We start from the raw sequence: 72,089 nt of genomic DNA on the forward strand, positions 1-72,089 counted from the left end.
TAAAAAAATGTAACACTCAAGCTAGTCAACAAAGGTGTCTCTTTGGGCCTTTTTTTGAAATTAGGTTAAAATAACTTTTAAATGTGGTCGAGCCGGTCAAAATAATCGGCAAATGTATTTGCCATAAAATTCTACAATAGGTCCCAGAAAACAGCAAAAGTCTTAATCTAACCTAACGCCAGGAACTCATCTATATTTTAAAGACATTTTAGGGTTAAAGCTGTACTGTATGTGAGTTTGTGCAAAAATTTCTTACAAAGCATTATTTTAGAAAGATTACTCCAAAGATAAAAATATTCTTCATAAAATTTTATTTATAAGTCACCAACGAAAAGAAGTCTCTATTTTCAAATCTATTTCCAAATATATTTGGATCATCGTTCCAAAAAAAAAAAACCGAAAATATATTTATTTTTATACAGCTAAATCAGCTATTTGGGAGGAAATTGCAACGTTAAGACAATGTCGTCGAAAAGTACGGTTAAAATGAAAACAGTTATATGGGGGCTATACGAAGACGAAGTACCTATTAGGACCTTCAACTACGAAATTTAAAACAATTTCATTGAATAATGTCGTTAAAATCATCAAAATACCGAAAAAGGAAGGTATACGAAGACGTGGACCTGCAAATACAATTTTCTGAAAAAGGTTTTAGTATCCATTACGAACTTTAAATACGAAATTTGAAATTTGAAAATTCCGGTCTAATTCTAATTACATAAAAAACCGAAAATTGGGAGGTACCGTTATATATGGGCTATATGAAGGCGTGGACCTGCATAAGTAATTTTTTGTCATGGGTTGTAATACCCACTAACATTTCCAATACAAATTTTGAACCGATTCTGGTCTTTAATGCCTCTAAAATCAACAAAATACCGAATATTTAGAGGTATTGTTATATGGGGGCTATGAGAATAGGTGGACCCACATGACATTTTCACACATTTTCGAACCTAACCAGTCTGCTGCCAAAATACACGTGTTTGCAAAATTTTAGCCTTCAATCTCAATTTGTTCAAAAGATGGCGTGATTACGACATACTGACACACAAACAGAGGGACTTAGAATTTCACGCTGATCAAGAATATGTATACTTTGTTGGGTCTGACATGAGTATTTCCAGGCGTTACAAACGGAATGACGAAGTTAATATACCGTCCATAGTATGGTGGAGGCTATAAAAACTAAAGATTTAACCCCGAGTCTGCTAATCCTAATCTATTCCAAAGTGAAATAAATCTCCCCTTACATTTTTAGGCTTAAAATTCAGCAGCAATTATTTTTATACCAACATGACATAGCCCATTGTGCACTGGCATTTCCAGCCCACCACTTTTCATCTTCCAGCAATAATCATTTTTATTGCCTATTAAAAGGCGCGTCAAATGACATCTAAACTTGATCTATGGCTTTGCGTTCACATATCCCCCCCATACCATGTCAAAAATACTCGCGGTTCATTGGCGGCGGCTGCTATTACTCCGGGGATTGGAGGCTGTAAATATTTTACCTTCAAATAATCATAATCGTCATTATTACTTCTATACAAAGGCGAACAACAAAAACAATGCAGGAAAAAATCATCCGAAATTGTTAACAATTTTACTTTATTACCTTTTTTCGATCCAAACACACATGAGCGGCGAGAGCAAACGCAAAAAAAAAGCTAAAGCTATCACAGCCACTGTAGCCTATATCCTGTGCCAAGCCACCAGAAAACAATTTCACAGGAAGTTTCTGGTAAAAGGCAATAAAATTGACAAATTACATTGTTTGAGTGAGAGCATATGGATGTGTGTGTGCGTGCGTGTTGATACATGTGTGTGTGTGTGTGTTTTTGTGTCGGCCGCTTGTGTGTAAGAGCATTAGCACCGAACACAAAGTAAAGTAGTAAAGCAATATTTTTTTAAGTATACTTTTAGGAGCAACATGTGTTGTATGCTTTTCGGCGTATTTCAGTAAATTCGTAAAATATTACCGGAACTTTTTTTTTTCACTTTTGGGTTTACTGTTTTTCTCTCGCTTCTTTTTAGGTATATGTTGCTGCAGACCGGCAATGTAGGCTGGCGGCGGGTACATAGTAAATAAAAAAGTGTTAGATGTTGGTTTACTTTGGTGTTTTGCGTAAAGACGCCGTGCTACAAACACACACGAGTGCGATGTGGGGGTGAGGACCACAACAAAGTGAGAATAAATGGAGTGGGCGTCAAGTGTTGAACGAAAAGGGGTAAGTTGTTATATAATTCTTTATGTCCCTTTACTTTCTTCGTTGCCTGCAACGTGATTCTTTGCGGAACAAATTGTTTGTTGCCTTTCCTTTTCCCGAGCCGAACAACACACAATGTGGCATACTTTCAGGCGTTTGACAAATATGTTTTATATTTAATGTTGTTACCGGTTTATTATATTTTGTCGTTGTTAGTGTTACAGCAGCCTACAGATTTATATTGACTTCCGCGGGTGAAATAAAGAAAAATTGGGGACAATGCATTTCAAAATTGAGAATATATTTCAGTGTAAACAAGGGGACGTTTACAATATTTTAATTGTAAATTATAGTAACTAAGGTAAAAATTATCTAAAATTGCGGATCGAAGTGAAATATACTATAGAGTCTCATAAACAAATTAATTCATATCTTTCGCTGTAATTTTAATAATACGAGGTTTGCGAGTCATCCTCGTATCGCCTAACGTGCATGGATTTCAAGAAGTATTAAACCGAAATTAAAAAAAAAAAACGTGGAAAAGGCAGATATTACAGGATGATTTAAAAAAACTGCAACAAAGTCAAACGCCATAATTTTTAATTTTTTTTTATAAATTTTATTGAATGAAAGCAATGAATGTCGGAAATATCATCAAAACATAGAATAAGTTTAGCTTTGTTCGAATTGGTCACCTTTGGCATGAATTATGGCCTTCAAATGAAACCGTGACATGCTCCCCGAATGTTGCTCTGCGGTATTTTGGCCCATTCCCGGCGAACCACTTGTTTGAGGTGATCGACACTTTGGTATTTTTTAGTGGCAGCCTTGCTTTCCAAAATACTCCAGACACAATAGTCCAACGGATTGGTATCCCGAAATTTTGGTGGTCATTTTGCGCTGGAAATAAAGCGAGGAACCTCATTTTGTAACCATTCTTGGGTGGCACGTGGTGAGTGCGATGGTGCTGAGTCCTGTTGGAATGTCCCAGGCCTGGGGCCAAAATGTTTGCGTGCCCAAGACTTTAATACACCCTCCAGAATGTTTCGGCATTTATTCTGATGCCACGATCGATTAATACGAGCGGAGAGCGATCATCGGCTGCTATGCCGGCTCACACCATCACCATTAGCCGGTGCTTGACATCTGGTGGTCAACCGAAGGTACATATTTTCAGCTGTCCTCCTTGGCAAGTAAACACGATCACTTTGTTTGTTTACTAACTGCTGAACGACGAATATTTTCTCATCGGAGGAAACCAAATTCGGCAGTTCACCACTTTCAGCCAAGCGAAGCAACTCTTTAGATCTTTTGAGTCTATTTTCTTCCTGTTGCGGTGTATGTTCTTGCACTTTTTGGAATTTCAATGGCTTTACCCCGAGCTCATTTTTCAATATTTGCGAATGGAATATTGCGATGTGTTCTGCTCACGAGCCATTTTTCGGCCTCTGCGACGCGGGTTCGGATCAAGTCGCTTCTTTACTTTTCAAACCATTTCAACTGATGTTGCTGTTTTCTTCCGTCCACTTGCTTGACATCGGGCTACGCTACCAGTATCACGGTAACGAGCGATGGTACGAGACACAAACGATTTATTAACATTTGAATGCTGGAGTGCTCTAACGATAGCCACTTGTGGTTTTCCAGTCAAAAATAAAGAAATCACTCTACCCCGCTTAAATTCCATCACGAATAACTTTTTTCTGGGGAAATCTCACCAAAATCCTTTTGTACGCTTGTAAACAATGTAATGAGCTGTCACTGGAATAATTTTAATAGCTTTCGGACGAGTGGCTTAGAAATGACAGCAATCTGAAGGTGGTTGCAGTTTTTCATCACACCCTGTATTAACATGATACAGCCTACATTTTTCTATGTAGAGCTTTGTACGATTTGTACGATTTCGTATAACACCCATACAAGGGTATTTCCCGATATTCGGTATTTTGAAGATTTTAGCCCCATATTCAACGAAATTGTTTCAAATTTGGTATTAAGAGTTAATAACGGTTTCTACCTCTGGTGGCTGAATAGATATACTCTGTATAGGTCTACGTTTTCTTCTAACCCCCTTCATAGAGATATTCGGTATTATTACGATTTAGGCCACATTTTCTACAAGATTGGTTTAAAATTCGGTATTTGTGTTTCATAAGGTGACCTCCAAGTGGCGTCAAAACATTAACATATTAAGTAGGAATTATTGAATATTTTAAAATGGCCATAACTCCTTAAATATTGCGTTTTCGGCGTTTTTAGCTATTATTTGTGATCACTTTTTAGGCATGAATTATTGAATATTTTAAAATGCCCATAACAACTTAAATATTGAGTTTTCGGCGTTTTTAGCTATTATTTGTGATCACTTTTTTAAGTAGGAATTATTGAATATTTTAAAATGGCCATAACTCCTTAAATGTTGAGTTTTCGGCGTTTTTACCTATTATTTGTGATCACTTTTTTAAATAGGAATTATTGAATATTTTAAAATGGCCATAACTCCTTAAATATTAAGTTTTCGGCGTTTTTAGCTATTATTTGTGATCACTTTTTTAAGTAGGAATTATTGAATATTTTAAAATGGCCATAACTCCTTAAATGTTGAGTTTTCGGCGTTTTTACCTATTATTTGTGATCACTTTTTTAAATAGGAATTATTGAATATTTTAAAATGGCCATAACTCCTTAAATATTAAGTTTTCGGCGTTTTTAGCTATTATTTGTGATCACTTTTTTAAGTAGGAATTATTGAATATTTTAAAATGGCCATAACTCCAAGATTTCCAAATAACAGTACCCGCCGTTTTTTTGAAGATCCTAGCCACATTCGATAAAAATCCTTGTAGTCGAAAACTGTTCCTGTTTTAGAATGGCCCCATATAACCGTTCTATCCACTTTATTGTATTTTAAAACTTTAACCACATTCTTCAATGTCCCTCGCAGTTTAGAGTAGAAAGCATATTAATCCACATACTTTTATTAAAAAGTGTTTTTACCTAATGGTGGAGGTTATTGAAATTCGGTTCGGCAGAACAACGTTCATTGCTTGCTTTTAATTTAAACCTTGATTTTTTTGGGATTAGTTTTGCAGTGGAATACGTTTCTATGACTTGGAAAAAATTGGCTCAGCGAAATTTGTCTTTAGAAAAGTCAACTTCAACCTTAAATTTCGTAATGTGGTCTTCATTACAAGCAAGAGTTTCTGAGGGCCTTTCAATCACGAAAGCTCTTAAACATCCCCTATTGATAAAATACAATCTGATGGCATTAAATATAGCACATTCTAAGAATATTTTACACGCAGAATATCTTCTAAGCGTTTTCTGTTCTTGAAATCTTTTTGAATCTTATATACATTCAAAGAAGACCTCCTGCAGACCTAAATTTAGGTTACCCTTTTTTTAATTTTCCACCATCTATACTTAAACTAGTTACTGTTATCAAAAATTTAAATTTCCCAATTCTGGCTCCACTCAAATATACCTTTAGTGCTGCTCCCTTTCTACCCCTTTTCCGTCTCCCACTAACCCCTTTGTTTAATTTAATATCCATTTGCAATTATAAATCGATTAAATTAAAATGTTTTCAGGTGGCTTCAGGATGAAATAGTGTTGTGTATACCTACCTTTAGACTTCCTGCTCCCTCAATGAAATTTACATTGATTTACTTTCACACACATATACCCATGCATACATACATTAGTGTATGTGTGTGTGTAAAAATGATTAAAATAACAAGAATATTACGCATATCATGACAAGAGAATGAACAAAATCACACACACTCACACACACAAGTAAAAAAATATTCCTGATACTTTAATCTGTCCTCCAGGCTTTCTCAACACTTATTTCCCCCCAATTCATTTGCGTGTGTGTGTGTGTTCGTATGTGTGTGGGTAGCAGTAACAACAGCAACAACAAGAAAAATTGAAGCATTTTGTGGATAAACTCAAACGAGTTTTTAAGTAGAAAAATGAAACGTAAACATGTGTTGTGTCGTTTCATGAAGATGCTTTTATTATTATTTTTTTTTTTCCTGCTTCCAACGTTCCTTCCCTCTGCTCCTCGTGTTCCATTTGTGGGCTAGGGACTAAACGAAAATGACAAAATAAAAATTGGATTGAAGTTAACTACATCCATATGTGCATAAGTGGAATTGTGTGCGTACGTAGGTGTGTCTGTGTGTGTGGGTGTACTTGTGTGGGAGTTGTTACAGCTTATGATAGGCTATTGGTAGTAGTGGTAGTGGTACCCCATTAAATATGAATCCAATCAAGTTATACCACGTAGTTAAGTATATTATCCCGACCCAAGGAGGCCATGCTAATTGATTGCTGTTTGCAATAAATGCCAATTGAAAAATAATTATACCTGGCGGAAGAAATTGAAACTGAAGAGAAGAAATATGGGAAAAAAGTTTCGTTTTCTCTGAAGCCCACCGACGCAGCCAGAGTGGGGCCCGGGTCCCCCCTCGGAATAGTATTGAAAAGGAGGGTATATTAACTTTGTCATTCCATTTGTAACATCCCTTAATATTCGTCGTAGACCCCATAAAGGGCATACAGGGTGAGAAAAATAAACTGCCACATAGTCAAACGTCATAATTCTTCCATTTTGTTTTTTTTTCAGATTTTTTTGAATGAAAGCAAAATATGTCGGAAATAGCATCAAATTTTAGAATAAGTTTAGATTTGTTCGAATTGGTCACCTTTGGTACGAATTATGGCCTTCATACGGCCAATGAAACTTTCACACGCTACCCGTATATTGATCTGCGATATTTTGGTCCATTCCCGGCGAAGCCCTTGCTTGAGGTGATCGACACTTCGGTATTTTTTAGTGCCAACCTTGCTTTCTAAAATACTTCAAACACAAATGTCCAACGGATTGGTATCCGGGGATTTTGGTGGCCATTGTGCGCTGGAAATTACCATTTTGTAACCATTCTTGGGAGGCGCGTGCTGAGTGCGATGATGCTGAATTCTGTTGGAATGTCCAGGATCTGCGGCCAAAATGTTTGCGTACCCAAGGCTTTCATACACCCTCCAGAATATTTTCGCGATAATATTCGGCATTTATTCTGGTGCGACGGTCGATTAATACGAGCGGAGAGCGACCATTGGCTGTTATGGCGGCCACACCATCACCATGGCCGGCGATTGAGTTCTGGTGGCCAACCGAAGGTGCATATTTTCAGCTGACCCTCTTTGGCAAGTAAACACGATCATTTTGTTTGTTTACAAACTGCTGGACAACGAATGTTTTCACATCAGAGAAAACCAAATTCTGCAGTTCACCACTTTCGGCCAAGCAAAGCAACTTTTTAGCTCTTTTGAGTCTATTTATTAGCTACACCACAAGGTGGTCAGGGTATTATGTCTTTGTGCATTTGTATGTAACAGGCAGAAGGAAACGAAATAGACCAATAGTTCCTTTTGATGAACTGCATAGAATCACATTCTGAGTCGATTTATGCATGTCCGTCCGTCCGTCTGTCCGTCCTTTTGACCATGTATTTTTGTAAACAAAGTACAGGTCGCATTTATTGCCCGATCCAGATGAAATTTTGCAAAGATCTTTTGTTTGGACGAACCCTATTGAAATTGAAGATAATCGGTCAAAATTTAGATATAGCTCCCATATATATCTTCGTCCGATTTGTCTTTTATTGTGCACTAAACGTCTAATATTTGCCCAAATGGGATGGAATTTTGCATATACACCCAAATTAGGCCTGAAAATATGTATGCCAAATTTGATCGAAATCGGTTCAGATATAGCTATAACTCCCATATATATTGTTCATCCGATTTGTTATTTTTGTCCACCGCCGCCGTAATATGCACTATGCAACAACAATATTTGGGGAAATATATCAAATACAGCTCAGAAATACATTTGCTAAATTTTATCGAGATCGGTTCAGATTTGGATATAGCTCCCATATATAACTTCGTCCGATTTACCTTTGATTGTGCACCAAACGTCTAATATCTGCCCAAATGGCAGATTGACTCAATTCGGTCTAATATCGACCGAATTGAGTCAAGAAGCTAGTATGTCAAATTTGGTGAAGATCGGTTCAGATATAGCTATAGCTCCCATATATATTATTCATCCGATTTGTTATATTTGTTACCCACAACCGTAATATGCACTCCGTAACAACGATATTCAGGGAAATATATCGAATACAGCTCAGAAATATCTTTGCCAAATTTTATCGAGATCGGTTCAGATTTGGATATAGCTCCCATATATATCTTTATCCGATTTCAAATTAATTGTGCACCAAATGGGCAATACAAGAATTGAAAAGATACAAATGCTTCGGCATATTTAGTCCTTTGAACTTTAAATTATAATTATAATCATAAAGTGGTGTAGGGTATCGTAAAGTCGGGCGGGCCGACTTACTGGTTTCTTCCTGTTGCGGTGTAAGTTCTTGCACTTTTTGAAAATTCAATGGCTTTACCCCGAGCTCATTTTTCATTATTTGCCCAATTGAATATTGCGATATTTTTTTGGCCACTGCGACGCGGGTTTCGATCAAGTCGCTTCATTAATTTCGAACTATTTCTGCTGATATTGCTGTTTTCTTCCGTCCACTTCCTTGACGTCGGGCTACGCTACCATTATCAGGGTAACGATCGATGTTACGAGATACAAAAGATTTATTCACATTTACATGCTGGAGTGCTCTAACGATATCCACTTGCGGTTTTCCAATCAAATATAAAGAAATCACACTATCATGCTTGAATTCCATCACGAATAACTTTTTTTCTGGAAAATTCTCACCAAAATGCTTTCTTAAATAATTTTAACAGCTTTCGGACGAGTTGCTTAGATATGACAGCAGTCTGAAGTTGGTTTCAGTTTTTCATCATATTTATCTACGTCCGACAATATTCGGAATCTACTTCAGAAGTCGAAATATATTTAAATAATCGAACATTGGCTGAGGGTATACATCTGTCGACAAAACCGACTGATACTTTTTAACTTACTTTGTAGGCATTTTAGGAAAATTTTGCTTGAAAATATCATATTTTGTCGTTTGGCCCCCCGAAATGGTTTCAAAATGCATTTCTCACTTCATGACTGCTGGAGCCAAATTGATATCATTCGAGAAAGTTTTAATTCCTTTCCCGGGTGTAGCCTTAACTGACAGATGGGAGAATAATAGATGGTTGTACATTTGTGTTAATCCAGAAATGTCAGTTTGACCAGTTATGCCAGAGGTACAAACTCTGAAATGCAGCAATCGAAATCTTACCTTTGCTTAAGTTGATGAGGCGAACGTTTAACACCATTCACCATTTGGAAAGAACTTTAAAAATTAAAAAAAAACGGAGAAAAATACCCTTCAAATTAAACCCCTTATATGGGGGTTATACGGAGACGTTTCTTTCCTTAGAATCCAATTATGCTCATTTTAACACCAGGAAAACACCTGCAATGCTAAACATCCAACCTTAAAACCACTCTTTTAAATTCCTTCCTCGGAAAAGCTTTTTCCAAGAAGCAATACACTCCTTCCTACAAACTTCCAAAAACTTTAAATCACTGGCTGCATATTTGAATAAAAAAAAACTAGTTCTAGCGACGAAGCAAAAAAGCTTCAAACTATGGCTAATGATTTAAGACACTTTTATATTCGGCGCAAAAATAAAACGAAATTTGGTTACCCACCAAAATAGTTTGGCAAAGCAAAACCACATATCCCGGCCAGTAAGCCCCTGCACTTACTCAACTAAAAGCTTGTGAGGCAACAGTAAAGCTATGCGAATTTTTGTTTTTCGGGTTTCTGTTGTCTGGACTGCAACGGCTGTTGCATATTTCAACAAAAGATGAGTTATAGTTTGTGGACCACTGCGTTAGCCGTGCACCATCACGAAAAAAGGGGGAGTCGGTTATAAAAACTAACAAAATGTTGTGAAGTGGAAAAATTTTGTTGCGGTTTATTGTGCAATAAAATTAAGATTCGAACAGTGGTTAAAATTTTGGAAAAGTTTCAATAAAATTAATATGGAACAAAAATCTTTGACATTCTTTTTAAACGCGTCCCTTAGTTTTTTGTTTGATTATCATAAAAATAAAACAAAAACAATTTCCTATTAATGTTTTTTTTTAAAACCACTGTGACATCCTGTGTCTCCAATTTTTTATTCATTTGTGTAACATAGCTATTTTAAGGCTTTTTCAACATCTTAAGCTTGCGACAAAATTTCAAACTGTTTGAACATTGTCAGTGCTGAAAATACTAAATTCCAGTCTATTTTGTTGAAATATTTTGTTATAACCTTAAAAATACTCATAATTTAGGGATTGCAATTCCATGAGAGCTATCCCAAAATCTCGACCTTAATTGAATTGAAAAAAGATTGTCGAAAAACTTAAACTCGGCCGGTGCCCTACATGATATTGTGAACTTTTATCCAGTAAAAACATCAATTGGTAAAGTACATCCAATTAGGCTGGGAGTTATCGTTGGAATCCCATCGTCATGTGAAAACTTTATTTACGTCCAAATCGCGTATTCTCAAAATCTCTGAAATATCGATGTGAATAGAAATGTCAAATTGTAGCCGATTTGGTAGAAAATTTGGACCGAAACCCTAAAAATAAAGATATATTGGGGTCTTACCAAAAAGTGGACCTACATTAAATATTTTTTGCGAGAACCCACAAATGTAATATCTAACTGATTAAGTTGGAAATTGTTGCCGAAAGTTTTTGAATCTGCGAAAATCAGAAGTGACCATTATATAAATATGTGAGGACTTAAATTACCGTTCGTCTGTTGTCATTACACTAGAGTCAAATTCAATCACGAAGCTTAATTTTTGAACAGATCAGTCTTTCGTCTGCAGGTAGGTCTGGTTCGAAGATGTGGTATATCGGTCCTCGATATTGTATTGCCCCCATATAACGGTACCTCCGATATTCGGTATTTTTGGGATTTTAGCTACGTTTTTCAATAGAATTGTCAAAAATTCTACACAAGGAATTCTTTGTACTTCACCTCTAGGACGAGAATAGTCCATATGGTCCACGAGATCGTATATCCCCCACATACCGGTAACTCTCGATATTCGATATTTTGATGCGTTTAGCCATACTTTTTCAATGGAATTGTCCGAAAATCCAAACAAGGTGTTCCTTTTGAGTACTTTACCTCCTGCAAGAAAATTGTCTATATAGGTCCACGAGATCGTATATCCCCCATAAAATTGTATGCTTTAAAGTTCGTAATGGGTACTTCATCCTATGACAAAAAAAAATTGTGTATGCAGGTCCACGCCTTCCGACTGCGAATGAAACCGTCACACGCTGCCCGAATGTTGCTCCGCGGTATTTTGGCCCATTCCCGGCGAAGCGCTTGTTTGAGGTGATCGACACTTTGGTAGTTTTTAGTGCCGACCTTGCTTTCCAAAATACTCCAGACACAATAGTGCAACGGATTGGTATCAGGAGATTTCGGTGGCCATTGTGAGCTGGAAATGAAGCGAAGAACCTCATTTTGTAACCATTCTTGGGTGGCGCGTGCTGAGTGCGATGGTGCTGAGTCCTGTTGGAATGTCCAAGGTCTGCGGCCAAAATGCCCAAGACTTTAATTCACCCTCTAGAATATTTTCGCGATAATATTCGGAAAGCCGAAAAGGGATCCCACAAGTACATTAAATATCCAATTTAATGCTTTGAAACTTGTGAAATACAGGGTGAGATTTTTTAAACTTTATTGAATAAAAGCAGAAAATGTCGGAAATAGCATCAAATTTTAGAATAAGTTTAGATTTGTTCGATTTGGAAAACTTTGGCACGAATTATGGCCTTCAAACGGCCACACGCTGCCCCAATGTTATTCTCCGTATTTTGGGCCATTCCCGGCGAAGCGCTTGCTTGAGGTGTCCGACACTTTGGTATTTTTTTGTGCCAACCTTTCCAAAATACTCCAGACACAATAGTTCAACGGATTGGTATCCGGAGATATTGGTGGCCATTGTGCGCTGGAAATGAAGCGAGGAACCTCATTTTGTAATCATTCTGGCGCGTGCTGAGTGCGATGGTGCTGAGTCCTGTTGGAATGACCAAGGCTTTATAACCCTCCAGAATATTTTCGCAATTATATTCGGTAGTTATTCTGATACCACGGTCGATTAATACGAGCGGAGAACGAGCATCGGCCTACACCGACCAAGCCAACAGAAGGTGCACATTTTCAGCTGACCTCTTTGGCAAGTAAACACGATTATTTTGTTTGTTTATAAACTGCTGGACAACGAATGTTTTCTCATCGGAGAAAACCAAATTCGGCAGTTCATCCTATTCGGCCAAGCGATAGCTCTTTTGAGTCTAGTTTCGGTGTAAGTTCTTGCACTTTTTGGAATTTCAATGGCTTTACCCGAGCTCATTTTTCAATATTTGCCGAATGGAATGTTGCGATGTGTTCAGCTCACGAGCCATTTTTTCGGCTACTGCCGAAGAGGGGGCACCGTCTATGTTTATCATCGTAGTGCTGATATCTACTGTTTATCTGTGGCCATCTTCACGGCTTAAATCATTACTAGATTTTATCGAGCAGCTTGTTGGCATATTTAAGCGAGGTTACTTTTTTCCTTTGCTTCCCTTAAGTCATAGAAGAGCCTCTTTCTCAAATTCTCAGACCAAACTATATGTTTATTCTCAGTTTCCAACCAAGTTTCCTCACAAAAATTGTTCAATGTAGGTGTTGCCAGGCCCCATGTAATGGGACTTTCAAATTAAATAGATTTCGAGGGTATCCTATTTGGACATAAGTCAAGTTTTCAACCAGGCGAGCTTAGCATTGTTTTTACTTGGCGTTTATTTATTGAAAAAGGCACTTCTCGGAATCCACCCGCCTAAGAAATATATTTTTGACCATATTTTTGATAACTTTCTTTATTTTTGTTCATTCAAAAGAGTCTAATACAATCCGTCTAGCGTCGGAGAGGAACTACCACCAACCAGCTTCATATCAAATAAGCTAGGCATTTATGTCCTTGTTCATAAAATATATGAAATGAAATCATCCCACCAACATGTAAAAACAGTAAGCCCAAGATTGGTGTTGTCAAGAAATCTGAAAAACAAAGAATTTATGTTTGGATTATTGACAGCGTCAACCAGTTTTTGAAAACATTTCTTTATCGAACTGTATGGCTGTTGGTGACATGATGTATACTTTAAATTTGCGTACGAAACCAGATTTTAGAAATTTATTCAAAATAAGAAGGGTTCAACCCAAAATCAGTGAGAAAAATCCCCTTGAAGCGCAACAATTTAAAAAAAAATTGTCCTAAAATTCATACAGATTTCTATATAAAAACTAAATTAAGGCTAAAGAAGAATTTGTATATATTCCCCCTATTTTCCATTTCCCCACAATGACACTGGGCATTCTGTAATGCACAATAATGGAAATGTTTAGCCTCCAAACTCAATGAGTGTCATCTTTATGATCATGAGTTATGCCATGCCGCAATAATGCAAAGATACTCCAACAGAAACTCTTCATCACCAAAAAAGAACCACAACAACATAAAGTGGTTTTGAAAGATATAATATGCCACAAAAAAAAAAACAACAACAACAAAACCTTCTCAAGAAGTCCATTGTCATCAGCAAAGAAAACACAAAACATGTGCAGGAAGTGTATTTTGGCCAACCCCTTTTTTTGGCAACGACACCAGAGGTCCTTGGGATTCAAATTTATCCTCCATCCATTTATTCCATTACAGTCTATTGCAAAACCTGTCCGCAGGCAACAATTGTCATTTAAGTGTCCTTATGATGTTATGTTTATTTTGTTAGCTGGCGATTTCTTGGGGGCCATTGTATGGTTGTCGTTGTTGCTGTGTTTTTTTCGTGGAGTTTGCATTTTTCCGGGGGGTTGTTGATGTAAATTACCAAAACAACAAAAAAACTGAAACAAGTTACAACAAATCGGCACAAGGGCATTATGCAACCCTTTTGTTTTGAAAGTGCTACCCTTTTTCTTGATTTTTTATAAATTGCTTTTGTTCTTTTCGTTGTTGAATTTGGTGAAAGCGAAGAGTTTTTATCGTTAACTTAATAAAATTATTTTTGGTTTATTTAAAGATTTAATCTTAAGGAAATTTTCAACGAATAGGAACTCCGTCCAAATTTTCATACACTTGGATAATTTTCTACATTAAACAAGTTAAATAGAATCAGTCGGTATTGCCGACAGCTGCATACTCTCAACCAATGTTTTATATTTCAATATATTTTGACTTGCGTTATGATTATTCAAATTGTTGACTCTTCATATGAGGAGTTCCGAAGAAGTGGGCCAATATTTTGCATTTCGTATCTAACTTCAGTCTGATAAAAATATGAAAACCTACCAGATTAGGTTTTTATATCGACTATTTGCTTTACTTTATATGAGATATTTGATATTACGAAAAGTTCGCGTTTTAATTCGCGAGTTATAATTATTAAAAAATCTTCACAACACATCTTGTGTTTATAGAAGCATTGGGATGTGCCGAGTTTGAAAGTAATCGAATGTTCATTTCGCGTTTTATGTGCTAAATGGTTATTCCAAAATTTTGACCCTTTGTGAGGGAGTTCAATCCGTTCTTAATACCAGAACTTGTTTTACTAGAAATATTAAAATGTGCGAAATTCGAACAGAGTCGGACTCTTAGTTCAAATATCATAAACGTTAAAATTATTCAAAATTTTGACCCTTTGTGGGGGAGGTACCAGAAGGAATGGTCCGATATCTACCATCTTCACACCAGATTTTGCTTAAGTAGAATGTGTGAAATTTGAAAATAATCGGATGCTCATTTCGCGTTTTACGAGCTTATTTGGTTATTCTAAATTTTGTTGTGGGGGAGGTACCAGAAGGTGTAGTCCGAAATTTTCCATCTTCACACCAGATCGTTTGTTAACGAAAATATTGGGACATGTGAACTTTGAAGACAATCGGACTCGTATTTCACATTTTATAAGAGTTATAATTATTCGAAACGTTTACCCTTTGTAGGGGAGGTACTTGAAGAAGTGGACCAGTATTGTTCATTCTAGCACCTGACCTGAAGCAAAATCGGATTATCGTTTCTCTTTCTGTTCAGAAAATTTATTTTGTGAAAATTGAGGAGACACCAGAAGGAGTGGGCCGATATTGCCCATCTCCGAACTCAAATGACATATACCCTCTGTAGCCATGTGACTGAGGGTATAAAAACAAGTAAGAAGCTGCTAAGTTCGGCCCGGCAGAATACACCATTTGGAAGGAGCTTGAAAAATTCCAAAACAATCCATCCAAAAATACGGCTTAAATGAAAACAGTTGCATGGAATTTATCGAAGACTACTACCGAGTCAGAATTCCAAATAGGAAATTTGAAACATTTCCGGTGGATAATGTCGCTAAAATCATCCAAGTACCAAGTATAGGGAGGAACAGTTATGTGGGGGCTCAACGATGTTTGAACATTTTTTTTGTGATAGGTTGTAGTGCTCATTAAGACCATCCAGAACGAAATTTTAAACGATTCCGATGAATAATGTCGCTAAACAATTCTCTTCCATGGGTTAAAGTACTCAGAAGGAACTTCTTGGCTACAATCATCAAAATATGGAATAACGGGAGTAGCCGTTATATGGAGAATATTCTATATCGTGGACCTATATAGACAAATCTCCTTCAAGGTGTAATGTTCTCATTAGGAAATTTAGCTTAACTCGTCAAAATACCGAATATGGTATCCCCGATATACCGAATGTATTTTGGTTTGATTAGATGGGCATATATGATATGGTAGTCCTATATAGACAAATCTCTTCCAGGGTTAAGGTTATCACAAAAAACTGCTTGTGTAGAAGTTCGGACAATTCCATGAAAAATGTGGCTACAATCATCAAAATACCGAATATCGGGAGATACTGTTAAATGGAGGATCGTAGACCTATATAAACATTTCTCTTTCAGCGGTTGAAGTACTCACAAAGAACGCCTTGTGCAAAATTTCAGACAATTCCATTTAAAAATGTGGCTTAAATCATTTGGGAGCTTTAAGATATCGTGGACTCATCTTCGAACTTGATCTGCCTGCAGCTCTGCGGATAGAGATGACTAAATCGTCTTATAATTTTACGCTGAACAAGAATATATATTTTTTGTTTTATTCCAAATGTAAGTTTAATATAATTTTTTTTAATTAATTCGATGAGTTACAAACGGAATGACGAACTAAATATACCCTGCATGCTGGAATAAATTGATATGGATATTTTAGAAACTACTGAATAAAACATACTAACATTTTGTTGATGATTCACAGAGGCTTTTCGTTTATTGAATTTGTACAATATAAATTAACCATTTACTTCTTTTTGTTGCAATTTTTCTTTTTTTGGTCCATCAATATTTTCAAACATTATCACCACATATGCGTATCGATCGTACGGTAAAAAATGTTTTTCATAACTTAAAATTATTTTTTAAAAAATTCAATACATTTTCTTTTAGTATAACAAATTTATTTTTATTTTTCACTGTTTAATTCTTGTTTACATCCAATTTTAGATTTAAGTGACAGGTATAGATTTTTGTTCTGTGTGTATGTGTGTGTTTGCTGTATTATGCAATACATTAAGGAAGCTTAACAATTAAACGCATACAGTTTATTTAACAGAAATTAAAAAAAAAAACAAATAAAACGTAAATACTAATAATGTGCCATATTTATAGACAGTGGATCACATCGCAGTGCTTCGCTGACTTCTAGCCTTTAAAAGGTTGAAATGTAAAAATTAAGTTAAAAATTAAATCTGGAAAAATTTTAAATTTCAATCATAACATTTGCTGGGTAATACAAATTGGCATATACCATCTCATTTTTTTTAATATAATACTTCAAAATATATATTTTTGGACTGATTTTACAGAGTTTTGGAAAATCAAATGTTCATGCTAACTAATTCTAACCAAATATCTCTATATCGGATCCAATTCACACAATTGTATTTCATTCTTAAAGTTGTGATCACATTATGGCATGATTATGAATTACAACCCAGTTGAAATTGTGTTTTCCACAGAATATAATTTTTAGAAATTTCTTAAAGGCCAAAAAACACTATCACACACTCACCAGTAAAATCCATGGCTACAAAAACAAACTTAACTTTGAAAAAGATTGAAAGAAGCTTGGATAGTTTCTGGTATTTAATTATCATATTCTTAATCGGAATACCTTCAAAATAAATATTTCAAAGAAAGGCCCCTGTAAGCCATCATCTACACCAAATATGCCTGATGAGCCGGTTAAACAACGGCCAAACGCGTCGCATAGTGGTGAGTGTGTAATAGTATCTATCTGACTTTCCTCTTCACTGCAAATTTCAGATTATTAAACTCGTCCCGAAAGAGAAATAAACAAATATAATTGATTGTATTTAGACAACCTGTGATCCACTGTATGTTGGTGCGTTTGCTAAAACCCTACTAAATAACAAAATATAAAATACTTTTAGCAAAGATTACAATACAAAAAATGGACAGCAGTGTACAGCTTATTCAATAATAAACAAAAATACATATGTTTGTGTGTGTGTGTTTAGAGTTCTGTAGCTATTTGCGTTTCGTTTAACATTAAATTATTCACTTTTTGTTTCAATTTGTTCTTCTATTTCTCTAGATATTTAATAATAAAGCTTAACAATATTTCTCCAGTTATTTTAATAAAAAACAAAAAACAAGGTCAAGTTGATCGCTGCTGGTTAAAAAAAAAAAAATAATAAACTACATCACTCTGCTCTGAATAAAGTTTTTAGCATCAGTTTTGGATAGCCCCTTAAAATTTTTATATACATACTATTTAATTTGCTTCTCAATTTTGTAACTAACAAAAAAATTTAAATTTCTCGAATTTCTGGAATCTCTTAGAAAACAATTTTCTGAGTAAATTTGTTTCTGAGTAAAGACGTGGGCCAAATTCACTCATTCGATATGGAAAAAAAATCTCGATCTTACTGGAAATATTCAGTAGAAACGACACTCGGTATTATGAATGCTAGAGTTCTACCACCATTTTCATTTATTATCAAAGAAGTAAGCAAAGGCTATAGTCGTGCTGGGCCAATCATGCCCTACAAAACTAGAATATATTGGAAAACCTCCTCAGGTCCAAACCAGAGTTTATTGAGATAATATGCTAGACAGTCCTGCACAAACGTTACCCTTGACAGGAGCATTTGCCCGATATTTCCCTCTCTCTGTCGTGCTGACTGGTATTCAAAAAAAGTTTCACATTAAGAAATACAATTTCCCAAATGCTAGACTTCTGCCCTGTCCTTAACTCTCTCCTCATGCAAAATTCTGGTTTGATTGGTGTTTGTGACCCATAGAGCAACTGTAAAATAAAGAAAATTTAAAGCAATAGGCCTCTATTCTGACACTAACTCTAAAATTTTGACAAAAAAATCACTTTTTATTGGCATATTTTTGTGCGATTTTCTTAGATTTTATCCTTTTCGGGCAAGAGGCAAATCCTAATTTGGTGAGAATTTTCAAAAACAATACAGCGGTTCTAGACTTATAAGCGAAATAAATAACATCAATTCCTTGTACATATACAGGGTGAGATGAAAAAACTGCAAACCAACTTCAGACTGCTGTCGTTTCTAAGCCACTAGTCCGACAGCTGTTAAAATTATTCCATTGAAATTCCAAAAAGTGCAAGAACTTACACCGCAACAGAAAGAAAATAGACTCAAAAGAGCTAAAGAGTTGCTTCGCTTGGCCGAAAGTGGTGAACTGCCGAATTTGGTTTTATTCGATGAGAAAACATTAGTTGTCCAGCAGTTTGTAAACAAACAAAATGATCGTGTTCACTTGCCAAAGAGGTCAGTTGAAAATGGGCACCTTCAGTTGACCATCAGAACTCAAGCGCCGGCCATGGTGACGCCGATGGTCGCTCTCTGCTTGTACTAATCGACCGTGACAACAGAATCAATCCTGAATATTATCGCGAAAATATTCTGGAGGGTGTATTAAAGCCTTGGGTACGCAAAGATTTTGGCCGCAGACCTTGAATATTCTAACAGGACTCACCACAATCGCACTCGGCAATGGTTACAAAATAAGGTTCCTCGCTTCATTTCCAGCGCACAATGGCCACCAAAAATCTCCGGATGCCAATCCGTTGGACTTTTGTGTCTGGAGTATTTTGGAAAGCAAGTTTAGCACTTGAAAATACCAAAGTGTCGATCACCTCAAGCCCGAGAATGGGCCAAAATACCGCAGAGCAACATTCGGGCAGCGTGTGACGGTTTAATTGGCCGTTTGAAGGCCATAATTCGTGCCAAAGGTGATCAATTCGAACAAATCTTAACTTATATTAAAGTTTCATTCTATTTCCGACATTTTTTTGCTTTCATTATGGCGTTTGACTTTGTTGCTGTTTTTTTATCTCACCCTGTACATAGATAGATCGACTCAGGTCGGCCATATATAGCTTCTTATGTCGGCGACCAATATTTTGAGGTGCTACATAATTTTTGGCCCAAGCAAACTTATAACACCCCCAATACATAGTATTGTAGGGTTGTATAGGATAGGAATTCTTTCGATATCGAATGCAGGAATTTGACCCCAGGATGATGTTATTCCAGAACAACTATTATTGAATTTCTTCTTCTTTTAGAGACTTCCTTCTTTTCCAATATGACTATATACATCATACATATTCGTTGCGGCTATGCGATTTCACTTTCAAAATCTTATGGTATGAATTCAGTTTAGCTAATACTCATAATACCATAAAATGTTCTACCAAGTGATGTAGTGAGAAATATTTTATAAATAACGAGGCGTACACAAAAAATAAATGCTAGCGGTATATAGTAAACAATATTTACGTATTATTAAATAAATATATATGTAATGCATGTAGAAATTAAGTAATGTGTAATTGACTTCAACAATGCTGCAGCAGTAAAATGCAGTAGGTATGCTGGACTTTTCAAAATCTACTGATTATCTCAACTCAATAGAAGTAGATTACGAGTCTCAATTTTATTGCGCTAATTAATTAACTAAACAATTAATTACTTAATTAATCAATATTTCCACATTAATGAAGTCAACCAAACATTACTTCTTTCACGCTTACATTCAAAAGTGTTGTGGGTATTTTTATGTGTAATTGATCACTTCGTTTTCTTTTATTAGATGTAAATTAAGGAATTAACAAAGGATAGCAACAACTTATTGCTTATCAACATTGTTGTTGCTGTTGTCATTGTAATCGTATAAATTACACATCAATACAAAATATACATATATATAAGAATAAATTAGTAAAAATAGTGGTGCTACAAAATTTAAGCGAAATCAGTCTAAAATATAGATATTTGCAAGTAGAAAATAAAAATACAAATTTTATTGTAGTCAAAATTTAAAAAAGTGGCATTATACGAGGATATTTTCCACTGGCTATGACAGAGCTTGGTGTAAATATTCGGTTTGGCTTCCATTACGTATTTTATTAGAAAAATCAGTTTAGACATTATGTTGTGTTCCTCAAAATTACAAAAATCACTCACATAGCGAGGATGGAAAGCCTACTCAGTTATATAAAAAGTTTACTAAGAAATGGGCATATATCGCTAATTCTTAAGGAGTATCGTTGCCTCTAAAAAAATAATAGCTATATCGATTGCAAGGGCAATCGTACATAGCCCTTCATTTTTTTGTTGTTATTGTATAAGTGTAAAAATGCGCACTGATTCAATTTACAACCTAAGCATTGGTCTGAACACATACCCACATTAGGCTTGTAAACTGAGTTAAATGAAATGGTCCCGCACCTAATAAGATGTTTACCCAATTAGAATTTTTTTTTTCAAATCATGGTCCCGTGCTCGAAATCTGGACGAACCTTTCGTTGAGACGTCTGAAGTGTCCCATAGGCTTCCAAAAGATAAAAAATGCCAGGAAGTTACTATAATTGCCCCTGCGATATAGCCTTGAAGTCCTGTCTAAGGTTACAATTTTCACATTCCCAGTGCCTTTAGAATCTTAATGTCTTTAAAAAAATCCTGTACGGATTTGAAAATCTAATAAGATTTTTAACCCATTGGAATTTTTTTTCAAACCTTGGTCCCGTGCGTCTGAAGTTTCCCATATGGGTCCAAAAGTTCAAAAATGTAAAGAAGTTATTCTAATTGATACTTGCGATATAGACTTGAAGTCCTGTCTAAGATTACAATTTTCACATTTTTTAGAATCTAAATATCTTTAAAAGTAACTGTAGGGATTTGAGAATCTAATAAAATTTTTACCCCATTAGAATCGATCAAATCAAAAATGTATGGAAGTTATTATAATTGCCACCTGCGATATAGTCTTGAAGTGCTGCCTAAGGTTACAATCTTCAACTTTCCAGTGCTTTTAGAATCTAAATGTCTTTAAAAATAACTGTACGGATTTGAGAACCTAATAGGATTTTTACCCCATTGGAATTTTTTTCAAACCTTGGTCCCGTGCTCGAAATCTGTATGAAGAAGTGTCCCACATGGGTCCAAAAGCTGCGATATGGACTTGAAACCTGTCTAATGTTACAATTTTCAAATTTTTAGTGCTTTCAGAATCTTAATGCCTTTAGAAATAGCCGTACGGATTTAAAAACCTAATGGATTTTTTACCCCATTGGAAACTTTTTTCAAACCCACCAACTAAAGGTATTAAGTAGGAAGGACAACTTCATATTTAATTTTTCAATATTTTTTATTTCCAAACCATCATTCTAAGAATTCCATTTCAAGAAATACTATAAAGAACGACAATTATTTCCATGGCGTCGATTGATATAGGGAAGCTATAAAAACCAAAACTTTTTAAAAAATAGGTTTAGCTTATTAGGCGTTACAGATACGGGGAAATATTAAAATTTCTTCTCCCAGCATAGGTCGATTAAATAATTGAAATACCCTCATAATCTCAAAATTATTGTTAACATTTCATATGTTAAATTCACAATTGATTGAGTTTTGATAATACGGAGCAAATCATCTGATCTTAACGGATAACCTTTTAAATAAAAAAATGTATCAAAAATGTAAAAGGGACGGCGGAATAGAATTGTAAACACATTAGGGTTTTATCTGCATTCTCTCTCTTTTACAATACTTTTTAGCAATATATTGTTAGGATATCCATTGGGAAATTCTTTAGATAAAAAATACAAATTTTGCAACAAAATCATCTTCAAAAAAACTTAAAAAAAGATTTCTGAATATTTTGCAATTTTTTTTTTTTTTTTGTGTATATTCTTTTAAAAATAATTAATATAATTATATCTTAATAAATACAATGTTCAATACATTAATATTCCATTGTTTCTAAAACAAATTTGTATGCCTCAACTCTAAATGCTTAGAATGGCCTACTCTGTACGATGTGTTTAATAAAGAAAAACAAAGTAGTTTTTAATATAAATTATTTCTTTTTTGGAGACTTTAATAATACGCCACTTAAAAAACTATCTACATTTTTGACTGGATCACTTTAGAACGACTTTTGTAGCACCGCTTTGTGTTGTAATCCAAATTCGACTTAAAACTAAACAAATGGACAAATATTTCATTAGTTGAGTTAAGTGTATTTTGTTTTTCATTTGTAAACTTTGCAATTTGACTCGAATAAAGATACTTGGTTTCTGTTCTTAAATTAGTACTGCGGTACTTAGTGTACCAACTATATATAATGCTAAAATATATATATGTAAGAAGATCTTTAATAAAGTTTCTGTTTGGTTTTATTGTGATAGAACGTTTTCTTTTTTTTCTGTAATGTACTTTTTGCTTATTGTTTGTTTGTTTCGTATCGGTTTTCTTTGTTTTGATTTGAAGCAGAGCTTTTGTAAAGTGTTTCAAGTTTGTTTCAATTAAAGTAAAGTTTGTAACAATTTTTGGTTTTCTTTGTAGTTTTTTGTTCATTTTTTTGTGTTCTTTAGACCAAAATGGAGCGTGTAAAGTTTGAATTTATCGAAAGAGATAGAATAGTTGATAGCCCTATTGAATAAAAGTAGTTTTGTGTGTGTTCGCAGGAATTATTCAATATCTAACTCAATACTCTATGGGATTAGGATCTATAGGTTTGCGGGAATATTTCAAACCCAAGTTATCGCTAATTTCATCGATAACGTCCAGAGCGTAGTCCAATTGTTCTTTGGTATGTGCCGCCGACAGACAATAACGTATGCGACCCTCCATAATGGGTGTGGCAGGAAAACCGACGCCAACAACAGCAATATTGCGGGTAGTTAAGGTACGTACAACAGCTCTGTAAAATAGTTAATACATTTTTGTTAATAATTTGTTCAATTATTTTTCGATATTAGAGTTATTGTTCTTTACATAAATATATCCTTGTTAGTGAAACATCTATAAAAATGGAAATAGATTGAATAGTTAAATCAATGGCTCGTGTTTAGCCATCTAAGATTCGTAAATATTTCAATGGGTTTTGAATCTTCTGATTTAGACCCATGTTTACAGATTTTTTTGGTGTTGGAAAATAGGTTGATATTTTATTTATTCTAAAGTATAAAAAATAAAAGGTGATAGAATTGAAATTAATGAATTTATTATAGCATTCGCCAATTCCACCTAATCATTAGTTTTATTACAATGATTTATTACCAGCAGGTAATGTTTTGGTGTGTTTTTATTATGGACTTTACCAATGTTGTCACATGGGTTTTTTATATGAAGTGGATGGAAAGATAAAAAGTGCATTTATTTTTTTTTTCAATATTTTTGTTTTGTGATTATCACTGTGAAACAATTGTGGGGTCCTGGTAGTGAGTTATCAAATCCACTTCAGCAAGTAGAACAAAATAAAAAAGAGTTTAGACCAAACGAAAGTTCGCCTATATTTAAAAAATAATAAAATCTGAAAAAATTTGCTCAATTCTAGATCCTAAGCTATTCGAGATGGGTCATCAATTCACGCTTAGCCTCATTCTTGAGTTTTTATCTTTCTTCCCAAACGATTTTGAGTTTTCAGCTAGTAGAACACCTACTTGAAAAAAATAGTTCGGAACTCTTTGGGTCCTAAGGGACCGGATATGGTATTCTTCCTTTTCTCATACTTTAACATATGAAAAAACGGCAACCAACTTCAGACTGATTTCATTTATAAGCCACTCGTCCGACAGCTGTTACAATTATTCCAGTGACAGCTCATTAAATTCTTTACAAGCATACAAAAGCATTTTGGTGAGAATTTTCCAGAAAAAAGTTATTCCTGATGAAATTCAAACATGATAGTGTGATTTCTTTATATTTGGCTGGAAAACCACAACTGGCTATAGTTAGAGCACTCCAGCATTTAAATGTGAATAAATCTTTGGTGTTTCGAACCATCGCTCGTTACCGTGATACTGGTAGCGTAGCCCGACATCAAGGAAGTGGACGTAAGAAAACAGCAACATCAGCAGAAATGGTTCGAAAAGTAAGGAAGCTACTTGATCGAAACCCGCGACGCAGTGGCCGAAAAATGGCTCATGAGCTGAACATATCTCAATATTCCATTCGGCAAATATTGAAAAATGAGCTTGGGGTAAAGCCATTGAAATTCCAAAAAGTGCAAGAACTTACACCGCAACGGAAAGAAAATAGACTCAAAACTGCTAAAGAGTTGCTTCGGTTGGCCGAAAGTGGTGAACTGCCGAATTTGGTTTTTTCCGATGAGAAAACATTCGTTGTACAGCAGTTTGTAAACAAACAAAATAATCGTGTCAGTTGAAAATGTGCACCTTCGTTGGCCACCAGAACTCAAGGGCCATGGTGATGGTGTGGGCCGCCATAACAGTATTAATCGACCGTGGCATCAAAATTAATGCCGAATATTATCGCGAAAATATTCTGGAGGATGTATTAAAGCCTTGGGCACGCAAACATTTTGGCCGCTGACCTTGGGCATTCTAACAGGACTCAGCACCATTGCACTCAGCATGCGCCCCCCAAGAATGGTTACACAATGAGGTTCCTCGCTTCATTTCCAGCGCACAATGGCCACCAAAATCTCCGGACACCAATCAGATCTTTGGGCCATATTCGACAATTCGACAATATTCGACAATTACAATTTCAATGTTACGAATTACATCAAATTATTCGAATTTCAGCGGAAAATGGTAAAGAGCAGGAAACCTTTCAGGCAAATCTTGATAGCATTCATTCTGATGCAGTCGCGAATGTACACCCTCATCTATTGCAGCTGAATTTATGGGATTCAGCTTTTCCTGGACTTGGTTATAATTAGCGACGTAGTCCAGGTGTAACCCTGTCCCTGCTAATAACAGTAATATTTCTCCCACCCCATTAGGTTTATTTCCTCCCCTTGTACTTACCCAATTTTGGAGAAAAGATACACCAACATAGGCACAACAGGTGAATCTTCATGACCATAAGTGATGACACCCATTTGGGCCAAACGTCTGCGGAAATAGCGGGTGTTGCGAGCCAATTGATTGATTTTCCGCCGACCGAGATCACTGCCGTCAACGCCCATTATAATACTCATTGAAGTGTAAATTTGCTGGGCCACTGGCGGAGACATGGTGGCTGCATAGCAATGGGCATGACTGTTTGTGCGTAAGAAGTCCACCAATTTCTGAAAATTAAAAAAAATTAGTTTCTTTCTTCTATAAATGATAACAAATTTATCCTACCTTTGATCCTGCAATATAGCCACCAGCACTACCAAAACTCTTTGTAAATGTACCCATTAGAATATCAACATCTTTGGGATCACAATTGAAATAATCCACAACTCCACCGCCATTGGGTCCCAAGGCACCAATACTGTGAGCCTCATCCAAATACAAATATGCCTTGTATTTCTTTTTCAAGGCAATAATTTCGGGCAGGCGACAAATACTGCCCTCCATACTGTATACACCCTCACAAATAATGAGGATTTTCTTCCATGGTTTGCCGCCATTCTTGGGATTGCCATAGACTACGCTCTGTCTCAAAACACGTTCCAAATCTTTCATGTTGTTGTGTTTGAACACCTTGGTGGTGGCGCCGGACAAACGTAAACCCAAAATGATAGAAGCGTGATTCTTTTCATCACTCAATACCAGGCAACCGGGTGACAGCAACGAGGGTAAATTCAGGGCATTTGTGGCAAAACCCATGCCGAATACAATGGCATCCTCAACGCCCAAATAACGGGCTGTCAACTTTTCCAAATCCAAATGCAACTGGGTGGTGCCCAATTCTACACGTGGACTACACAAGGCCAAACCCCATTCTCGGCATGTTTTCTCCGAATCATCGGCACAGGGACCCGTGGCTGCAGCAAATCCCAAATAGTTGTATGATCCGAGATTGAGACACGTCGTCTCGGTGCCGGTGAATTCAAATGACCAACCATAATCGGGTGTGACACGATCTTTCAGGGTCAATTCGGCCCCAGGCACACTACATATGGGACGATTCCAACAATCTCGTATTCTTCGATACACATAACGAGAATAGAAACTTTCAAAGGCATCATAAAGGCTAACATAGCCGTCACGATTTTTCTCCTTGGCCACTTTCGGGACAAACAGCAACTGATTCAAATAGCCCAATATCATGAGCAAATAGAATCCTAAATATGTAAGGCAGGCTGTGCGTAGGGGAACTTCCTCGAATGAGGTTTTTTGGTAATGTTCTTCGGCTGGCGGCAGGATGCCATCGGCAGCTGATGGCTTTGATTTGACACCATATTCTGTGCTGGAATTTGTTGCTGAATTGTAAAATCCATTTGTGGTTTTCTGTAAAAGAAAGGAAAGGAGGTTAAAAGTAGGAATGAAATTGAGATATGCAATTATTACTCTTTTCATTTTAGGCAAATTCTTTCGTGGAGGGTAAAGGGGCGTATTTTTTTATTTAGCTATCAAATTCCACAAAAAGCCATGAAAAGAAAATATAAAATATATTGTTTATTATATTCCAAATAGGTTTATATGAACCCAGAATCCCAACAAATAAAATGTTTTCAAATAAAAGCGAAACTTTATTGCATGACTTATTAACTCTGTTGGGTTTATTTGAAACTGAAAACCTCCAACAATTGCGTTATGGGGGTTTATTTTCAATTCTTATCTTTCGATATAAAAAATAATACCCCCAAAAGCAAAACAAAACTAAAAAAAACAGTATGACAACAATGCATTTAAGCGATTACATGAGCGAGTCCAGGTAAATAATGAATCAAAATTTTGTTGTTTTTCCAATTTGTGAATATGTAGGTACTACTTCACCCCACAACGTGTTATGAATGTACAAAATCATTTTTCGGTATCTAACAACAAAAATGTGACATAATAACAACAAATCCATATGAATCGTTATAATGACAACAACAACCACAACAAAAATATTATCGTCGTTATCATTATTGTACACCGAAACTGGCGCTCGTGGAGTGACTGTTTTAGTCCATTTATATATTCTCTCGTACATAATACGTATGTGTGTAGACGTAACGAAATCCAAAAACACGCCACAACTTCGAACGAAAATATTTAATTTAGATACGATTAAATTTTGTGCATCATCATAGGCGTAAAAGTCTATATGCCGCCACAGACAGGTGTTATCAACAGTTTGTGCAATATAACGTTTGTTTGAATCATTTTATGATCTGGTCTAGAGATTAGCCTAGCGTAGGTGGTGAGAGTTCTGATTCACTTGTCTGATGTTTATTACATCATAGAACAACTAGCCAGCCAGCCATTTAATTTTGACGTGTCATCTTAACTGGGTATTATTTTAATTTCTTAGTTGCTCTAGGGAAAATGGGGAAATGTGCAACATTTCTAACACATGCTTTTTATGTTGGATAAATGTTTAGCATTTTCATTGTTCCCAGCTGAATTGTTAAGCAACAGAATACTCATTTGGGCTGTGTATTTTGCACATACGACTGAAATTAGCCTGACTATCGTAATATATAGTCACTGGTCGTATGCTGCATGGTTCTTCATTAAGCTTATATGAGTGTTTTGGGTCGAAAACGCCAGCACCGGTACCTTCATCCATCTTGGAGCCAGACCGTGCAGAAAAGGTTCATCACTAACCCATGCGTGCATATCAGGTCACGTTAATAACACCAATACAATTGAAGCCGACTCACAGCATATATCCACTGGCTGAAATTCACAGAACATTTAATACAATTTTGGGAGTGCTCTTGAGAGCTCCGGTTGTAAGGATGCGGCTCTGCACTGTCTGTCTGGCTGGGGTGCGCACGATAACTCTCAAATGGATTATCCGATTTATTCCAAACTTCGTAACATCGTAATATTATTGTCAAACTTAGATCCAGCTCGGAGATGGACAAAATCGGTCCACTCCTTCTGGTACCTCCCACACAAAATGTCAAAATTTTCAAAAATAATATAATTTTCTGCACATAAAGTGAAAGGATAATCGGATTTTTCTCAAAACTTTGCGAATCCTAATATTTTTATCAACACTTGGTCAGGTGCGAAAATAGACAATATCGGTCCCCTCCATCCAGTACCTCCTCCACAGAGGGTGAACATTTTCAATAATTATGACTCTTATAAAATGTGATGTAAGTGTCCGATCGTCTTCAAATTACACACATTACAATATTTTTATTAACCCAAGGTCTGGTTTGAAGGTTAAATATATATCGCTCTAATCCTTCTGGTACCTCCCCCACAAAAGGTCGACGTTTTGAATAACGAAAACGATCAGAAAAAAGAATCTAGTTTTCTTCAAATTTCACACATCACAATATTTTCAGTAACCCAAAGCCTGGTGTGAAAATGGGATACCTAAACATTTTAAGTATCCATGAAGCTTATAAAACGTGAAATTATCATTCGATCCCATTCAGACTTGGCGCATCTCAATATTTTCATCAACACAAATTTTGTTATAAAGACGGTAATGATATACATATCTGTGAACCCTTCTGGTACCTCACGCACAAAGGGTCACAATTTCCAATACCTAAATCCGTCAAAACTTGCGAAACAAGTCGGCGATTCTTTACAACTTGCATTATCTACATTTTTCTCTTAACCAGAAATCTGATATGAATATGTAATTTATCGAAATTTATTATTTCCATAAAATTGGATATAAATGTTCAATATCTTTCAAATTTTGGACATACCAATATTTTTATCTGTATTAAATAGAATACTTCGGTCCACTATATTTGGTACCTCTTGTATATTTCCACATTTTCCAAAAATTTGAACATATCTCATATAAAGTATAGGAAGTTGTCGATATATTCCAAATCTGGCACGTTATAATATTTTTATCAGTCTTAGGTCAGATACGAATAAGGCAATAATGTCCAACTGCTAATGGAAATCTTTCCCAAAGTCGAATGGATTATCCCTTCAATTAGGTTGGAAGGAAAGCCAGGGGCATAGGGAGCATTGTGGATCGACTCTAGTTTCCTTCCAGTTTGATGTAAATGATGCATTAACCATGCTACATTTCTAAGGTTGGGATGGATCAAACGATCAAGTTAAGACTAGAACAACGTTTGAACCAAATCAAATTATATTTAGCTAAAGTTGCCATATATGTTCTTCGTCCGATTTAATATTTAAGCCAAAGTCTTAATTTCCACTCCATAACAATAATGTTTACAGCATAAACAACAGTTTGGTCAAAATCGATTCGCACATCTAAGTTCTCTACAATTCCAAATTTAGACTGATCAAAGGCACACAATTTCCCAATATAAACGTATGCTTGTCACAGGAAGGTCTGCTAAGTATCCAACTTTTGCTTTTTTTCATTGGTTCTAACTATATAGGTTACAAATTTATAGTAAATGGTATGTCAATGGATCAATATTTCCAAATTTCTTTTACCATGTGCGCCAGAGAAAAAATGTTGCTTTTTTGTGGATTCGTCTGACATGTTTCTAGAAAAACTAGGTTCTTCAAAAAGTCGTTTCCAATAACAATTGGAATAGAGCAAACATAAACAAATGGTATCAGAGATCTTTTAAATTCATTAGCATGTGTATGTTAATGGCACAATAGTTTTTTTTTTTTTTTTTTTGTTTGTGGAATACTTTACAACAAATATGGGTACTTCAAAAACCAATAACAACAACAAATCCCAGCATACCATTGGAAAAAATCAAACACAAAACATCACACGTTTTATGTTTATTTGAAAAGTAATATGGTGGCTACAATGCATTTCTCTGAATAGAAATTATAGTTAAATGCCTCACTGGATGTAGGCACCAAATGAGCGAACGAAAGATCGAATTAATTGATGTATGACCACACAGTTCACAACACACAACTCGCCAATGTGTTAGAATTGTTTCTTAATAGATATCAATGGAAGCCAATAGAGCAGCAGTTAAAAGTTGATAAAATATTTCAAATCAAATCATAGAAACAATGTGACCCATGACATACAAATATTGCAAAGCAAACAATGTTAGGAATCTTCACAATTTCGTAGTAACAATCTATGTGAGTGTGATATGTTTCGAATATTACTAATATTCTGAGTTGCCTATGTAAACATGCACGCCTCCATGTTTTTGTTCTAAACGAAAGACCGCAGCTAATCAAGAATAAACAAAGGTGCAAAGTCCAAACTTTCAATTTTTTCGGAAATACATGACAAGACAAGTTTATGTGACATCGGTTTCATAATTTTTGGTTAATTTGAAAAAAATTGTGGTTCTTTAGATAGTAAGGTTTAAAATGAAAATAATGCATAACGATAAAGTTATGCAAAACAGAATTTTTAAATTTTCGTTATCTCAAAATACAATCCGAAAAATGCAAAAAGTGAATATGAGTTGTTTTGAAACTAACTGACTTAGGAATGATCGATTGTGTGTTCCTAAAAATTCAATTTTCAATTATGAGAATTTTATTTTTTCTTATTTGAATACCAACTTTAATTGAATATTAGTTAATTATGCAAACGCTCCTCAGTCCCCAAGGAAACTTAATCCATTCTTAATATTATTTTTTGTATCCCAAGCCACTACTCCATAAAGAGAACAAAAGCACTTTGGACTTCTCCCATTTGAAATATCTCTGATCTGAGAGAAAACCCTAATTTTATTTCAAATACCTACCAACTTTTTTACTAACGAAAATTTCAACAACTTGAACGTGTTCACATTTAGTTTTCGTATATCACACTATCGTTAAGATTAGATAAGCATTTCGGAGAACTATCTGCTTTTTTATGGTATGACAAATACTAATGGATTTCGTAAAAAAGTGCTTTTGGCGCATTACAAAAGAAGACAGCAGAAGGGCACCTATGCAGATTGTCAATGTTCCGTATGGGACTATCTAACTGTATAATTTTATGACCCATAAAAGAATTATTCGATGATGATTCACACCGATTCCTTTGATCTATCTATATTTTCCATTACTGATAATGAGATACGATCGAACATTTTAGCAATGCAAGTAATGGTCATGAAGGCATTCAAGATAAGTAAATAAAAAATAACAAATAAATGTTGAAAGAAACATGGCTAAAAATAAGTTAAATCGGGGGTACTGTTATATCAGGCCTATTCCCATAAGAAAATTCCGTTTACAAATTTGATCAAATACCTTAAATCTGCGGGTCTTCAAATGTTAATGTACTCAATGAGAAACTATAATACCAAATTATATTATCAAATCCATTAAATCGGAAACTGTTATTAAACTGGGAACGGGGAGCAATATATTCCCATTTTCAATCCTGTAAAATTTGTCGACAGAATATGATTGTGAAAAAAATTAAGCGTTCTGGACTTTTTCTTTTAATTTTGGAGGAATTACCACAGACGCGTACTATGTACTGACGATTTTGTACTGTTTACGAGTACGCGCGACCCAAAGAGCGGCTCCCCGGTCGTATTAATCGACCTCGGCATCAGAAAAAAATGCCACATATTATCGCGAAAATATTCTGGAGAGTGTATTAAAGCCTTGGGCACGCAAACATTTTGACCGCAGAAGTTGGTCATTCCAACAGGACTCAGCACCACCACACCAGCACGCGCCACCCAAAAATGGTTACGAAATGAGGTTCCTCGCTTCATTACCAGCGCACAATGTTCACCAAATCTCCGAATACCAATCCGTTGGACTATTGTGTCTGAAGTATTTTGGAAACCAAGGTTGGCACTAAAAAATACCAAAATGTCGATCACCTCAAGCAAGGGCTTCGACGGGAATGGGCCAAAATACCGCAGAGCAACACTCGGGCAGCGTGTGACGGTTTCATTGGCCGGTTGAAGGCCATAATTCGTGCTAAAGTTGACCAATTCGAACAAATCTAAACTTATTCTAAAATTTGGTGCTATTTCCAAAATTTTTTGCTTTCATTCAATAAAATTTAAAAAAATGTAAAAATTATGGCGTTTGACTTTGTTGCAGTTTTTTCCATCTCACCATGAATTTATTAAGTTTGTCTTACAAAGACTAACAGGACTTTAGAGATGCATAATTCAGAAAAAACGGAATGATGAAATTAATATTAAATTAATGTACCTTTTGTTAGTTCAAATTCAAAATCCGTGTCAAAATTGTCCTCCTTAGCAAGCCCTAAATTCATCATCATCATGTTGGTATAAGGCCATTTTAAATCAGGCTGCCTACTCATCACAAATAAATGGTTACATGTTTAAGGGACAAATAATTAAACATGCACTCATTTCCATCAATCCCTTAAAGTTCTTGTAATTAACAATTTAGCCTCGTCGCATATGCTGATCATATGAAAAATTACCTCCCTCATGTGATAAGATAGTGGACTGACATTTATATTGATTACTGTCATAAAATGAATTATCAGGTTTTACAAGAACGGCCGGCAAGTAGTGGAACACCTGCATGTGAATGGGAAAATAAATGAAAAATAAATACCTACAAATAATTTCTTGGGGCAATTAATGTCCTCTTTTTACATGAAAAATCGATGTCAGTATGTAAACAGTACAACAATATATGTGTTGTTAACAACCTTTTGCTCATATTTACTCGACCAACAGAGAAAGCCAAGCTGCCGTTAGAAATAAACTCTCCGTGGTCAATTTACTCCTAATTACTCTCTTTGCGCCCTAATTTGTACGACAATAAAATAAGGGGTGCGAGAGTTGTGGAACAACAGAAAATGTCAAAAAAAAACAACCAGTGAAAACGGAACTACAAATGTTTGGGGAATATCAAGCGGGAAGTGTAGTTCCGTCAATGCAATTCAATATTCATTTCATGTTTGCTTCCTTGCCCACCAACAAAATCATACACACAATGTCCACGCATACACACACACGCACGCACGCCAGCAATCATAAACAAAATTCCAATTAGATTTTTGGCATTTAACACAAGCCACGAGCACGCCCTAAAGCAGTCAGCGCCAGCAACAGCAGTGACGACAGAGGAACGTAACCGCAAAAAAAAAACTCCAACATACAGTTGCCAGACCACAATTCTATTTTCAAAATATTGTATTATTCTCACTTTGTCTTTTTACCCCTTTCACGAAATGTTCAAGATTATGGAATAACTTTTCACCAATTATCATGGGCTCCATAAAATTACTCACAGATATTTGATTATAAATCGATTTAATTTCGGCACAACACAAACATCTGATCTGGCAATAATAAAAATACAATCACACCACTACTACCATGACCGCTAACTGCGGCAGCAGCACCAATTATTAATTTAATGATTTTTTGTTCTTTTCTAAATTAAGATCATAGAATTTTTATGGTCAATGCATTGCATATATCACAACTAGCTTCGAGTATTGTCTTAATTCAATATTTCGCACTCGGATCGCACACACACTTGCATTATTAACTGCACCTCTTAAGATTCTTAATTCACATTTCCTTTTTTCATCCATCATCATCATCGTTTTATTACCTTGAAACCATTGCTCATGGTGTTAGCCTTGAGACCATTTTTTCGCGTACGAATCTCTCGATAGGCCGGAGTATTATATTTCTTCAGATGCATTTCTTCCTGCTCCTGGTCATATTTACTTTGCAGGTGATTTGCCTCTGTTGACATTATGGTATCGTTTTCATTAAAATCACCACCATCTGGATTTCCCATTTTTGTGAGTTTTCCCTTAGACTTTTTGCTATGTTTCACACTTCACTATTGCCTCGGCTATTTTGTTTCAGTCGCTGTGCGGCCTGCCTTTGCGTAGTCTGGCACACTAGGGATACGTAAGTCGACTGTCGACAATTGAAACGGTCAAACTAAATTCGATTTTAACATAATCGATTTTCGCTGCCCAACCGTTAGTGTTGTGTAGATCGATTTGGCTATCAGAAGGGCTGATCAAACTTTATATCATGTTTCCATTGTAATATGCATTAAAATAAACTTACAAACTACTATTTTTTTAAATGTACTTTATTCAATAAATTGAATCCATTTCTTCTAAAAAACTTGACATGTTCAATAAATGTTCAAATTCCACAGAACTGAAACTGGTCAAAATTGTATTTATCGATACTTAAATTCAAAATATTAAGTTTTTTGGTTTCTTAGGAAATCCAAACTCATTGACAAAGGGGGACCTCGGATGAATAAGAAAACTCAGAATATTATACTATTAAAAAAATAGGACTTTTTTGTTTTACATTGATTGAAAAAATATAAAAAATCTTTTTAGAAAATGCTGGGTGGAGAATTTAGAAGATATTACATATTTATGGATCGAAAAAGAAATAGAAAGCGAATAACGTATAATAACAGACAGAAGATTAAATCGTGACTTCGATATGAAAATACATCCATACAATTATATCTGTTTTTAATTGCCTTGAAGCAGCTCGCATGAACATCGATGCTTTGCAATATTATTTCAACGTAGACTCATTCCAAATAAGGGAACCAGGAGCTGGATTCTTGTTCTATGAAAATATGACCAGGCACGGTATTTTTTATTTTGTTAAAATAATATACTGTTCAAGAACCTGCAAGAGTCTTCTAGTTTGGCAATTTTTTCCGATTTCATAAAGGGAAAGTCGGTTATCGTACTAAAAAATTTTACATTCTTGCATTTTTGGAACAGACTGTTAACATTTCATAACCGTTTTTATTTCATATTTTTTATTGAACAAAAATGTAGCCCGATCTCTTAATTTTCTGTAACATACCTCTTCAAAAATCGGGTGGGGTAGTCTTGCCGAAAATTGCAATTTTTTATGCTTTTTTTTGCTTCGGAATCTATATACTATTTATCACCGGTTTTTTAATGTTTTAAGTTTATAGAATAATTTTGACGTTTAAGGCTTCCAACCAAGGCGTATTCCTTAGTACCAACCATGGTACAATGAAGAGAAGGTAGGGCAACTTTGAAAAAATTGCAAGTATAGAGGTCTACCTGTTTGGCTTGTAATGTCAGAATTAGTATCAAAACAATAAAAAATGAAACAACTTGTTGCATTTATTTTGAATAAATAATTGAAAACCGCGATAACTGAATGAAAGGTCAACACTTCTTTTCAAAATCATGCACTATATATCTCTAAAGGATTATTTCGCTATAAAAACTCTAGATTTTGACGATGCTTACGTTGAAATAAACATTTTGAAAACACCCGAATTTCAATGTTTTCTGAACAATTTTTTTGTTATTGAAAAGAAAACACATACATAAACAAATAAATATGACATATTAAGCCAAGAAAATAAAAAAATTGAAATCATATGGTATCATAGCCCTACCTTGATATCATTCAGAAAATATTCAAATTCGGGTGTTTTCAAAATGTTTATTTCAACGTATGCATCGACAAAATCTAGAGTTTTTGTAGCGAAATAATCCTTTAGAGATATATAGTACATGATTTTGAAAAGAAATGTTGATCTTTCATTCAGTTATCGCGCTTTTCATTTATTTATTCAAAATAAATGCAACAAGTTGTTTGATTTTTTATTGTTTTGATACTAATTCTCACATTACAAGCCAAACAGGTAGACCTCTATACTTGCTAATTTTTCAAAGTTGGCCTACCTTCTCTTCATTGTACCATGGTACGAACCATGTTAGAAGAATACAGGTAGTCGTATCGACACAGCTGCTGGGACAATGAACTGTCAAATCAATTTGGAATTTAACAATTTGAATGAAAAATTATTCAAATTTGTTAAAAGTAGTTGAAAAATACAATCCAATCAATGATGTATAAGAAAACTTAAAAAATATACTTATATTGGGAAAAAAGTTGTTTTATGCAAAATTTAAAGAAGAAACATTTACGGCAATACTAATGCCTTGCAAATGCTAAAACGGTACAAATATTTTCCTTTAGTATGTAGATTCCACACCGGGTTTAAAATAATTGTAGAGTAAATGCGGATTAAGCAATAAATTAGAACAAAGATGATTTATGACAGAAAGCAAAGACTGGGCGCCATCTATTGTAAATATTTCTTGTCTCCTTAGTACGGAACGACTTTTATTTATATAGGCTTTCATGTCAATAAACAAACAGCTGTCGAACAATGCAAACCGGGAATATTAAAAATTTACGCCTGCATTATTTATTGGAAAATTTTAAAAATCTAATTAGAAAATAAAGACATTAAACGGAATTAATTGTGAGATGTTGTTATAAATTTAATTTACACACTCATTCATAAATTATTTGAAATTTCATTTAGATTTGTCATTCTTTGCTGAGTGAGAGAGCTTTCAAATAGAGAGCAAGAGAGGCATTGGAAAAAAATACACACACACACCAAACAAAAAAACGATTGACTGAATTGGATTCATTTGCAAAACTTAAGTGCAAGCATCATCATTCACTACGACGACGCAAGGGCGATTGCTGTTAATCAAACTGGAAAGAAGCAAAGGCATATCTATATTTTATAAATAATAAAAAAAAAACCAAGTGAACAGTATTAATTTGCGAGTGTTTGTTAATGAATTGAAGAAACAAAAACGACTTTTACAAGAAAAGAAAAAAATCATTCAACAAAAAAAATTGTATGGTGAAAAAAGTCCTGAGAGCTTAGTGTCAAGTTGAAAAAAATAAACTGAGAGGAGAGAGTAAAAGGCAAGCGAAGTGTCAAATGAAAATTTGAGTGAACAGTGTGATAAAAAGGAAAACATACGTCACTTTGAAACCCTGTTTATTTGACACGGGCAACCAACCAACCACATACACAAAGTCCTTCCCATAAATCCTTGATTCCTTCAAAAATAAAAACCAAAAATGGATTTTAATTTCGGTGATTTGAAAAAGGAAACCAACTCTGCCGTTGAGAACATTTTTGACCGTGCTGACGATGCCAAGAAACACGCCCAGGATATGTTGGGCAGCATCGATGACGTTCTAGGAGGTGGTGGTGTTGAAAAAACTGACAATGTTAAATCGGACGGTGTGGTAGATCCCTTGGACCCCCAAGCTTTTGTACAACGTATGTCAGCTGGAGCCAAGGAAGCCCAAGAAGAACTGGATGCCAAATTCTCAAAGAACACCAATGATTTGGAAGATTTCCTAGGCCAGACCACAAACAGTGTAAAACAAGGTGTGGCTTCGTTGACCAATGATTTCATGAATGCCGAGCGAGGTTTTAAGGACAGTGCTGGAGATGCTGCCAAGGAAATCGAGAAGAAGGCCGCCCAGGCTGTGGATGATATATTTGGCCACTTTGGTGGCGGTGATAACAACTTCAAGCCTACAGCCCCTGTTGAGGGTGTAGCCACAAGTGCAAATAACCAATTTACCGACTTTGACGACGATGAGGATGAACCGGCTGCCATGACAACCTTTGGCAAAACAGCTGCAACAGGCATTGCGGCTAGCAACAAGGATTCTGACAATGATTCACCTTCCATTTCTTACAATCCATCTCCAGCCAAAAAGTTACCATCTGATGCCCTCAAGGAGCAAGACAATGAGAAGTTTATTTCGAGTGAAGATCTTTTGGGCGATTTCAAGGATGAACGCACCGCAACACCAGATTCTCAGGCTTCCGCCAATAACTATTCAGCACCATTGGCCAAATTGCAAGAACCCAAAACGACAGATTTGGATGCCGATGATTTTGATGATGACTTTGTTCAGGCTGAAATTCCAAAACCAGCAGAAGAGAAATTCGTTCAACCTTCAGCACCAGTTGTTGAACCGGCACCAGTACCAGCAGCAGCACCAGCGGTGGCTAAACCAGTTCCTGTTCCAGTGGAACCGGTAAAAGAACAGCCAGCCCCTGTGCCAGAAGCTAAAAAGGAGGCACCAGTTCCAAGTGCACCGGCACCAACTGCCCCCACTACGACTGCTCCTACTCCAGTAGTTACGAAACAATCCTCGGCACCCAAGCCAACAACATCGAAGACGGCACAACAACAGCAGCCAAGTATTGTATCGGTTGAGGATATTTTCTATAAATATGGTTTGGGTAAGTACGAAAAATTTTTTGAATATTATGTTTTTGTTTTCAATTGTGTCAAGTTTTGAGTGATGAGAAGTGGAGAAATCCAAGCCGAGAAGGAGATTTTTAGGGGTCAAATGCTAAAAATCATAAAAAAGGAATGATAAGAATGGGAGATTAATGAGGAAAAAATCAGTTTCATTGTCCCCTCTAACCACAAATCCCTGTAAATGATTTACCGAGGAAAATGTTAGATTCTTTGTCCCCTCCCAAACCCTCTGTACATTTGTATGCGTGGGAATCATTTATTTATTTATTTTTTATTTATTTATTTTTTTTTTTTTGTATTATTCGGTCACCCTCAAAATGTGCCTCAATTAAATCGATTGTGAAACGCAGATATGTTTCAAAATAATGTTAATGTTAAGTGGGTCCAGGATTAGATTTCATGTTTCCTGGATTAAGTATACGATTCCCTTATATGTCGAATGTTTTTTTCGACTTAATGTTAACACTACTCGCTCGCTACTTGGATTAATTATCATTTGGAACTAAAATGGTCCTGATTAAAATTTTGAACAATTTTTTACCATATTTGAAGATATACCTAAACGTCTACTTATTCTGATATATTCTTTACAAAAGGGCTAAAATTTTGGAAAAAAGCAAACTTAATATCGATCAAATTTCCATTGAAGATAGACAATAGGGAACCCACTCTTAAACTGGGGTCCACGATTTGATTACATATTTCTGGATAAGGTATGCGATTCCCTCATATGTCAGATGTTTTTTTCTGACTTAATCTTAATACTACTCGCTCGCTACTTCTTGGATTAATTATCATTTGGAACCAAAATGGTCCTGATTAATATTTCTAACAATTTTTTACCATATTTGAAGATATACAAAAACGTCTATTTATACTGATATATTCTCCACAAAAAGGCTACTATTTTGGAATAACGCAGATCTGGTAGAAACGATTTTGTCCAAACTTTTATCGATCAAATTTCCATTGAAGATAGACAATAGGAAACCCACTCTTAAACTGTAAACGTAAACATTTTCACAATACAAATCTGCAGATCTTTGAATTTTCTGGCCCTGTTTTAGCGTGTGCTCTACGAATCCTCTCTTAACCCTCCCCCCCTCTTAACTTCGATTTGTAGATTTCTGGAAAATGAGATCAATTAAAATATAGAAATTTTGATATTAAAAAGAGTAATTTAAAATTAAACAATTTTGAACGATTCATAGAAAATTATCCACTGACGTCTTAGATCAGTAGACATTTTGGAACCTTCCCACGCACAATTATTAAAGAATGCCTCATAAATCCTTCCCGGTATACGATTTCTCATTCTCTCACTTCAAAACCCATTAATTGTTTTCTTTTTTGTTATTATAATGTTAAATACTTTTTACAGCTTTGTTCTTATCAAATGTTTATTTATTCTCATTTTGTGATAAATACGTTTATTTTTATTCATTTGCATCTCGTTTTTGTATGCGTTAAGATTTTTTCTATATACATGGTTGGAACAAAAGTATTATTTTTGTTTTGTTTAATTAGCATTGTGTTTTTACGTCTTAAACCATCGTCTCCCCATTATTCAATCTACAAGTTAACAGAATAATTCAATCTAATCGTGTAAACTTAAACTTAATGGAAATGGGGAAAAAGTATTGCACTCCGATTTTCCCATAGCCTCTGTTTAAGATTTTCATGTGGACTTTTGAAATTATTGTTCGTTTTGTCTGAAACCAAGTCTTTCTTAGTCTGGTTATTAAGTTGCTACTCTGATCGTGGTTTAATGTATAAACTTATTGGTTGTTTTCATTAATTTGTTGCGTGCTTACCATTAGTATTTTCCCCTCTTTTTTACTTATACATTTTATATAAGTAGAGTGAAATGGTTTTTGTTATTATCGTTGTGAATCATATTTCCATATGAGTGTAGTTGTGTTGCCGCGCCGGTTGGACTGACTGCTTGCCAGCCGACATTATGACTTTGGTATGTTTGTGAATAATGATGTCATACAATCAGCCGGCAAGCAATCCGCCAACCAAACCAGACCAAAAAAGAAACATTTTGTCTTATGCCAACACTCTTTTTTTTATTTTTACAAAATGTCATGTCTTGTTTTATTCTATTGTTATTTTTTGTGTATTTCTGAACAGGGGAGGAGGGTGTTGGGTCACTTGCCTGCCTCCCTGTGCCAGTGTAGGTACTAGATGCATTTAAATAACAAATCCACCACCCGGTCTTTAGTTTTTGGAAACACTAATTAAAGACCCGCAGACTGGGTTCTTTTATTTGTCTATAAAAATGCCGGTTTTACTTTATAACTTGATTTTTGTGGAACTCGCATTTGTCATAGATGCCATTGTTGCTGTCGTTGTTCTATCATTGTTATTGCCATGAGTCATGGTTTATTGTATTCTCTCATCATACATACAACTACAACAACAACAACAACTAGACAGTGATTTAGTTTATTTCTTCTATTTTTAGTTAACTTATTTCATTATTGATCTCGAAATACACATAATGACATCGAAAAGGGTTTCCCATAAATAGATCTAAGCATTAAGTGGATTGCTTTCTAAACGGAAACTATTTTGACCTCGCCTGACCTTTCGATGGAAATCTAAATATATTTCGCTTCTTTCTCGGTGTGGATGGTTTGTTAGTTGGTTGGTTCCACACTAATTGTGTTCATAACTCCATGTCATTGACACTAGCTTTACCAAATTACTCATCGCTTTGCACGGGGCATTGTATTTGTTGTGTTTGTTAAAATGTTGGAAATAATCGTATTTTTTGTCACATCACTTACCTTTATTCTACGCAATAGCATTATTTTTTCTCTGTTACCTTCCGGTTTTATCACCAATAATAAATTACACGTGTAACGATTTGTCTCATATATCCACGAAAGTTTGTGTGGCAATAAAAAATAATTGTAAAAGTTTTGTTCTTTTGAATTGTATTGTTTTTGTTGTATTCTGTCCAGGCTCTAAATTCACGTTTGGGGCAAGGTTAACCCAAAAGTATGGCGGCATAAGCTTAGTTTTTCACTTTTAACATAAGACGTAGCAAAAATTGTTGGAATAGCGTTACAGACTCAATTGTTTAAAATCTGTTCAAAATGTGTATAAAAGGCCCCAAAATGGTTTGAATCAAAATATTAAACAATAAATCCATCCCATCCTAATATTTTCAATGTAGATAACCTTTTTTCGTATACCCCACACATAAAGGTACCTCCTATTTGGTATTTCGAAAGCTTTTGTACCAATTTCCAACCTAATAATTTACAATTTGATATTTTGGGTTCTCTGGGTAGATTAACTCCTCACAAAATACATTTTTGGTGTAGTCCCCTAACTAAGTCAGGCCTCAATTTAAGTCAGTTGAACTTTGTATACCCTCCACCATTCATAGTATGGAGTGTATATTAACTTCTTCATTCCGTATGTAACTCATCGAAATACTAATTTTAGAACCAGCAAAGTATATATATTCTTTATCAGCGTAAAATTCTAAGACGATTTAGCCCTGTCCTTCCTCTGTTGTAATCGCGCTACAGATAAAACGAATTAAGATAGGAAGCTAAAATTTTGCACAGATCTGTCGTATAGCCCCCATATAACGATACCGCCGATATTCGGAATTTTTATGATTTTAGCCACATTTTCAATGGAATTGTCTGCAATTGTACACCAAGAGTTCTTTATGAGTAATTTACCCCCTGACAGAGAATTGTCTATATAGGTCCACGATATCGTATATCCCCATACAACGGCACCCTCCGATATTCGGTATTTTGATGATTTTAGCCACATTTTTCAACGGAATTATGTGAAAATCCACACAACGGTACCCCCCGTTTTTGGGTGTTTTTTTAGCCACATTTTTAATGGCTAATTAATTTTTAATGTCTGAAATTGAACACAAGGAGTTCTCTATGAGCACTTCACCCCAGTATTTTTAAGGTGTCCATTCCAATTTCCAAACAATCAGCAATTATTTGACATTTCGGTTTCTAATTGGGGACGCATCAAAATATCATCAATATAACGATAGCCAGTCCCTATAACCGATTCTTGAATATGACTTTAAAGTTTGTGAGATATACACAGAATGTATTCCTTCCTAATTTTAATTTTTTTTACTGTGTGGACCTCCCAAGTTGCGAAATATATTTCTAGGCCGCAAAGAGTGGACATACATTTTGTAGAGAAGAGGTACCCACTTACAATATGTGGTTGATATCGTTCTTGTAACAGCTACACATCTTTTGAAATCTGCTAATCCGATTCTAACTCCTCCTTTCGAAGGGAGTATCCGATTTGGTCCAAACATGATACATCGTAATATTTATATCGAACATAGATCGAGTTGGGAGATGTGCAACATCGGTTCACTCCTTCTTGTACCTCCCCCCATAAAAGATCGAAATTTGCAAAGAAAATATTTTAGTGCACAGAAAATGAAATCTGATTTTGCTCCAACATTGCAAATCCTATGATTTGCATCAGTACTAGGACAGGTGCGAAAATTGACAATATCGGTCAACTCCATCCAGTACCTCCCTCTCAAAGGGTCAAAATTATGAATAATTGTAACACTTATAAAGTGTGATATAAGTGCCCGATTGTCTTCAAATTACACACATCACAATATTTTTATTAATCCAAGGCCTGGTGTGAAGATGGAATATATCGGTCCACTCCTTCTGGTAACTCCCCTGCAAAGTGTCAAAATTTTAAATATTTACAAAGCTTATAAAACAAGAAATTAACATCCTATTCCATTCAGACTTGCCACATCTCAATACTTCTATCAACACTAGATCTGTTATAAAGATGATGTGTTTTAAAAGCGTTTCCGACTTTTTTAATAAAATTTTTTAAACAGGTGTCTTTCCCAACATTTTTTTGAAAAACTTAAACAATGAATGAATTTAGTTTTAAACAAGAATTCGCACAAAATCGCAAGACGAAAAAATGACACAAAATAGCTTTCTATTTAAATAGAACGTAGCCCTTTTACCTTACATCTAAAAAATAAAACAACAGTGAAAGAAGAAAATAGTTTTCAGTCTGAGTGTGCAGCACGAATATAACATTGCGTGTAGGGTATTGCCATTGTTCTCCATTCTTAACGCCCCAGATATGATTGCCTTAAGAGTTTTATTGTTTTTTCTCCTTCACCATTTCTTTTTTCCCTCCTTATTGTCATTGACATAAATTTCTTTATGTCTCCATTCATTTGGTGCGGTATGTCATTTCACATTGCTGCAGCTCTAGAGCGACACTGCTACAGCATTTCACTGTCGCCGCCGCCGTCACTATAAGATAGCACAAGAAATATACGGCTAGAGAAGAAGAAATGGACAACTTTTCTTGCCTTCATTATTGACAGCGATGACGACGACATGACATCGTTTTTTCACTCATGGCACAATGGAACGATTGCGAATTTTTTGTTTGCAAATATATATTGAATTTTTAGTCTTATTTTGTAAATTTGCATATATTTTGAAATGAACTTAAATTTTTTAAATCTGAAAAGATTTTCACCAACATTTTGTATAAATTTATCAAAACAAATTCGATTTTTTAATTGCTATTGTTTTGAGGAGAAAATTGGTAGTTATTTTGCAAAATATGATTTTTTTGTCAAACAACGTGCCATTGTGCACAATAGATAAGCTCCCCTTTCATTCTGTCTTTCATTGGAGATCATTCATAGAAACATACATATGCATGGGTTAGCACAAATCGCCGCACAAAAATAATGGACGTTGGGCTGAGGAAAATCCAAAAGTGATCCACAGCGTCTGACCTCCTTCTCTCTTTTGGTTTCTTTGCTGACTTTGCATGAGGTGCCATTGGACTTGCATGGTTAGCAATGAAATAAACATAGTTGTGTGTGTATGTGTCTGCATTCGGCTGCAGGGATGTCGATGATGAATGAAGAAAAAATCAAATATTGTGTGGTCATCGAGAAATATATAAAAAAAAACAAAAATTTAAATTGTTGACAGAAAGTTTTTGCAATTTTGTAATGCTTTGATCCCCTGAGTCTATACGAATGACTTCATCACTGGGTGTTCTTCTGCCGTTTTGGATATATCCTGTTTTTAATGAATATTTAAAGAATTGAATAAAAATATCCCACAGACGGGACTGTAATTTATTAGTTTGTGTCTTCACGCATTTTCAATCCCGAATTAGATGTGATTTGATATTTCGGTTTCTTAGTATAAAATCGATTCCTTGAAAAAAAAATCCCATAAAGATAATGATAGTCTTCATGTATATTTTTATATGGCTCTATAAATCGTTTTTTTAGATTTTATGTCTAAATTTTTAACAGCACCGACAACGATTTTTAGATGACTACCAGCGGTTGCTCACCTATTGCCATTGGTGGGACCATCCTTTCACAGGTTTCCTACGTTCTTGATCAAGGAGGAGTTTGGACGTAGCGTTTCCTAGGTGAATTTGACTACATCCTGCGTGCCTGACTACTTTCTGCTCGCTTTCTTTGCTCAAGGGTGGTTACATTGGAAACCGATATAGAAACTAGCTTGTACATATCTCCTCCGTAGAGTGAACAACCCTAGTGATGATGGAAGTTTCTCATCCAACGTTACACATTGCCACCCCTTACAAATAGATCATTTTCCATTATTTCGGCACATCCTACTCCTTCACAATTTAGCTCAACATCAGTGAGATTCGAATAGGTTCGAGTGAACTGCTCAAAGTTAATGATTCCCTCCCCATGCGTAACCGAATTGTCTTAGAATATTGCCAGGTTTAAGCGTGGAGCAACGAGCTGAATTTTTACGAGAAGGGCAATAAAGAAATTTTCCGATTTTTGTCATTTTAAATGTTTTACTCCTATTTTCCAACTGAATAGACATATTTAAGACTAAATCCAATTCCCCTTTTTATACCCTCAGCCATATGACTAGAGAGTCGTACGTGCCTAGTCGAAATAACGGTTTGGAACCTAGGTCTCTTTGGACATTTGTAGTCGATTTAGCTCCGTCCGTCCGTCTTTCTGGCTGGCTGGTGCGCACGATAACTCTCGAAGGAAGTATCCGATTTGATCCAAACTTGGTGCACCGTAATATTATTGTCAAACTTAGATCGAGTTCGGAGTGGACCGATATTCACTCCTTCTGGATTCTCATTTAATTGATAAAATTTCTGTCAGAAATATTGAATATAGAGTACATGTATTAAGGCCCACATGACGGCTCGGCCGTTTTAAATATTTTGAATATTAAACTGTAAATTGTCGTTTTAAGTTCTCGGAAGGGAGAAACCTTCCTTGTTTACTTTGTCCTATTCGTTCTAAGTGTATATCGCGGCAATGTACGTTAAAATTTGGGTCCGAGCGAACTTGGTTTTAAATATGTTGCAATTTGAAAAGCATTTTATTGTGTATTCACAAAGATACTCACTTTAATGAAAGTTATCAATCTAACTTAATAATCCCAAATTCCATTAAAATCTTCCGAAAAATCCCATCTTTGCGAATGTGCATCACTACCCTGTTTTATTGCCTTAAAACCAACAATGATTGAGTTTATTGATTGTCTTTGGCTTTTCTTTAAAATCGTTTGTTCATTTAAATCGGACTGATGGAGATGGTGGTCTGTCATTGACATTTCCACCTCATCCTCATTATTCTCTTTGCCTATCTGTCCGTGTCTATCGGCATCCTTGTTTTCTTAATGTAAAATGGAATGCCAAATAAGAAAATAAAATTGCGCATACATACATGTTTATGTCTTATTGACATTTATCACAGATTCCGATTTGTTTTCCTTTGAATAACTGTAATCTATTTTACTTGGCGTTTCTTTGGCAAAGGCCTAAAATAACTTGAAGTTTCCCCAAAAGCACTTGAAACAATTTTTTCAATTTTATTTTAAATTCTTGTAAAAAAACTGCAGAAGATTTTGAAACGTTTTTATTTCGCGAACATTTATTGTGAACTGATATTGTATGAAATTAAAAATTTAATAACAGTGCTAATTGAACGCATTTCGTGTTTGCCATGTGATTTTCCACAATATAATAATAATGATAATTACTGAACATTTGTAGTGATCGCATCTGACATACATAATTATAAATGTAAACACGTTAAAGTTGAACAGAACATGGAGACATTTTAATTTCGATGCTCTATTTGTGGGTGATATTTATATGAAGATAATGTTTTTTTTTTAATAAAATTTAAAGTACAGTGATTTTCTAGAAGTTGAAATATATACAAAAATTGTGTACGATATTGCTCAACATTTAGTTTACGTATTCATTCTTTCCTTCTTTTTTTTATCAAAAATGGAATTTCCTGGGATATTTCCTATAAATAATATTCAGTAATCAAGTAATTCCAATACTATTTTTTAAATATTTTTCCTTAAACGACAATTTAGTGATTGTGTTGACCCAGGTTATCCAAAGTTGCAGTTTGTCATGTGTATTCCCCAACTCAATCATCGAGATCTCTCCTACGACTGAACTCTCCTACGACAAGAAATGCAACTGGCGATAGCACCCTAGCCGACACTTCGTCGCCATCATCCTCTTAACTTGATGTTAGGATATAAAATAGCGTTGTTGCAGCATCTTCTATGTGATTCGACTTTTAATTAACCAACTTTTGATATTAAATTCCACTTTAGAATGTGGAAAAATATAAAGTCGAACTCTGTACTCGAATTTCGGCTTTGAGATCATCGCTTGATCATCAATTGATTATATTCATGGATATTATTAGTTTTGGGAAATCCAGAAGTAGATTCTATCATATAAACAAAATTCCCGTTTTTTAACACTAATCTAGTAGCCCTACGATTGTAGATTTTCTCGGTCCATCGAATTCATTAAATCAGGACAAAAATTGATTTTCGATTTTATAACCTACACCACATGGTGGTAAGGGTAATATATATTTTTGTGCATTTGTTTGTAACATGGAGAAGGCAGCGAGATAGACCCATAGTTACTTTTGAGGAACTTCATAGAATCACTTTCTGAGTCGATTAATCCTGGTCAGTCCGTCCGTCTGTCCATGTATTTTTATGAACAAAACCTATTCTGAACCTAAAATTTGGCATACGCATTTTCGAGTACTATCTGATGCCCGGTGCCAAATATCATTCTTGTGGAGCGCATATTAGGCATGTGAGGGACCGCGAATCGGCTGAAACATATATATGGGAGCTATAGCTATATCTAAACCGATTTATACCAAATTTGATGTACTTGCTGCTAAAATGCAAGTAATTTGATATTGACAGGTCGCATTTATTATCTGATTGAGATGAAATTTTGCAAACAATATTTGTTTAGCCCAAGGACGAACCCTACTGAAATTGGTGAACATCGGTTCAAATTTAGATATAGCTCCCATATATATATTCAACGGATTTCGGCTAATATCAGTCAATATCAAATTACTTGCATTTTAGCAGCAAGTACATCAAATTTGGTATAAATCGGTTTAGATATAGCTATAGCTCCCATATATATGTTTCAGCCGATTCGCGGTCCCTCACATGCCTAATATGCGCTCCACAAGAATGATATTTGGCACCGGGCATCAGATAGTACTCGAAAATGCGTATGCCAAATTTTAGGTTCAGAATAGGTTATAGCTCCCATATATATCTTTATCCGATATCAGATTTATTGTGCAAATGAACAATACTAGTCCAAATGGACTAATTTTTGGCACTTCCGCTCGAATTCAGTTTAGAAGCAAGTACATTAAATTTGGTGTGGATCGGTTCAGATATAGCTATAGCTCCCATATATATGTTTCATTCGATTTGGGGTTTAAAGTCCCTTCCACGTTTTCGTATATCCCCAAAATGTCGGTAGCTCCCGATATTCGGTATTTGGAGGGTTTTAATCATATGTGGGAGCTCCTGCGAGTTACTCCTGTGTTGCAAATTAGAGTATGTGTTGGAATGTTCGAAATATACAGTAATTTTCTACTGTAAAAATGAAGACGAGTGGAATAGAGTATAATCGAATGTTTTACCACCCACGAAAATTCTCACGCTCCTATTCGAGCTGAGAGTTAAACTCGCTCGCAATATGTAAAAAACTCTAGATCTCATTTACTCTTTATATTTTACAATTCTAATTCTTACTGGGCGAAAATTCGACCTAATATCGCTCTGCGGTCAAACCGCATAGCTCTACATAGGGGTAGAAGCCGATTTTAGAGTTTTTCTTCATTTTGAGCCAAAATGGCTATAATTTGATATTGTGGAGACTTAGTGTGCAGAAAGATTCAGCGCAAAATTTGTCAGTGTAGGTCGAGATTTTGGAACGGCTTCCAATTGTGGTTATTTTAAGAAAACAAATTTCGCAATAATTGAAATGAAATTTATGTTTCTAATGGAGGATTTTTTCGCAAAACTCCATGCGTCCGGCACTCCTAAAATATGAAATATTATTGCGTATTTCAAAGTAACAAATGACGATGTACTTTGTTTCGTATACCGTACCCCTTTTTTTATTGCTGTCATTATCATATCCAACCTCCGCTCCCTTCGTTGTCTACTATTATTCAATTCAATACTCTGCTCTTTATAGTTTACCCCTACAAAATACCAAGCGAACGAACCTCAAACAGCAGTCATATGGATTTGTCATTCATTGAATACTTCCAGTATTGCATCACAATCTATCCAGATGATTTGTTTATATTTTCTATTAGCATTGCTCTCAATACACAGCAGGAACCTGCTCTGGTGATGGCAAATAGCGATGATGATGATGCATTGCTAGATTCTGCAGCAACAGTGTCTATGGGAATAAAGCTCTTTTTATTCCGATTGCTTTATAAATTGTGGAGCTTTTCTGGAGAGCGCAGGTCTGATGAGAGGAATAAACAACCCCGAAACGCATATTACGTGTTGTGCTCCCCAGAAATTTATAGTAAAATCAATGGCTGGTGGGCCAAATGGCTATCAAAATTGATGGAAGGTTTTTTTTTCGTTTTTTTCCTCCTTTGCGAATGCCAGAGGAAAATGAAATGTCAAAAAGGGAACTATGAAATATGAGTGTGGGGATTGTTGTGTTTCTTCTCTTCTGGGGGTTGCTTTGCACCGCCAACGTGTCTCCAAAAAAGCCAAGTGGCTGTGGCGGCGGCACTCTTTTAATGCAGATCCCAGCTTTGCGCATTATTGTATATCCAAAGTGGAAATGGTTGGATGGTTACGAAGACGACGACGATGATGGCGACCGGGCTAAGGGGGTCAACACTATAGTCTTCCTTGTCTAACAATCGTTGAATTGAATCGCAATTACGAAAGGACTTGTGTAGATACAATTCGTACAATTTTCTAGTTGTCGATTGCAAATACAATTGAATCCGAGCCCCATGCTGGTGATTTCAGTTACTCGTCGAGGCATTAACGTGTGATACACAATCAGCACAATCGTGTTTTACGGCTTTTTTCAATATTTTTTTGTCGGGGGAGACACAACAATATTGCGTTGTGTAATTTTCAATTCCAAAAAAAAAATTGCAATTGTTTTAAATTGTAAAAAAAGAAAAGTGTCGGAATAATTTCCAGAATTATTTATGGAAGTGTGAAATAAATTTTTAAAAATATATTAAATTTTAGCAATCCCTAAGAAGCAAAGAAGTATATACCTACACAAATATATACTGTGTGTGTGTCTAGAATTTAGACATTGACAACAAACAAATAGGCCATACAACAAAATAAGTTAAAATCACATTGACATCTCAGTTTTTGAGAATTTTGAGGATATAAAAAATTAATTAGAAAACAACAAAAAAACAGCAAAAATGGTGGATACCGTCGAAGAATCAGCACAAAATGGTGTTTACAAGAAACGTCCCTTCATGTGTTCCTTATTAGATCCCAGTAAGTGTTTTTTTACATCCAGCATACAATATATTGAAATATACTCTCTTTTAACCTCTCTCTCTCGGTCTCTTGACTGCTACCTTACTCAAGCTAATACTTATTTCCTACCTTATCCCCCTCAAAATATACTTCCTGTAATTTGAGTCATTCCTGTTTTTTGCCTCCTATTTTTCTTTTTGGGTGTTAGCAGCCGCCAGCCTTTTCATGTAAAAATTTTGTTGTAATTTTATGTGGGTGTATGTGTGTTTGCGGTAGTAGTCCTTCGATATCATTAAATTTATTGTAATTTTTTTGTAACACTTTCTTTTTTCTTTGCTTTTATTTTATTTAATTTTTTGTGTTCTCTGTGTTTGTCGCTTGTTGCCTAAAATCTTTTGTTCCGTTTCTGTGCGCTTTCTACATTTCTGCGTTTCTTTTTTTAAAAAAATAATCAATATCTAACTAATTTCAGACGCTTGGTTTAAGCCGGAGCGCTTACATCCACGAGGTAAGTGTATTAATGTCTTATTGGTGTTGTTGTTATTGACGTCCATGTCTAATGTACACGCCTATATGTCTACATACATACACGAACATGCATAAAATATTAGCAGATGACTAAACTTTTAGCCAAGATTGAGGCAACTCAATTAAGGTTTGTCTGTCTGTCTGTCTGGTGGTGTTCTCAATACTGTCCACCGCCCTACCCACCAACCTATCTACCCCGCTTCACTCCTGCAACACTATCGAATTGTTTTTGCCATGCAATATCCTATTTTAGTTCAATGACCACTTAAGGTTTTCCTTTTTTCACGAATCGAAATAATTCGATAAGAAATTTAAGAATATCAAGGAAGGAAGGAGGTTTTCCTGGGCAGGAATTTCAATGGATGTCTGAGTTCCTTTGGTTTTTGGAGAAAAAATGAAAAACGATTTCTTTTAGGTCAGTGTTCGGTTCCACGAAATATTAATAATTGATCTTGATCTGGATAAGAATAATAAATAAATCCACGTCATAGTTTTAAAAAATACTCTACGTTATGTGGATAAATATATTATTCACGATATGTGCTTCGCTATATTATTCACGCTATGTGGATAAAAATATTATCCACGTTATGTGGATAAAAATATTACTCACGTTATGTGGATAAGAATATTATATCCACTTTTATGGATAAAAATATTATATCCACTTTTATGGATAAAAATATTATCCACGTTATGTGGATAAAAATATTATCCACGTTATGTGGATAAAATATTATCCTCGTTATATGGATAAATTTGTTATCCACATTATGTGGATAAACTGTTATCCACGTTATGTGGATAAACTTTTATCCACGTTATGTAGATAAAATATTATCCACGTCATGTGGATAAAATATTATCCACGTTATGTGGATAAAATATTATCCACGTTATGTGAATAAAAATATTATCCACGTTATGTGGATAAAAATATTATCCAAGTTATGTGGATAACATATTATCAACGTTATGTGGATAAAATATTATCCACGTTATGTGGATAAAATATTATCCACGTAATGTGGATGAAAATTGTTATTCACGTTATGTGGATAAAATATTATCAACGTTATGTGGATAGAAATATTTTTCACGTTATGTGTTAAAATATTATCCACGAGATATCATCCACGTTATATGATAATTACACCCCTTCGTGCAAGGACATTGTATAAAATTGCAACTATTTTGTTATAACTTGCAATTATTATCCTTCATTTTGCATTTTAAATGGATTTCTTCTCACACTGACATAGAAAACAGGTCGGCCAACCCCTTTATAATTCGTTTTATGACGACTATATGTGGGTGTAACACCCCTCTTTGCATATGAACGAACTATGATTTGTTTTATCATGCACATCCATACATTTCTTTTCGCAGAAATTTTTCTATGGATATTTTAAATATGTACATGCATTTATGCACCCACTTGCATACACATATATCCATACATATGTATGTATGTGAAATCAAAAACAAAAATCGATTGTTTTTACCCCCCCTCGTTAGTTAACAAATCTACTAAACCAACAGCCTGATTTACATGCAAAAAGAAAACAGAAAGGAAAAAATATACAGCAATTTAGAGAGCTTTTAAATTTGCACAAAAGAAAAAACTAATTAAATTTTTAAAACGTAATTAAGGTTTTCCATCATGACATGCAACCCAAAAACACCACACACTCTCTTCCCCTTATTCGTTGGCCGTGTCTCTATTACTTGCCCGGGAGGGGAGTCATGTGGAATTTGAACTTGTAAGGAGAGGAAAAAATGGCAGGTTTTCTTTAACATTCTCAAATTTCAATAGTTTTATTACTGGCTACCCGACTGGGTGTTGAGTTCGTTCATTTGGGTTGGCTTTCTTCTTTCGCTTGTGCTCTTTTATTTTTGCTTTTTTGCAGTTTACATTTTCGCTTGGCTAACAATGTGAACAACCTTTTTTTGGTTGTTTTTGTTGTCGATGGTATTATTTTCCAAAATGACGTCATTTTTTTTCCTGTCTTGGGATATTTAACATTATGCGGATGTTTTTTTCTATTTTTTGGGTTGTTGTTATCCATAAATTATGTTTGGCTATCTGGTTTTTTGGGGGGTTAATTTTATTGCTGTATTTCTGTCATTTCCTTTTGTGTGTGTGTGTTCTTCGTTGGCTAACTTCCAATATGACGTGTTCCTGTAAACAATTTTCACAGACATGGAATTAATTTATTTTGTCTGCCAACACCCAATGTTTAAGTTGCGCTCAGGTGAGATTAAATTTGTTGGTTTTGGGGTCTCTACGGACTTCGTAAATAAATTTATTAAAAAATATTGAATTAATTAAGGAATAGTATTAACGATTCTATATTTTCATTCATGGTTTACGAAAAGTTTTGGGCTCTAAATTGCTTTTCGTAACATGCATGTCGAATCAAATGTTGGTTCAAGGTAGCTTTACTAGAAAAAATAGCAGTGGGTTCGCCTGCTAGTGGGTTCGCCTGCTGACCTTGAAAAAAAAGTTTTCAAAAAAAATCTTAAAAAATAATAATTTTTTCTTTAGGAGTTCTGGTAAACATTTCCTTAAAAAATCCACTATTTTGTACCGAGGGGTGATTTTTTTAATCTATATTTTTTTTCCAATCTGTCCTTAAAAATGGGTTTTTAAAGAAATTTTTAGAAAAAAGATAGGTGGTGAGATAAAAAAGCTGCAACCAATTTAAAATCCATAATTTTTACATTTTTTTTAAATTTTATGAAAGCAAAATGTGTCGGAAATATCACCAAATTTTGAATAAGTTTAGATTTGTTCGAATTGGTCACCTCTGGCACGAATTATGGCCTTCAAACGGTCAATGAAACCGTCACACACTGCCCGTATGTTGCTCTGCGGTATTTTCTCCCATTCCTGGCAAAGCTTGCTTGAGGTAATCGATACTTTGGTATTTTTAGTGCCAACCTTGCTTTCTAAAATACTCCAGACACAATAGTCCAAGGGATTGGTATCCGGAGATTTTGGTGGCCATTGTGCGCTGAAAATGAAGCGAGGAAACTCATTTTGTAATCATTTTTGTCGGAATGTCCAAGGTCTGCGGCAAAAATGTTTTCGTGTCCAAGGCTTTAATACACACTCCAGAATATTTTCTCCATAATATTCGGCATTTATTCTGATGTCACGGTCGATTAATACGAGCGGAAAGCGACCATCGGCTGTTATGGCGGCCCACACCATCACCATGACCGGCGTTTGAGTTCTGGCGGCCAACCGAAGATGTACATTTCCTTCCGTCCCCTTGACGTCGGGCTACGCTACCAGTATCATGGTAACTAGCGATGGTACGAGACATAAAAGATCTACTCACATTTAAATGCTGGAGTGCTATAACGATAGCCACTTGTAGTTTTCCAGCCAAATATAAAGAAATCACACTATCACGCTTGAATTCCATCGCGAATAATAATGGGCTGTCACTGAAATAATTTTAACCGCTGTCGACGAGTGCCTTAGAAATGACAGCAGTCTGAAGTTGGTTGCAGTTTTTTCATCTCACCCTAATTTCGTCCCCTTTGTGCAATTTCCCATTGATTTTGAAATAATCAACATCCAAGGAAATTAAATCACCTTTTAAGACAGAGTATTTTTCAACTTTAAAAGTTTCTCTCACACATGTTAGAAGGTCAAGCCGCAAAAACGCCCTAACAACTAACTCCGACAGTTAGACTCATACGTGTATTTATGTAAATACATATATATGTATATATGTACTACATTACCTACCAATCTTACCTTGCGAATGGTAACGGTGGTCTTTGAACAATTAGCCAAAAGCCAAGAATTTGCTAATGAGATATGGTCGGTCGCTCTGTAATTACCAATGCGGAAAATTATAAAAGAAACTTGAAAACCAATTTGAGAAACCAAACATCTAAGCGAATGGGCTGGAGATACAGTTAGCAAAACTCACCGAAGACACCTACATTAAAATCATCACGAAATGAAGGAAAGCAAGAAAGACATGCAACTCGTCCGCCCAACCAGCGAGCCACACACAATAAAAATTAACCGGCCGGCACTCATTTTTTTTAACGAGCTATAAGATGGAATAAATGAATATTTATAAGAAATATATGAAACAAAAATAATGTGGAAAATTTTGATTGATTTATATGTGTCTAAATATGGCGATATACAACATACTTGAAATTGAGTCATGGTGTCGGGCGAGGAGTTTCGAATATGTCTGTTACCATGTGAAATGTTTCAATGGTTGGCTGGTGGCATATAATAATCACGTTTTGTGATTTGCTATTTGAATAGGATTTGAATACATTGTGGGAGTAAATGGCGATGGATTATTTTATTCATGCTTTGATGACATGGATAATTAATTTAATTAATTTTATTACACTTTCGAGTCTAAGAAATAACATGGATAAGTCTTTGTATAATTTTTTAAGTCAAAGATTATTAAACACAGTCTAACACCACAGCATGGTAGAAGATTAATAGAGAGAAGACACATTTTTCCCTATTCCATCAACTTTTGATCTAAATATGAAACCGTTGAAAGTTCCATCAACTTTTCATCTAAATACGAAACCGTTTGAAAATTCATGGAAATTACCAAACACAAAAGCATACATAAGATCTCAGTAAAGGAAATTTCTCCTATTCATAGAAGACCCTCTCAGTAAATATTAAGGGGGTCGTAAGGGGGTATCCAAAGAATGCTTTGAGAAGGCATTCCTATCAGTAGAATACCCTAAAATACCTATCCATAGATAACCTCTATGCATTGAATACATTAAGAAGGTCTCATATGCATAGAAAAATGTTTGAATGTGTCTTATCCAAAGAAGGACTTAAAAATGTATGCTTTGGATAAGACACTTATTAAAGGTCTTCTTTACTTCCCAAAGGCCACTGTACGTAAAAGATCTTTTTCTTAAGAGATACTAGAAGCCTCTAAGTTAGTTTTCATTTTTTCATCGCCTTTTTTATACCCTCCGCCATACATAGAATGGAGGGTATATTAAGATCGTCATTCCGTTTGCAACTCATCGAAATAATAATTTTAGATTTAACAAACTATATATATTTTTGATCAGCATAAAATTCTAAAATCATCCTTTTGTCTGCAGGCAGGTTAAGTTCAAAGGTGGGATATATCGGTCCACGATAACATATATCCCCCATTTAACGGTACCTCCCTATGTTCAGTATTTAGATGATTGTGGCCAAATTTTTAAATGGAATTGTCTGAAAATCCACACAAGGAGTTCTTTTTGAATAATTTATCCCCTGAAAATGTATTGTCTATATAGGTCCACGATACCGTATATCCCCCAGGCAACGGTACCTCCCTACATTTGGTATTTTGATGATTTTAGCTACATTTTTCAATGCAATTGTCTGAAAATCCACGCAAGAAGTTCTTTCTGAGTACTTTACCCCCTGGAATAGAGTTGTCTATCTAGGTCCACGATGTTGTACAGCCCCCATACAACAGTACCTTCCGATATTCGGTATTTTGATGATTTTAGCGATATTATTCACCAAAATTGTTCCAAATTTCGTATTTGAAGTTCCTAATGGATACTACAGTCTATGACAGAAAATTGTCTATGTAGGTCCAGGTCTTCGTATAGGTTCCATATATCGCAACCTCCCTATATTCGGTATTTTAACGATTTTAGGTACAATATTCACCAGAATTGTTTCAAATTTCGTATTATAAGTTCTAAATAGGTACTGCAGCCTATGACAAAAAATTCACTATGTAGGTCCAGATCTTCGATAGCCCCCAAATAGCCGGTACCTTACTATATTCGGTATTTTAACAATTTTAGCGACATTTTTCAACTGAATTATTTAAAATTTCGTATTTGAAGTTCCTAATGCATAATTTGTCTATGCAGGTACAGGACTTCGTTTTAAGATTGTAAAAGAATTTTTAACGGATTTTATTTTATTTATTTTTTGTGTGGAGGGTATTCAAAGTTCGGCCCGTCCAAACTTACTTTTTTTGGGCTTTTACTTACAAAATAACTTTCAAACACCTTACTTTAACATGGACATGTTATATGAAGTGAGAACCTACCTAACTGCTACCAAGAACTAGTTCAAATCAGTTATTTTGCCTTGTTTATTTTATAGGGATTATTCATTAATTTTTAGCTCAATACAAAGTAGAAGGAATACTGGTAATGCAAATAGTATGTGGAAGTCATTACTAGTAATGCGAAAGGTGGCAAATGCGGCAGTCAACTATTTGCTAGGTTTCTGCCAATTTTAACCTTTTATTTCTTTCTTATTGCTTGAAATTTTAGAGTACTGTTGCCTGCAGAGCCCAGAAGGGTAAATAACATGTCAAAAATTAGCTTTTTCTCTTTTCCAGACCACTTATTCATGAATTTATTTTTGCACTTTGTTATCATATTTTTACTAATTATTTTGTTGTGTGGTTATACCACCTAATCCCTCGTACCACCAAACCTTTGCCTCCATCCGTCAGCAAACATGCATTAATTGCATGCTTCTTCTTAATTCACTTGCTTTGGCAAACAATTGCCAAGTAGGTGCAAAAATCTCACACACCCTCACATGAATATCTAAACAAATGCCAGCGATAACATAACTATTCTGGAATGTTGGCAACACACAAGAATAATTAATTTCCTCTGGACTTAGTTAAATGTCCGAAAATCACTTTGGCTAACATTGACCTAAGACTTGATTTCCTTTTAATTAGAAAAGAAATTAAATTTATTATTCCAAAATTGAATTTAAAACAGACAATGGTCTCATCGTTATAATTCTGTTGGCCCAAAACACACTCCCACCACACCCCACACCCCAACCCTGGGATTGCAATTTAATTGTTCGTTGTCGTCATCCATCCAACTAGTTTGAGGCAGCCAGCATGTTTGTTGGCAACTTGTTTGAATTGTGCAAAGCTTTTTTCGCCGGTATTCTTCCCATTGGATTTGTTGTGTGTTTGTTTACTTAACCTTGAAATGGTGTTGTTGTTGTTGCCAATAAAATATTCTACGCTTTTAGCTTTCACTTGGAAATGTGCCTTCCAGAGATTTGGAAGTGAACAAAAATATTAGCTGCAATAAAAATGCTTGCGATTTGATGATGACAACAATTGCAGTGAGTGCTAATCGCCAGAGGGAGACTCATTTCGCAAATTTCATTAGAACAGTTAGACCTCAAAAGATACGTTAGGTAGTAACACAAATTTTGCATTGATACACAAAGACGCTTTTTATCGGAATTTTGCCTTTACATTAAGAATTCAAGAAATTGGACAAATCGTATTACTTATTATCGTATTCCATATGTCCAAACTATTTCAAATTAGCAAGGGCCCTCCCCCACACATTGTATGGAGGGTATATTAAGTTCGTCATTCCGTTTGTAATTCATCGAAATAATAATTTTAGACATAAAGTATATATATTCTTTGCGTCTACTTTACCATCTGAAAGAAAATTGTCTGTATAGGTTTACGATATCGTATAGCCCCGATATTCGATAAAAATTGCGTATGCAGGTCCACGTTTTCGTATAGTCTCCTTGTAATGGTACCTCCCAAATATTCGGTATTTTGCTGTTTTTAGTGACATTATTCACAGGACTTGTTACAAATTTCGTATTTAGAGTTCGTAATAGGAACTACAGTCTATGACTGAGAATTGTGTATTCAGGTCCAGGTCCTCGTATAGGCCCCATATATCTCAATAATTCAATATATTCTGTATTTTAATGATTTTAGCTACATTATTCATCGGATTTTTTTTGCAAGTTTCGTATTTGAATATTTTAATAGCTTATGACAAAAGTTCCCTATGAAGGTCCACATCTTCGTATAGACCCCAATATAAGGGTTATATTCGGTATTATTAAGATTTCAACAGAATTTTGAGCGGATGTTATTTTTTTGAAATTTCCAAATTAGTTCTAAATACTGGAATTTCAATGTTCCTAATATCGTGTTCCTAATGGATCTCCCAGCTATCCAGCAAAAACAAGTAAATATTGATCCATGGTTGAGCTACAATTTGGCATTTATAGTTAGAATGTCCAAACAATTTTTCGAAAAAAATAAATTAAAACTTCTTCGTTTGCTTTCTTTCTTATTTCAGCTCTTTTCAGATCTTTGCCTAGTGCAAGGATAGCATATGTAGATTTACTCTTTCTCGTATCTTTCTCACAAAATAAGAAGGATGTCGGCACTGACACTAAAGTATAAATGTAGATTAATAGTTAAAGTCCATTGGTTGGCAATGTTGCCTTGTAAAACTTTCTTGGTCTTTTCCGTTTTTTAACCAATATTAAAATGATTTATTGGGGCGTTCAGAATATTACAATTAATTTTAAATACAGGGTGAGATAAAAAACTGCAGTAAATTCAAACGCCATAGTTTTTACATTTTTTTTTTAATTTTGTTGAGTGAAAGCAAAAAATATCGGAAATAGCATCAAAGTTTAGAATAAGTTTGATTTGTTCGAATCACCTTTGGCACGAATTATGGCCTTCAAACGGCAAATGAAACCGTCACAGGCTGCCCGAATGTTGCTCTGTGGTATTTTGGACCATTTACGGCGAAGTGCTTGCTTGAGGTGATCGACACTTTGGTATTTTTTAGTACCAATCTTGCTTTCCAAAATACTCCAGACTCAATAGTACAACGGATTGATATCCAGAGATTTTAGTGGCCATTGTGAAATGAATCGAGGAACCTCATTTTGTAACCATTCTTGGATGGTGCGTGCTGAGTGTGATGGTGCTGAGTTCAAGGTCTGCGGCCAAAATACTTGCGTGCCCAAGGCTTTAATACTCCCTCCAGAATATTTTCGCGATAATATTCGGCATTTATTTTGATGCCACGGTCGATTAATACGAGCGAAGAGCGAAGAGCGGCTGTTATGGCGGCCCAAACCATCACCATGGCCGGCGCTTGAGTTCTGGTGGCAAACCGAAAGTGCACATTTTCAGCTGACCTATTTGGCAAGTAAACACGATCATTTTGTTTTGTTTAAAAAAACTTCTGTACAACGAATGTTTTCTCATCGGAGGAAAACCAAATTCGACAGTTCACCACTTACGGCCAAGCGAAGCAACTTCTTAGCTCTTTTGAGTCTATTTTCTTTCTGTTGTGGTGTAAGTTCTTGCACTTTTTGGAATTTCAGTGGCTTTACCTCGAGCTCATTTTCCAATATTTGCCGAATGGAATATTGCGATATGTTCAGCTCACGAGCCATTTTTCGGCAACTGCGACGTGGGTTTCGATCTAGTCGCTTCTTTTCTTTTCGGACCATTTCTGCTGATGTTGCTGTTTTCTTCCCTCCACTTCTTTGACGTCGGACTATGCTACCAGTATCACGGTAACGAGCGATGGTACGAGACAAAAAAGATTTATTCACATATAAATGCTGGAGTGCTCCAACGATAGCCACGAGTGGTTTTCCAGCCAAATATAAAGAAATCACACTATCACGCTTGAATTCCATCACGAATAACTTTTTTTCTTGTAAATTCTCACCAAAATGCTTTTGTACGCTTATAAACAATATAATGAGCTGTCACTGGAATAATTTTACCAGCTATCGGACGTGTGGCTTAGAAATGACAGCAGTCTGAAGTTAGCTGCAGTTTTTTCATCTCACCCTGTATATTATCAAAAATAGGTTGTAGGTTGATCCTTATTTAATTACTTATGTCCATTCTGTCAGTAAATATGCAGGAACAACAACAACAAGGAAATTTATTTCAGATAACTCCTCCTTCGTCTAAATCATGATACATTTTGTATTCTCTCAATAAACAACAGATTAGTGCTTAAACATAAACATTATTTTAAAACTCGTAGCATACTTTAAGGAGCAACATTATGTTTTTATAATTAATTAAAAAAAACTGCCAAATTTTCTTTGGTTGTTTTTTGGGTATTTTTTCCGTTATTTTTTTAAACCGAACGAACAGCAACAGAGTTGTACTCACTCTTTGGCTGGTTGTATGATTTGTTTGGCACTTGTGACCACAAGCTCTCTCGCAAATGTACATCGATTTTAATTTTCGCCTAGACATTTATTATTTTGTACAATTTGATTTCAATTTGGTGGTTTTACTTAACACCATTCCCACCACATTCTCTTGCCGCCATGCTTAACCACCATGTGTGTATACGTGTGTGAGGTTTTTTTTCCGCGGATTAATGTGGTTGCGTTGTTGTGAGTGCCTGCTTTCCTTCTTCTTTTTTTTTTTTGTATTCCGAGGGTTTCTAATTTTAGTCATTCAGCCAAGCAATTTGCTTCTGTACGAAAATAAATGCCAACATGAAGATTTTCTAGTCGCCTATTTGTTTGACCGTCTGTCCTGTCCTGTCCGTCCACACCATACCTACCACACATTCATCCATCCATTCCTTTATCGGTCTGTCTGCATATTTTACAAAAAGCCAATAAACTTATAGATTTATACAAGTTTATTGACTCTTCTCGATAAATTGTATTGCAATTTCATCATACAACGACATTGGGCCGAATCAAAATCAATTTGTTGGGTCCCCCCCTTGCTGAACAAAATTATTCAATTAAACACGATCTAAACAAGTTTGATTAAATTTGCACTGTTTTATTTTAAACTAAATAGTTTTTCTTTAATTTATAATAAACAGCAATTCCATAGACATAAATACCTGGGAACCAAGCCAGAGGTCACAAATTCTCAAAACAAAGTAACTGTCTGACTGATTTTCTCCTCAGGGTATGCAAGTGCATGCATCGCAAATCGTTTGTGAGGAATTTTATTTAATCATGATTTGCGGTTTTTAGCTTTTAAGTTAAAATAACCGATGTTGTAGTTGTTGCCTCTCAGTTTTTTACGATATTACACTGATGATTAATAGTTGCCATTATTTTGTAGAATTCACATTCACATTTCATTTGGTATTGAGAGGTTTCATTCAATTTGATTCTCAATAGTAATAGCAACAATAACACAACTATTTATTTTTGTGTGTTTGCTTTTTTGTCTTGTTTGTTGTTGTTGTAGAGTGTTGCGAGTGTTTTCTTGCCTCTCCAATGGACCTTATTAGCCGGAGTTTTTTAATTTAATTTTATTTGATTATATGTCATCGTCATCAACATTTAGTGTGCGGTATGAGGGTTGGTCAATAAGGCAAGGCAAAGGAAGTACTCAGACCCGATATTTACTTATGTAAGACTGAGTTTTTTTTATGGAAAATATTGCCGGAAAGTGTCCAATAGAATATTATATGGCAAAAATTGGGAGCCTTTTTTATTTCCAGTAAGTCGTAAATTCCCAATTCACCATTACCCAGCAAGCCCTATGAGTCGAATAACCCATTAACCCTGGGAACACTCGAAAAGTTGGCGTTTTTTCAAGAAGTTTACTCTCCAATCTTGTGTTTTATGTGTGAAAACTTACGAGTACTCCTGCTTGAAACATAATTATAACATAAATAAGGGATTTTGTGTTCAAAAACAACAAACGTTTCCACACTATCGTATGTTTGTTGTTACAAATTGCCGACAATTCTCTGCAACATATTTGTTTTTTTTTTTCTTTTTCTTCGTTTGCTGCTGTGTGTTGAGTATTTACCTATACTTAGAAACAATACAATAGTATGACAAAAACTAAAAAAATACTAGCAAGAGTACAGTCTGCTCATTATCGAGCGAATTTTGCTCACATATGATTTGTTGGTGGAGATGGGGACAATGTGGTATGACAAAAAACAAAGGTATGCGTACGAGCGTATTTTACTCACTTTCATATTCACTCTAAGTCGAGTGGCCTAGAAAAAAATTATATTCGACTTACTTTTTCTACTCGCGATTTTCACTCTCTAGTAGGTTTATAGGTTTGTTTGTAGGTAGATACGACTACCAGTAATTGATTAGGACATTTATGTGGTAACAGAAGTTTTTGTTAGCTTGTCAACAAAAACGAATGTGAATGGGAAAAATGTGTTTATCAATTTTTAATTAAATTTAAATATCTTTGAAAGTAATATTTAGAATTTTGATTTTTTTCGAATTCACTTTGATATCGTCATACAGAAACAGACCAGACCCCAAATAAAGTAAAAAACAGTAGTCAGTGTTGAATATGCGATGTTCTGATCGTAGGTAATCCACCACAACGTGCACTCAGCACCTGTGCCGTTATTGTTTAACGGATAGAATTATTTTTGTTTACTGATGGAATTATTTTTGACCTACGAAGCCAAGCACATATTTGCTCATTTTCACTCGTAACCGAAACCTGCTCGCGACCAGAGTTGCTTGGAGAGTGGGAGTTTTTTACGGAGTCTACTATTTACTCTCTTTTGTGGAAGCACTCTCGAGTTACTCCTGTTTCAAAATCCGATTGGGAGCAGAATGTGTCAAAATAAAAATGATTAATTAAAAGACTAACAATCGGTATAATTAATTTTTTGAACTGTTCAATTCAACATTATGAGCTTCGGGTAGCCAAATGCGGGTTTAATTAAAAATCTTGTTGGAATATTAACATTTCATATGTAAAGAGAATATTTAGAGCTTTAAAGTTAAATTTTGTCGCATTCAGGTTCATTTTTTTATACCCTTAGACCGTTGGTCTCTTTGGACCAAAGCCGTTCCAAGACATTTGGAGTCGATCTAGCGATGACCGTCTGTCCGCACGATAACTCTCGAAGGAATTATCCGATTTGGTCCAAACCTGGTACATCGTTATATTTTTGTCAAACTTAGATCGATTTCGGAGATGGGCATTATCGGTCCACTCCTTCTGCTACCTCCCCCACAAAATGTCAATTTTTTCAAAGAAAATAATTTACTGCACAAAAAGAGAAAGGATAAACCGATTTTTCTCCAACTTTGCAAATCCTAATATTTGTATTAGTGCTAGGACATGTGCGAAAGTGGGCAATATCGGTTCACTCCACCAAGTACCTCCCCCACAAAGAATAATTATAACTCTTATAAAATGTGACATATGAGTCCGATTGTGTTTAAATTACACGCATCATAATATTTTAGCAATCCAAGGTCTGGTGTGAAGATGGAATATATCGCTCCACTCCTTCTGGTCCCTCCCCCACAAAAGGTCAACATTTTAAATATTCATGAAACCAATAAAACACGAAATTAACATCCGATGTCAGACATGGCGCCTCTCTATATTTTCATTGGCACAAGATCTATTTTAAAGATGGAAGAGATTCCACCATTCCTTCTGGTCCCTCCCCCAATAAGGGTCCATAACAATTATAAAATCCGAATTAAGAATTCGGTTTTCTTCATATTTCACACATACCATTATTTCTACTAACACAAAATCTGCTATGGAGATGGGATATATCCGTCCATTTCCACAAAGGGTCAAAATTTGAATATCCATGAAGCTAATTAAACGAGAAATTAACATCTTTATTAGCTGAAGTATGAAAATGGACGCGCATGCATATAAAGTAATATAGTCCAAACCTGGCACGTTGCAATATTTATAACATATTTATTTAGGTCCGATACAAAATGGACAATAATGGCCCGTCCTTTCAGCACCTACTCTACAGAGTTTCTACAATTTAAATAATCATAATAGGAGTCAAAATATGTTTATATAACCGAACATTGAGAGTATATTTGCTATCTGTAATATATTACAGTATAAGTACGATATAAATATAGTTTATATATTCTAGATTGTATCGTAAAGTTTACATTCTATAAAGTATAGCGTTTCTTTAAAGTTTAAATATTGTTGGGCGCGCTTAAAAGTCTACTTAAAATTATCACTTTACATATGACTCTAACAAAATGTGGAAACTGGCCTTTACCTTTTTAATTCCATAACGAGTTAAAGTTAAAATTGCATTTTGGCTATGTTTTATTTCCCTTTTAAAAGAAATCATAACTGAACTTTTATATTGATAGCTGCAAATAACAATGAACGTTTTTTTTTATCAACATCTAGATAATGACATTGACAAATATGAGAATATATTGATAATGGAAAGTAAGAAAGGAGCTGGCCATGAAGAACTGTGAATACTCTCCACCGTTTTGAAGTAACATTTTTCAAATATACCAAATTTCAAAGAATTTTGATAGAAAATGCGACTGATAAAAAAATATATGGAGTTTCCATTCCCACAAAATTTTTAGAGTATAGTGTTTTGTAAGCATGGCAATGCAACCTGGGGCAACATATTATGGGAGCTATTTCAGATTTTACGACATTGTAAAGATTGTGTAAAAAATATTATAAAAACGGCTCTTGTAAACCATTATCCACACCAATATGCCTGACGAGCCGCTTAACCAACGGCGAAACGCCTCGCATTGTGGTGAGCGTGTGATAGTGTCTATCAGGCTTTGCTTTTCGCTGCAATTTTCAGATCATTTAGCTCGTCTCGAAAGAGAAAAAAAAACATTATTAAAAATTGTTCGTCCACTAAAAACTTATAGTGCAAATATCCAGAAATTGTAGCAAAAACTAAATGAAGGGAAGAGTCTAAATTTCCCCAAATGTTTATACCACCCTCCTTAATTTATAGAGTAATGATCATTCGGTGATGATGAAATAACAAAATAACAACAAAAGAGCAAAAACTTAACAACAAAACAAACTTTAAGAGTGAATTGAAATTGAATTGAATGTTCTAAAAATCAATTGACGACTGCAGTTGTTGGAAGAGAGTAGGCGGTTATAGGTGGTCTTCTATAAACGCAATACTTAACGGCGGTTATCATACAGAAATAGAAAAACTAATAACGTTACGTTTTCCTTCGCCGCGTTCATAAAACGGCAACAACAACAACTAGAAATTTTATGAAATACAAAATAAGAAGAACAACACAGCGTTGGTACTTAAAATTAAATTTAAAGAATTTTTTTTTTGAAACTGTCTACGTTCGGTTGGGCTTTCGTCCAAAGAAAATGTAAAACTGTTCGTCTTGGTGGATACTTGAATGAATGTAGTGTTGGTGTGGTATTTCGCTGAGGCAACGGTGGCGGTATCTCGGTATCGGTGGTGGTCGTTTCAACAAAATTGACAATTGGGAGGAGAATCGGTTGGTCCGTTGGTCTGACTGACGACGATCATTAAGTTGATTGGACTTTTAGAAGCTCTCTTAATTCTTTTCTTTTTTTTTGTACCATGCGGATATGCCTTCTTTCGTACTAATTTCTGTCTGCACGTCTGTCAGTCAGTCCGTCCGTCCGTCTTTTGGTTTTTTGAAAATATATTTTTATTGTTGTTTTTAGTGTTTTTTATTTTCATCACCATGTCGTCCATTCCTTAACAACGAAAACGAGGAGAAAATAAGGCACAAAATAGTTTTCTTTTTTCCCGACGTCCGTCCAAACGTTCTCTGTTGAATGTTTCTCGGATGCTGTCTGTTCCGATCATCATTGTGTATTTTTGTAGTTTATAGGCAATTCGTCCCTTCAGTTTGTCGTATGCCGTAAACGACGCACACGGTTTTCGAGAACTCTTTCTTTTCTTTGAAAAAAAAAAAAAACGAAACGAACTAAATTTTGTGTGCTCCGCGACACGAAAAAATAAGAAAAAGGTGTGGGGGTCAAAATACAAAATAAAGAGCCATTGAGAACCCCAATAAAAAAGCAAATAATATATATATTTTTATATAAAAAAAAAACTGCAAAGTATCTCCAATTTGAAAACAAACAATTTAAAAGAAGTGTTATCTGGCTACACTACTGATTCTAATCAAATTTGAGTTCTGGGTTTTCAAACTGAACATACATTTTAAAGAAAATTTTAAAATTATATAATAAATATATTTTTTACTAACGATAAAATTTCATTTACATTTTCCAAATTTAAATTTTAATTTTTTTTACCTAAGAAACACCCGACCCTTTGTCTGGGTCAAATGTTGTTTGTCAGTTTCCTTATTTGACTAGAAAACAAAATGAAAATAAAATAAAATCACGATTATCTTTTGCTGATTGTGATGGGAAAACAAAATAGCAAAAACTTCTTTTTCTACCCTCAACCATAAAATGGCCTGTCCTGATAAGAAAACCTCATAGGCAAAGTACCAAGTTTACTGACTGTCTGCCTTGCCTGACTGCCTGCCGCTTTCCCCTCTTCAAACCCTTCAAATTTGATTAGTAATCAACATTGAAATAACAGTACTTCAACACTCTAAAGACTGCAGTTGCATTCGGTTCGGGTCGTCGTTACGGAATTAATTATTTTTATTATTATTTTGAATATATATTTTTAAATTTCATTTTGATAAAGAAAATCCAGCTCTGTTTTCTTTTCGCTCTCTCATCATTAAGTGTCAAAGATATTTTTTGAGAAAAAAGTTAACACAAAATATTATTAAAATAAAACATAAAAATGGCTGCCTTAGAACAAGTCAACGAAATTTTGGCAATCTTGTCGGAACTTAAAGATATGCCATTAAATCGTGAATCGTGTAAGTATTTTTTTCTTCTTCTTTCTTTTGGGGTTTTCTCTCTTGTTTTTCTTTGTGTTTTGTGTTTTCTTCAAGTGAAATTTTCTTTTTATTTCGTATTCTTTTAGTTTTTTTTTGCAATCACTAATTATGTCGGTGTTTGAGGGAAAACTAAAAAACTGTCGTTATGTTTGTAATGAATCTGAAGTCTTGGCCACCTAACGCACATTTACATCGTGAACAGAAATTATTAAATGGAAATAAAATTAAATTAAAATTATTAGCATAGACCTTTACATAAGAAGTTCATCATTGCAAAACCAACAAAAGTTTTTTCCTTATCCAAAATAGGTTCACACCTAAATTGGTGTATCCAGAGGTTAAATTGAACATGTGTATTTCAGGCGTAAAGTAGTATAAAGATCTTAAGGCAACTCATATGTAAAACACTACACATTTTCGACCCTACATCACGGAGTAACTCACAATTTCAGCCAAATCGGTTGGTTTCAAAAACCTTTACATTCGGACTCACCATTACATTGTCGATTTATTAAAAGCGGTAAACATTACGAATTTGTTGTGCCAAATTGAAGATTTTTTTTATAAAAATTTAGATGTAATTTTAAAAATATCAAGGGTTAGCGATCGATGTTTTATGGGGGCTATTCTAAATAATATTTTCAGATATATGAGAATAAATTGATAATGGAAAGTGGGAAGTAAGAAAACAGCCCGCCGTGAAGAACTTGCAATCCTCTCTACCGTTTGAAAACAAGACCTTTTTCAAAGAATTTTGTTTAAAAAATGTGACTGATAAAAAAATGTCTGGATCAGTTCCGTAAAAAATTCAGACTCTAGATCGAAAGTTAGAGTTATTTCCAAGGACGGAAAGTTTACATTGTCAAAGAATTGTACATTGATCAAGAATATATATACTCTGGATTTTTCAAATTGGTCATCTTTGGCACGAGTTATGGCCTTCAAACGGCCAATGAAACCGTCATACGCTGCCCGAGTGTTACTCTGCGGTATTTTTGCCCATTCCCGGCGAAACGCTTGCTTGAGGTGATCGACACTTTGATATTTTTTAGTGTCAACCTCGCTTTCCAAAATACTTCAGACACAATAGTCGAACGGATTGGTATCCGGAGATTTTGGTGGCCATTGTGCGCTGGAAATGAAGCAAGGAACCTCATTTTGTAACCATTCTAGGGTGACGCGTGCTGAGTTCTATTGGAATGTCCAAGGTCTGCGGTAAAAATGTTTGAGTGCCCAAGGCTTTAAACACCCTCCAGAATATTTTCGCGATAATATTCGGTATTTATTCTGATGCCACGGTCGATTATACGAGTGGAGAGCGACCATCGGATGTTATGGCGACCCACACCATCACCATGGCCGGCGCTTGAGATCTGGTGGCCAACCGAAGGTGCACATTTTCAGCAGACCTCTTTGGCAAGTAAACACGATAATTTTGTTTGTTTACAAACTGCTGGACAACGAATGTTTCTTATCGGAGAAAACCAAATTCAGCAGTTTCCCATTTTCGGCCAAGCGAAGCAACTCTAGCTCTTTTGAGTCTATTTTCTTTATGTTGCGGTGTAGGTTCTAGCACTTTTTGAAAGATCAATGGCTTTACCCCGAGCTCATTTTACAATATTTTCCCAATGGAATATTGCGATATGTTCAGCTCACGGGCCATTTTCGGCCACTGCGACGCGGGTTTCGATCAAGTCGTTTCTTTACTTTTCGAACCTTTTCTTCTGATATTGCTGTTTTCTTCCGTCCACTTCCTTGACGTCGGGCTACGCTACCAGTATCACGGGAACCAGCGATGGTACGAGACACAAAAGATTTATTCACATTTAAATGCTGGAGTGCCCTAGCATGTGGTTTTCCAGTCAAATATAAAGAAATCACACTATCACGCTTGAATTCCATAACGAATATTTTTTTCTGGAAAATACTCACCAAAATGCTTTTGTACGCTTGTAAACAATATAATGAACTGTCACTGAAAAAATTTTAACAGCTGTCGGACGAGTAGCTTAGAAATGACAGCAGTCTGAAGTTGGTTGTAGTTTTTTTCATCTCACCCTGTTTAGTGCTAATGCCCTTTTAGAACCCATCTTCGAGAATTTTCTAAAACCCCGCTATGTAAACTTTAAAGATTCAGCCGTTTAGGCCTTTCTTATTTATTTTAGGAACCCTCAATTTTACTTTTACTCTCACAATAAAATAGATCGTTCATTTAAACCCTTCTATGAGGCCTTTCTGTAAATTCTCACTTTACGACACACAAAACCCCACTATGCACATTATAAAAATTCCCGCTTCAGTCGTTCAGGCCTTAATCATTTGGAAATGTCATTCATTTTGAACATTGTTTTTTTCACTTTAACTCGCAATGAACTAGTTCGTTCCTTTAGGTTATTTAAACCCTTTTAAGGGATTTTTTTTAATTACCGCTTTTATACGTACAATATCACGATTTTTGCTTCAGCCGTTTAAGCCTACATTTATGGCAAATTCGGTTTATTTGGTCCACTTTGAAGATTTCCCTTTTAGTTCAGCTCTTCAATTCATTGACTCATCTTTATTAATCCGGATTGATTCAACCAGATTTACCATACAAAAATATATCTTCTTGTGAGATATATTCAAAATCTTATACAGAATCTAAATACTTATATTTAGGCATCAAAATGCGCACATTTTAGGCTACGCCAAAAATTGTATGTAGACACACAGGGTTAACCCACCAGATCTAAACGTCAACAATAAAACGCGATATAAATATTTTGCTCTTTGACCCACTAAATCATTTATGCATTTGTATAGAATTTACTGGTCGAGATATTGCAGACATTCACTGTAGTATTGATTTTATTTGAATATCAAATTTGATGGCACTAATTCTTTAGCTCTTTTCAGTGAATCTTTGAAATGAACTGGGAAAAGAGAATATTTCCCAAAGGTCCAATATTTAGTCGTACCATGGTAGAAGAATACAGGTAGTCGCATCGACACAACTGCTGGGGAAATGAACTGTTAAACCAAATTAAAATTTTAAATAAAAAAGTTATTCAAATTCGTTAACATAACAACCTCTGATTGGCGTCATATAAAGAAACATATAAAAACCTACTTATTTTTTGAAAAAAAAAAACAAACTTTTTAAAAATTTTGACATATCAATGTTCCCAAGCGTCGATGCGTCTACCTGTATTCTTCTACTATGAGACGTACAATAATAATCCACATATTTTCATAAAATTAAAAAACAACAACATATTTCCACCCTTTTCTATTCCACCTCCTTTCACAATTGTTGTAGAACTGTTTCTTATGCAATAATCTGACAGGTGTATATTGTTGTGAACATAGACATGACGTCGAAATGTATGTCAAAATTGTTACAGTGTTTTTTTGGTAAAGAAAGACAATTTTTGGCGCTAGGAAAATAAATTAACATTTTAAATTAAAAGAAAAACTAATGAAAATCACATACGTATGTATGTATGTGCACATTCATGTGTGTCTCTCATTTTGATATGTGTCAGGTTGACAAATTAATTTCATTTATATTATTTAAGTGATGATTAATCCTCTCTTCTAAATTAGCTTTAATTTATGCAAACACGCACCAATACCAATGACGATATAAACATGTCCGGCTTTATTTGCCAACACACGCTGGAATGAAGAAAGGTGATATCATTTCGAGTTTTTGGTAGAACAATAAATAAAAATGTGAAAAAATACTTTAGAGAACAAAAATACCTTTTTGAAATTTGAATTAAAGTTTTGAAAAAGAAAGTGATACAAAATGACATGAAAGAGAAAAATAATATGTATGTACATATAATCTTTAAGTTGCTGTAATTGAGTATTGAGTACATATGTTTTTACCCACACTGTCATTTTTTCCCTACGCAAAATTGGCAACCTGTACTGTGCTGTGACTTAATTTATTAGCATACCCTTATTTGGTCGTGACCATAACGAACAAAATATGGGTTAGCTTTTGAGCCGGGTGGCATTAAAAGCTTTTTGATTTACGAATAGTTACGTATATTTGCTCATATTCGTATGAATGTATGTATATATTAGACATACATATTTTTTGCAACAAATCACCCCAAAAATCATAGACACAAATCTATGACATGAGATCATCATCATCATCAATGGGTTGTTAAAAGAGAGGGAGAGAGAGAGAGAGGAGAGTGGTGGAAAACGAGATGGGGGGCTATTGCATTATTGGTCAACTGGGTGAGCACACTACCAGCCAACGCCGCCTGCCTTTCTTCCGTCCTACCATATTGACAGATATATGACAGCGAGAGACAAGTTTAAGGCTATTGCGTTCTATTCCTCCGTTTATTGTTGTTGTTGTTGTTATCCAACAAATGCATTCTTTTTCAACTACGTTGTTTTTTTTCTTGTTGTAGTTTTACAAAATACACTCGAAACTCAATTGTAAGTGCGTTTGTGCATCGCGCATTC

General features: G+C 35.1%; 2 protein-coding genes across 10 annotated transcripts; one reads left to right on the top strand and one right to left on the bottom strand.

Moving 5' to 3' along the window:
• Window positions 1-22,864: 22,864 nt before the first annotated feature.
• Window positions 22,865-34,526, bottom strand: LOC101900736 (serine palmitoyltransferase 2). Of its 2 annotated transcripts, none has more exons than XM_005185053.4 (4): window positions 34,205-34,526; window positions 25,964-27,058; window positions 25,643-25,905; window positions 22,865-23,568 (listed from the first exon to the last, which is right to left on the bottom strand). In XM_005185053.4, exons 1-4 carry the CDS (start codon window positions 34,394-34,396, stop codon window positions 23,352-23,354), a joined length of 1,767 nt encoding a protein of 588 aa, XP_005185110.1. In that variant the 5' UTR covers window positions 34,397-34,526; the 3' UTR covers window positions 22,865-23,351. The 2 variants fall into 2 exon arrangements, with proteins under 2 accessions (XP_005185110.1, XP_058976743.1); XM_059120760.1 differs by lacking the exon at window positions 34,205-34,526 and adding an exon at window positions 27,119-27,290.
• Window positions 34,527-37,046: 2,520 nt separating this feature from the next.
• LOC101900559 (proteoglycan 4) lies at window positions 37,047-51,229 on the top strand. 8 transcript variants are annotated; one of them, XR_009341919.1, is made up of 3 exons: window positions 46,513-46,847; window positions 50,363-50,629; window positions 51,084-51,125. XR_009341919.1 is itself a non-coding variant. In XM_020037301.2 (2 exons), exons 1-2 carry the CDS (start codon window positions 37,519-37,521, stop codon window positions 51,212-51,214), a joined length of 1,317 nt encoding a protein of 438 aa, XP_019892860.2. In that variant the 5' UTR covers window positions 37,047-37,518; the 3' UTR covers window positions 51,215-51,229. The 8 variants fall into 8 exon arrangements, 1 of the variants encoding a protein (XP_019892860.2); XR_009341920.1 differs by having other exon boundaries at window positions 46,513-46,713; XR_009341918.1 differs by having other exon boundaries at window positions 46,520-46,904.
• Window positions 51,230-72,089: the final 20,860 nt, after the last annotated feature.

The sequence above is a fragment of the Musca domestica genome, unplaced genomic scaffold, assembly GCF_030504385.1.
Source record: "Musca domestica strain aabys unplaced genomic scaffold, Musca_domestica.polishedcontigs.V.1.1 174, whole genome shotgun sequence".
NCBI classification, from domain to species: domain Eukaryota; kingdom Metazoa; phylum Arthropoda; class Insecta; order Diptera; family Muscidae; genus Musca; species Musca domestica.

Excerpts from the sequence above, each read along its gene's own strand:
- LOC101900736 (XM_005185053.4), bottom strand. The coding sequence starts at position 34,396 with ATGGGAAATCCAGATGGTGGTGATTTTAATGAAAACGATACCATAATG. Across the intron at positions 25,906-25,963 it reads GCTATATTGCAGGATCAAAG|AAATTGGTGGACTTCTTACG; the intron begins GTAGGATAAATT and ends TTTAATTTTCAG. Across the intron at positions 23,569-25,642 it reads TATCTTTTCTCCAAAATTGG|AGCTGTTGTACGTACCTTAA; the intron begins GTAAGTACAAGG and ends ACTATTTTACAG.
- LOC101900559 (XM_020037301.2), top strand. The coding sequence starts at position 37,519 with ATGGATTTTAATTTCGGTGATTTGAAAAAGGAAACCAACTCTGCCGTT. Across the intron at positions 38,705-51,083 it reads TTTCTATAAATATGGTTTGG|ACGCTTGGTTTAAGCCGGAG; the intron begins GTAAGTACGAAA and ends AACTAATTTCAG.